This window comes from Notolepis coatsorum (genome assembly GCF_963971535.1).
Source record: "Notolepis coatsorum genome assembly, chromosome: 11".
Taxonomy (NCBI): domain Eukaryota; kingdom Metazoa; phylum Chordata; class Actinopteri; order Aulopiformes; family Paralepididae; genus Notolepis; species Notolepis coatsorum.
In genome coordinates this window covers 114,046,783-114,118,871 of record NC_140175.1, presented here as the reverse complement: position 1 = coordinate 114,118,871, position 72,089 = coordinate 114,046,783, and the positions used below count along the sequence as shown (strand labels likewise).

Below are 72,089 nucleotides of genomic sequence, written 5' to 3'. Positions count from 1 at the left end.
ATTCCGCCTGCATTATGAATTTATGATGAGATAGTAACAAAATAGTAACGCACAGCCACTTGGACAAGTAACTGCAATCAGATTACTGGCTTTTAAAGATTAACGCGTTAGATTACTATTTTCGGGGGAAAGTAATCAGATTACAATAACGCGTTACTTAGTAACGCGTTACCGGCATCACTGATGGTTACAGGTAGGGATGCCCCGATCACGTTTTTTGCCACCGATACCGATCACCGATCGTCGTGAGCCATATCGGCCGATACCGATCCGATACCGATCGTTTTTGACTAAAAAAGAATTTAAAATTATTTTATATAATTATATATTTATTTTTTTATAAAATATATCTATTATATAATTAGACTTGTACTTGTATTATCTGCGAGACATCCACTGTCTGTGTGTACTCGAGTAGCCTCCAGCTACGGCCAGGATTCTCCGGAGCTGCAGCTGGACCCTATACTCGAGTAGCCTGCAGCTACGGCCAGGATTCTCCGGAGCTGCAGCTGGACCCTATTGATCACATTCAACAACATGCCCTCAGCTCGAATACGCATCGAATGAGTGTTATAAAACATTGATATCAGGAGCTATCTGTGGCTACTGCTGGCCGGCTATATAACGTTGATACAGCGCCTCAGTGAACTATTTAGTTCAGTGGGACATTTCGTTTGGTGTCAGCTAACGTGAGCTAGCGGAGGTATCATACACGCAGGGCCGCCTCAGGGGGTGTGCGAGCAGTGCGGTCGCACAGGGCCTCGCGGGAAGGGGGGCCTCGCACAAAAAAAAATATATATATATATATTTTATTTATTATTTTTTTAATTTTTTTTAATTTTTTTGAATTTTAATTTTTTTTTGCGAGGCCCCCCTTCCCGCGAGGCCCTTTTTCATCACAGACCTAAAATCTAGTTTTGCTTATATGCTTATATATTTCACATTAGACACGTTCCTGGCTCTGAGGCTCTGCAGGCAGCAGAATTGGTTTCAATGAGGGGAGGGGTTACAGCCAGGTAAGGTAGCGTCTGTTGAGTTCATTGTGTGTGTCTGTGTGCATGCCGGGGGGGGGGGGGGGGGTGTGAACCGACTCATTGCCAGACGTGAGCGATTCGACTCACGCTCACAGCAATGAATCGGCTCTTATGAACGAGTCGCTCATGACCGACCCATCACTAGCGTCTGACTATTTCGCGCGTGCAGCATTGGAGCCTAGGTTATGCCAGCCAAGATGAAGAGGACATCGTTCGGCAGATGGACTGAAGATGAAAGTTGTTGCATGTTAGACAGTTCAGTCAGGCTAGCCATCCCGGCTAAAGACAGGAACAGCTAGTTAGCTTTAGCTACGTTATAATATTAAGTGTGGTTCAGTCGGGATATAGCCATGATGATGTCGGCTAGTAGCTAGCTTAGCTAAAGGCTAACTAGCGTTAGCTAACCTAGAGACAGCGCGTGCAGCATTGTTATGCCAAGATGAAGAAGATGGTCGTTCGGCAGATGAACTTCGTCAACTCCACGCGGTTGTCTCCATCCTCTTGGACGTTTGGTGAGTTTTTAATGCACTCTATTCTATTCCCGCCGTGGATATCTCTCTCTCTCTCTCTCTCTCTCTCTGGAGCCAAACTGGCCGACTAGCTGTTGTAGTACTAGTAGCTAACGGTGTGTGGCCTGGTGTCAGCACCTGTATTGCTTTTCTCATGTTGTACAGTTTTTCAGTGGTAGCCGCATAGCTTGCTTCTGCGTTAGCTAATGGTTAGCGATAGCCGGGTTGAGCTAACTGTTAGCCAGTTAGCTGTTTAGCTACGACGTTAGCTGCCGGCTGCGCTCGGCTGGGAACGTTAGTTTGATGCTATCAGTTAGCCTAGAGTTAGCTGTTAGCTTGTGCTACGACCATTGACATTAGCCGTGAGAATAGCAGGGGGTTCTGGCACTCTGACTACGACATCATCTTTGACAGAAGATGTAGTCGGGCCTGCACCATGACAAGGCTCCGGCCATAGCTTCTTTTTGTCCCGCCAGCGAGAGGCCTTTCGTCAACGTGGAGACCTGTGTTGCGGCCTTTCGCCCTGCGTTCCTCGTGCAGGTAAGATGTCATGACATTACCCCACTCTTCCTTCCTTCCCCTCCCGAATGTTTTGTTAATAACGATGTTTTTTTCCAGGCAAAACATATGTTACTTCACAACATTTGGAGATACGACATGTGCTGTGTGTGAATTGTCTTGGTCGTTTGTGTAGCTTGGGTAGCGTTGGGCCGTTGGCCAAAGCTGTGTGTGGCCTGGTGTCAGTACCTGGCTAGCCTATTTAGCTGAATGCTGTTTAGCTGTTTTCTCTGGTATAGACCCTCTTCTCTTTGGATTTAAGTGTTGATCTTTGTCCTTTTGGATCTATGTATATTCATGTTGCCTTTGTGAAGTTATCTTTTCCTTCTGTTTTGTTCTTCCATTAAAAGTTGAATATCCTTTTAGGGGCTCATCTTTGCTTATCTCTCTCATACATGCTATCTCTCTAACACACACACACACACACACGACAAACACACATGCTCTCTCTCTCTCTCTTTCTAACACACACAGTCTGCCTATGGCTGCCTTTCTCGATGGCTAGGCTGTGCTCGCTGAGTCTGTACCTAGTCAAGGATCTTCAGTCACAGTGCTCAGGTATTCTGCCACTGTGTACTCTCTGTTTAGGGCCAAATAGCATTTCAATTTCTTTCCAATGTGTCTCTCTCTCTCTCTCTGTACACTGTATATTGACTGTAGAACGGGAGCTCTCTCTCGCTCTCTCTCTTGCTATATGTTGACTGTATCATGCCCAGCCTCGGGCAGTGCTATTATTTAAGAATATGTTGACTGTATGAAAAAAAAGAAAATTATATATATATTTTTTTTTAACCTTTGGGGGGGGGGGGGGGGGCTCGCGTTTAAATCTCGCACAGGGCCTCGCATTTCTCCCTGGCGGCCCTGCTACCAGACTATGAACATTAAGACTGCGACTAGGAATAATCAGGGGTCAGCAGGTAGTTCACAGATGGCCTTCAGCGAGAATGACACCGTGCCGGAATCTAAGCAATTTTTTTAAGGTTTTCTGTTTAATCAAGACAACAAGGTAGCCCTGAATTGAATGTTTGCCAGGATTGCTAAGGAACATGCATGGAACTGGAGCAAGGAGTTCAGCATCACCTACGGCAGGAAGATCCTTGCAAACGTTGGCGAAAATGTTGAGATCCAGCTTTATGACCGCATAGAGATGCTTGAGGAGGCTAACAACCGCATCATTTGCCATGAGATGGACATGCTAAACAAGGGGATCAAGTCAGTTACGGTTAGAACAGTCGACTCCGATGTAGTTGTCATCCTACTAGGGTTCACTACAAAGTTCCTGTCAGTATGTTGTGATTTGCAACTTCGTCGACTTTGCTGTTCCGGACAAATGCCAGTTCTACTCAATCACAGAAGCACACAAGAAGCTTGGTGGAGATGTGGCTGATGCCATGCCTGTGTTCCATTATTTCAGTGGCTGTGATTCTGTGAGCGCCTTCTTTGGCCACTCAAAGCCTGGATGAACCACAGTAAGTTGACAGAGCTCACTGCTGCATTGAGAGGACTAAGTTGCTGCCCTAGTATTGAGATTGTTAGGAACAGCATGGAAGTTATTGAACCCTGAGTAATGAGCTGGTACAACAAGGCTGGACTGTACGACTGTGCAAGTATAGATGGACTCAGATTCCAGCTGTTCAAGCAGTCAGTTAAAGATGAGCTGCGAGACCTGCCCCCAAGACAGGACGCACTGCTACAGCATCTGTTGAGAGATACAGTCCAGGCAGGATGGCTGTGGGGGAACAGCCTTCTACAACTCCCTTGTCCCCCGGTTGTTGAATGGGGATGGACTACCGATGGGGAGAAACTCTTCGTCAAGTGTAGCAGTTTCCGCAGGAGACACATTGTCTCAGGTAACAGGGGTGTGTAGCTGCAGATCTAATAAATGCACCTCATGTTCTTGTGCTGGCAGGGGGATGAAATGTCTCATTTATTGCAAGTGCCTCAGCAAGTGTTTGAATCCTGTGTGATGGGATGTGTTCAAATAAAGTTTTTTTTGGGGGCGACTGGGTGGTGCAGCGGACATTGCGCTCGTCACCAACGCAAGAGACACCGGGTTCGACTCCGGCTGTCGGCGTTGCCTCCGGCTTGGGCCAGCCGTCATACTAACTCAATTGGCAGAGTTAGCGGGTGGAAGTCGATGGGTGGTAATCTGGACATTGTGGACAGCGACTCCTACAGGTCGGTTGGGGACGCCTGCACAGCAGAGACAGGAAATGGCGGGGGTAGTGTGAGCCTCACTCCCACACGTTACACCTTGCCAATGAGAGTCCGCGCTGGCAGGTGAAAAGATGTGACAGGCTGCCTCCTCGTGTATCGGAGGGGACACATGATGCAAGGCTTCTATCCTCCCTACAACTGGCCAGTGGGGGGCATATGCGAGCAATGTTCAAGACAGGGGAGGGAAGAATTGGCACAGTGGAATTGGGATGGAAAATAGAAAAAGAGGAGAAAAAGTGGATAAAAAAAAGTGGTTTGCTTTGTTTCTTGGGTGGTTGTTGGGGTCCTCATCTTATAACAAAGCCTCAACCTAAACACTAGTATGCCACATGAGTAGATTTAGAACTTTGGCCCAAACTAACTGCATGGCCTTCATGAGCAGATTTGGCTGAAGTGGCTTGGGCGCTGATCAATTCAGAGATAAAAAAAAAAAGGTTTTTCATGAATATCTAAAAAAGTGAAGGTTTTAGGGCATATGTTTGTTCATAACACTAATATAAATGTGGTGTTTCCGCAACTTTTGAGCCCAAAATCAACTCTATGCGACCTCCAGGAGCCGAGATACAAAATGTCTGGTCTAAAAAGTGGGCGTGGTCGTTTCAGAGACTTCGCCTACCAAATTCTTTGGGCTCCTTGCTTTTATTTCTTTATTGGACCCTAAATTAACATAAAAACATTGGCTCAAATGTGTGTGTGTGTGTGTGTGTGTGTGTGTGTGTGTGTGTGTGTGTGTGTGTGTGTGTGTGTGTGTGTGTGTGTGAGAGAGAGACAGAGGGAGAGAGAAAGAAAGAGCAACAGAGAGGGCAAAACAGTCTCTTCCACTCTGTTGCCTAGCAACTCTTCCTCCCTCTGTCTGTTCCCATCCTTGCCTCAGACACGCTCTCTCTCTCTCTCTCGCACGCACGCACGCACGCACGCACGCACGCACGCACGCACGCACGCACGCACGCACGCACGCACGCACGCACGCACGCACGCACGCACGCACGCACGCACGCACGCACGCACGCACGCACGCACGCACGCACGCACGCACGCACGCACACACACACACACACACACACACACACACACACACACACACACACACACACACACACACACACACACACACACACACACACACACACACACACACACACACACACACACACACACACACACACACACACACACACACACACACACACACACACACACACACACACACACACACACACACACACACACACACACACACACACTAGGGCAGGGGTCGCCAATTAGATTTGCCCACGGGCCGAATTTTCCCCAAGCCATTGTGTGGCGGGCCAATGATAAGTGAACATTTTTTAACTGTAAAAAAAAAACGACATATACATGTTTGCACTGTCTTTTTTCTATTATAAAGTGCCTCTCAGACAGTGCATTACACATGAACAGATCAGTAATTTGATTTTAATGCAGGTGCTCGCATTATAAATCGAGATCAGTAGGGTGCATTTGATTTTAAGCACCACAGCGGGTGTATTATACATCGAATGTATTATTATTATTATTATTAAAACACAACACTCACCGGCATAATGCAGGCAGCCCTGCCCTGGACTTGATATTGTTTCTGCTTCGGTCCTCCAAAATCCATGTTAATAACATGTTAAATGTCCACTCGCGTTGAATGCCCACCCAACTTGAACAGTTGCTTGCTTGTGTTGCCATGTCAACAAGCGAGAGTCACCGGTTGCTTATTGCAAGAGTTACCTGTTGCGATAAACCCGTGTCGTAAATTAATTGAATCAAAAAAGTATGGTACAAGTAAGGGTTTTAAGGAAACACAGGGTTATAGCTAAAAGAGGAAGGACCTCGAGTCAAAAGTAAACAGTAAGGAATGCATTTTTGTTAATGGTTGAGCTAACTGTCCCCACATCCCCCCTAGCGAGGTTAGTGACACCAGGAGGAGGGGTTGGTGTATTTTAGGGTAGGAACAGACCAAACCACGGTACTATTCTCCTCTAGGTGACAGTTTAAGTCTTCTGCCAGGAAGACAGATAGATGGTTACAGGGTCGCATTCCTTAGAACAGTTGGTGGTAGATGTGAGTAGGAGATATTAGAGTCGTAGCAGGAAATAGCGTGCAGCTGGTAAAAACACAGGTTAATGACTTACAAATGTAGAAAGTTAAAACTCTAAAAAAGCAAGTTATTAATCAACTGATAAAAATAAAGGGCAAATTAAGGAAAAGCAAGCACAAGGAGACTAAGAAATGGACTGATTGTCCACTGAGAAGTTGAATAATTTGACTCAGGCGTAAAAGGAAAAACAGCCATAATTAATACAGATCACTGTCAAAAGAAAATAAGATTCTAGTTAAAGATAGTTAAAAAGCCATCACTAGAGAGAAACTAAATTAAATAAAACAGGATTTAGAACTTAAAATAAGTAAAAACAACAGTAAGGGCCTGTTCTCATAAAAACACATTACATGAAAAAAAGGGATTTGCATCAAACAGTATACAAGACTGTTATAAGAAACTGGCCGCAATGATCTATAAATCTGAATTATAAAGGAGTAGATAGTCGAGCACAATCTGGAAATATAACAGTAAAAAGCAATAAGTAAAACTAGAATAAAACTATGTTTCTCATCTGTTGAAAAGTAGTGTGTGTGCCCTGATGTAAACGTTGAAAAAGGGATTTTACAAAGCTAAATCCCGTTGGCAAAGTGGTGTGCTTGTGCTGTGTTGTACCCATTCTGCAATCTGTTAAACAAAGTATTCACTCATATATTTTGATCAAACAATAACTGTTTAGTCCTTGAAAACGGCCCGAAATAAGTCACTTCACCTCCTTATTTGGAGAGGAAGACAGTCTCCTAGAGTGGTAAAGCCAATCACATTGGAGTCCTTGGCATGTGAAAGCACATCTCAGGGACTCGACCACTGGGGGAGGGGTTTTGAGTCCTATATTTACCACAGATCTGAGACCTGAAAAACACACAACCACGGAGACCAGGAGACCACGTCAAGGCACGGAGAAACATCATCTTGAGACGACCCCCAAACCTATGCTGAAAAACCTATCCAATCGAGACGTGCTGCCGATGCTGTTATAGAATAGAAAAGTTAACGAGAACTTTAAGCTGTTTTTGGATCTTCCAATAAACGACGGCGAGACTGTCTTTGTACCCTAAAGCGCCTGGCTCCGACTCCAAATCATTTATAAGACAAACTGAACAGAACGTGTGAGTAACAACTGCAAAGATACTATACAGAGATCCACTATACGATCCGGAGACTTTAGCAAATAGAATCATTGAAAAGACACGTTACCCGTATTTTAAGAATGACACCTGTTTATTAAAATAAGCTTTATAGGTCGTAAGCTCCTCTTCTGGCTCATCATATTTCCCCGTTGCATTGCAAAGAAGTTATTCAAAGACGTTTGTTTTGTTTTTGCAAACGTTCGCTCGCCTCGCCGGCATGCCAAACGCGGAAGTGAAAGTGAAATTCCATTGGTTCTCCCAGTCCATGTGACCATTTCTAGCATTTCAATTGGCTATAGTGACAGCCATAGATATGATGAATAGATAGATACAGCTTCAAAAGACACTCTGGCGTCACAACGAGTGAATATTTCCTGCGCGTAAAATAAACATCATATTCTCAAAATAACCTGACGGGCCAGAAATTATTGCTGGCGGGCCCATTTCGGCCCGCGGGCCGCCTATTGCCGATCCCTGCACTAGGGTGACCAGATGCAAAAAGTCCAAAAGTGGGACAACAGTAAGATTTTGGTGGGACAAAGTGGGACAACAGTAAGATTTTGGTGGGACAAAGTGGGACAGATAGATAATGTAAATTTTTTTATTAGAATAACTGAGTCTGGCAAAATGACAGGAGCTAGTTTCATACCACAGTTGGCTGACCTGTATGAATGGGAGTGTTGTACTGTGTGATAGACACTTGTTATCTCAGCTGCAGTGACCTTGTCCGTCTGGCTATCATTGTTTGGTTTAAAAAGAAACGTATCCATAGATCTGGATGTTTCTTTTTGGTGAACCACTTTCAAGTCAGACTCACGTCCACTGTGGCGCTTCAAGTCGAATTCTCCTCCATGCGCAATTGAAAACGAACTATGACACAAAACACAGAAAGCCTGCTGCGGATTGCCTGCCATCTGCCTCACCCAGTCATGTGTCGTTTGCCAGTCTTGGTTGTAACTGCAGGTCCGTTTCTTTTTACTGCTTTCCATCTTGAACTAGTTCGCTTGTAATGTTGTTGTGTTTTTTTTGACCAATCAGATCTGCGATATGAGGTAGCGTCACGACTCAGTCACGTCACAAGCAGGCAAGCAGCGCGCTAAAGTACTATAACCAATCAGAGCAATGTGTGTGGACAAGAGGCGGGTTGCTACGTTTACTGTCTGTAGGGAGGGGCTTTTAGACGCATGTTTTTTTTTGGCTTCGAAAAGAGGGACATCCTCTCAATATGAGGGACGCGGGACATTTGGTCAAATGGTGGGACAGTACAACCAAAAGGGGGACACCTGGTCACCCTAACACACACACACACACACACACACACACACACACACACACACACACACACACACACACACACACACACACACACACACACACACACACACACACACACACACACACACACACACACACACACACACACACACACACACACACACACACACACACACACACACACACACACACACACACACACACACACACACACACACACACACACACACACACACACACACACACACACACACACACACACACACACACACACACACACACACACACACACACACACACACACACACACACACACACACACACACACACACACACACACACACACACACACACACACACACACACACACACACACACACACACACACACACACACACACACACACACACACACACACACACACACACACACACACACACACACACACACACACACACACACACACACACACACACACACACACACACACACACACACACACACACACACACACACACACACACACACACACACACACACACACACACACACACACACACACACACACACACACACACACACACACACACACACACACACACACACACACACACACACACACACACACACACACACACACACACACACACACACACACACACACACACACACACACACACACACACACACACACACACACACACACACACACACACACACACACACACACACACACACACACACACACACACACACACACACACACACACACACACACACACACACACACACACACACACACACACACACACACACACACACACACACACACACACACACACACACACACACACACACACACACACACACACACACACACACACACACACACACACACACACACACACACACACACACACACACACACACACACACACACACACACACACACACACACACACACACACACACACACACACACACACACACACACACACTAGTCCCTTCAGGTGTAGATGGAAATTGTTTTGGACCATCCGGAATATGCAAACCACTCCCTTAGAAAATGCAAATGACTTGACGAGAAGTGTCATTTGACTAGACAATAAAGCCACACCCCCTTCTATGGTTCTAGTGGTCACAGCATAGCCCTGATGCTTTCTCCCGATTGGTGTTTTAACATGGGGGTTATGGGTATTCAGGGTACTGTGCTACCCTCTACTGGCCAAACTTGAAACTACAGTACAGTAACTACAGAGCGTTGGGAGCTATAATAAAAAATAAAAATAAATACTGTAAGACTTATTGTTGCTGTCAGATGAAAACCACTTTTCAAAATGGTCATTTTAATTTTTGTTTTACTGGAATTAAAGTTTACATGGTTCTTTATCATGCGAGTCAGTTTCATGACCCCAAGACATATGAAACTTTCTTAAAAAATACATGGATGTCAATCTGAAAATTACTTTCTTGATGAATTTCTGAAAAGTGAACTTTTTGGAGATATGTGGTTTTCATCTGACAACAACAATATATATATATATATATATATATATATATATATATATATATATATATATATATATATATATATATATATATATATATATATATATATATATATATATATATATATATATATAAATGTTTTGATATATATATATATATATATATATCAAATCAAATCAAATCAAATTTATTTATAGGGCCCGACAACACACGTTAATGTCCCCATGGGCCGTACAGGTCTTCTTTAAACAAGTCAAGAAGAAAACATAACAATAAGTCAAGAACAGAACAAGAACACCATAAGGTCCAAACATTTTTAGATGAATGCAAATAAATGAAAGAATGCAAGCACTCCCAGACATACCCCACGCAAAGGTAAGGAAAAACTCACTAAAACCTAACAATAGGGAAAAAAGCTCCACAGGCAGTGTGGAGGAGAGAAACCTTAGAAGGGCCATTCAAGGGGGGATCTCCCTTCTTAGATGTTGGTGATAGTAGTGTTGCAGACGGACAGTTGGTAAGCATGCACTCATGTGTGTGGTGAAACACAGATGAGTGCATGCAATAGCAACTGTACATTTTGAAAGATTAAAGATAGAGCTAATAGCGATAGCAACTGAACATTTTGAAAGATTAAAGATAGAGTTGATAGCGGATCTATTTGAGGCACAGGGGCGGCGCAAAGAGGGTCACGTCCTCCCCGTCTTAGTCACGGGACATTCAACACTCCGGTCGTTGCTCAGGGACAGCCGGAGACAGGGAGATAGGGGGTGGCGCAGAGAGGGTCGCGAACTCCCCGACATCATCACGGGACATCCGGCACTCCGGTCACCACTACGAGACCTCCGGAGACAGGGGGGCACGCAGAGGGGGTCGCAATCTCCCGGCCTTCGTCACGGGGCGTCCAACACTCCGGTCAACACTCCAGGACAGCAAGTCATAGGGAGACAGGGAGACGGGACAGGCGTTAGACAGCTCATGAGATTGTAGTAGGCGGACATAGCAATAGATACAAGTGGTAGGCATATATGTGAATGGAGTAGATATATGAAGTAAGCGTATTATGTGAATAGAATAGAAGTACTTAACCCAGCAATGAAACCGCGTTGACTGTTAATCTGTTAACAGTCTGTTAATACTGTTAATCAGTTGACAGGACCACGGACAGACGGCGGTGAATAACTGATCCAAGGCCTCAGAGGTGCATGTAGAGCAGTCACTACAATCTTGGCCAAGACCCCGAGGCATCCATCACCTTAGTCAGCGCCAGGAGACGGGCACTCAGAGAGAAGGGGGAGGGAGGGGGGGGGGGGGGGGAAAGAGTTAGAGAGTTCCCATGTTTGTGGTGCTGCAAAGGAGCAGACATGTAGTACCCTGTAGTGCCATGTAGTACCCTGTAGTGCCATGTAGTACCCTATAGTACCCCGTAGTGCCATGTAGTACCCCGTAGTACCCTGTAGTACCCTGTAGTGCCATGTAGTACCCTGTAGTGCCCTGTAGTACCATGTAGTACCCTGTAGTGCCATGTAGTGCCATGTAGTACCATGTAGAGCCATGTAGAGCCATGTAGTACCCTGTAGTGCCATGCAGTACCATGTAGTACTCTGTGGTACCATGTAGTACCCTGTACCCTAACTAAACTACCCTATAGTAAACTACCCAGTGGTACCATGTAGTACCCTGTACCATAACTAAACTACACAGATTAATCTAAAGGTCAGTCCCCGACCAGGTGAGATCAAGGTAGGTTGAAGGAGAGAGAGAAAAGATGAGTCTTAAGCAGGGATTTAAAAGCTTCGACAGAGCAGGCGCCCCTGATGACGGCAGGTAATTTGTTCCACAGGTAGGGATATATATAAATGTTTTTAAATGTTTTGATATGATATGTATTTATTATATATTTATTATTATATATATATATATGAGTATATAGCATTTTGAATGAAAGCCAGTCCCATCAGTGAAATCATATCAGGGACCTCCAGCTGCAGCAGCAGCATCCCAGCTTGCTTGAGCACAATATATATAATAGATATTATCTATACAACTCTGTCTGGTAAGAAGAAAGATGAATAAGAAAACTCACTACAATTTTGTAAAAATCTACTTGTATAGCTCCATCTGGAATTAAAACGCTCACTTCCTCAATCATCTTCTTCTGATAAATTGTCCTCAAATGTGCAACCATGGAAACAGCTAACATCTCCACAGAAGCTTCATCAAATACAAGTAGAAACAAGAAGAAGAACACAGGAGTAAACTACAGATAGGAGCTATAAAAGTGGATTTTTACAGTTGTGGTGAGCTTAAATAGTACAGTAGGCGAGCCCAGTGTATGATTGCATGTTTGAGAAATAGAGCAAACTCATGAGTAGAGAAATTGCATGATATCGTCAGTGGTCGAGACATGCGCAATGCTAATTGACCCCCTGGGCCCTGACACATTTTGAGCCTCTATGCCACTATGTGGTGTACCCACATGGAATTACAAGAAACATTAGTTACAGGCCTACAGTAGCAGCCATGTCCCTGTACATACAGGCCTACAGTAGCAGCCATGTCCCTGTACATACAGGCCTACAGTAGCAGCCATGTCCCTGTACATACAGGCCTACAGTAGCAGCCATGTCCCTGTACATACAGGCCTACAGTAGCAGTCATGTCCCTGTACATACAGGCCTAAGGATTCTATTCACAAACAATTAAAGGCCCAGACAATATTTTAAGTAAAATATAACAAGAACACACAATCCAGAATATTTACATAAAAAGCTCACGTATCTGCAAATGGGCAATTACAGCATTTGTCTGAGTGTGTTTACGTGTGCATTCATATTCTGGATACTAGCTAATATCCTGGTCAAGGTGGAATAATTAGAGGATGAGTCACAGCCCGACGTACTCACCATGTTATTCAGCACCGGGAGACGCCCCTTCACATGTGGGAAACCGGGGAAGACGTGTTCTAGCATATTCTATGATGAAACTGACCCATGCTCTACTTAAAATTGACATATTATCTAAAAAATTCTATCCATTCTAGATTGCTTTGTGAAATCCCCCCCGGGAACCCAGGTCTGAAGGCGACTGTACCTGCTGTCCCTTGGGGTGCAGGTGATGGTGCTGTTGGTGCTGTTGGTGCAGTGAGTTCCTAGCAGAGATCATAGCCAGCTGTCTCTGTATCCACAACAGCTCTGTCTGGGAATGCCTCAGAAGCTCCTCCACATTAGTGTCTGACCTCTGACCCCGCATGGTCACCTGAAAAACACACACACACACAACATACATGCACACACACACACACACACAAGGAAGTAAGGCTCTCTGTCATTTAACCGCATTTATGATTATTTATTTTTATTTCCATAACCTTGTGCACTTTGTATAAACCATCAATACACTGGATATATCCAGTACTGTGTTGTTTTAAAGCAGCCATATACTTGCTTCTTACTAAATATACTGATCTGCACCAATTTGAACTCATACAAACACATGCACATACACATGTCCAAACACATTTAGCCATGGTATCAGGAATCATATAAACAAACAAGCAACATTTAGCCATGGTATCAGGAATCATATAAACAAACAAGCAACATTTAGCCATGGTATCAGGAATCATATAAACAAACAAGCAACATGTAACCATGCTATTAGGAAGCATAGAAACAAACAAGACACATTTGACCATGCTATTAGGAAGCTAAACAAACAAGACACATTTGACCATGCCATTAAGAAGCATAGAAACAAACAAGACACATTTAACCATGCTATTAGGAATCATAGCAACAAACAAGCAAACGACACAGAGAGACTACACTCACTACAGTATGTTAGCAGGTTTGTAGGGGTGGCAGTTAGTAGTCAACGGGTTGCTGGTTCAATTCATGATCCTGAAAATGTCCAAATATACTGCTGAAGTGTCCCAGAGCGAGGACACCTGACCCCACACAGTGTACCGGTGCGTGTTCCTGTATAAAAAACTAGCTAGATAAGCTACTGTAAGCAAAGCACTGTGATCAAATGCAACATGATAAAACGCAATATAAGATACGTCATTGTGGTTCTAACATCAACGTCATTGTGGTTGTATGTGTCCTTGCAAAAAGATCAACCCAAACCCATTCAATCACATTCAATTCAATGTCTAAATAAAAATAAAACACCAACGAGTCCAGCCTACAAAGATAATGTCACTTACTGTACAGATTCTTCATCGAGAGCAAAGTCCAATAACATGATGACAGAGTAATCCCCTCTTTAATCTCACGTCTGCATTATGCTATCATACCATAGATGGTGAAAGAATGTGTGATGAACAGCCAGATCAATGTTTCTCATGTATGGATTTATTTGTTGTGTGTGTGTGTGCGGGGCGGTGCACCACAACATCAGACAAATAGATCTCCTAAACCGACACATATTAACGTCCCTTTTCATTTTGTACTCAAGTCTTTCTGACCTGCCCCGGTCCCACCATGACCACTACAGTAACCACATACAATCGGACTGTCCCAACTTCACAACCATGTTCCCTTGCGTAAGGTTTCCAGAAGCTGTGTGTGTGTGTGTGCAAACAGTGGCTTATCCTCTAAAACTCCTGTGCAGGCCTGTTCCTAAAGCAGACCTGGGCATTGTACGGCCCGCGGGATGATTCTGACCGGCCCGCGAAATTTTACATGATAATAAAATAAAATAAAAATAAAATAAAAAAACATATTTTTTTTTTTTTTTTTTTTTTTTTTTTTAACTTTTTTTTTTCATGTCAACGTTCACACGCACAGTATACGCTTAGGAGACATGCTCAGAAGATGTTGGTTCTCTTTGGATCCACCTACATATGTGAACAGACATTCTCAGTCATGACGTTTACCAAGTCCAGGTACAGATCCTCTCTCACTGATGAACATCTGGCAGCTGTGCTTCGCATCTCCACCTCAGACATGCAACCTGACTTTGATGGACTTGTTAAAGCTCAACAGAGACTGGATTTCTCACACTGAATGAAAAAAAAGAACTGAAGAACACTAAAATGTGGAAATATAACAAGTGAAATGGGACACTTGATATTTTTTTTCTTTTTTTTGCACAGTTCTGAAAACATTAAATGTTTAATATAGGCATGTAAAGTAAAAAAGGCTACAAAACTGGGACACTTTTCTTTACACAGTTCAGTGACATGTCTTGTTTATTTTTGCTATAAGATGATGTGATGTCTTTAGAAAGCTAAGAAAATCCTTGTTTCAATAGTATATGAAACTCAAAATTCCCTTTGTTATTAATGTTTCACATTTTGTTTATCATTTTGGAAATAAATTCTATTTGAATAAATGATATTTTTGAAAGCTATAACCTCACCTTTTAATTGCCAAATAATAACATACACTCTTACCAGGGGTCAAAACAATGCCATTTACTGCTTTTTATATAGAAATAAAATGTATTGAGTTTGGAATTTTGGCCCGGCCCCCCAACATATTTTCAGTTGCTCATTCGGCCCCCCGGGAAAAATAATTGCCCACCCCTGTCCTAAAGGGTTCATGCGTCTTGGATGACCAAGAGTATATGATTGTTAGAGATTAGACACAATGACAAGGCAACAGATTACACTGTCATGTTGCTCTCAGGCTGATGCAAGTCCCTTCATGAAGAAAGAGCACTTACTGTATAATTATGTAACATTTCTGGATATTTAGAAGCTTTTCCTATTGATCACAAGTCAGGACATTCAGTCTTAATGTACCCCTATACATAGTGTATATATATATATATATATATATATATATATATATATATATATATATATATATATATATAAAAGCAGCCATTTATAGTACCTTTTGAATAACTCACAATATAAACTCCATTTTGAAAAACCCATTTGTAAATTACTACAGTATTTATTTATTCATGACATTAAAACAATACAATTAATTACGTTTTATTAAATTTTTTATATATTTTTTTTTAATATCAGCTAAAACTAAATAAATAAAATACATTATACAAAAGATTATTTATTTTCTATAGTCATTGTGTAAAGTTTATTTCATATAGGATGAAACTGTTTTTCCCCCTATTCAATTCAACCACCCATTAAAGCGATGCTGTGTAATTGTGGCACCTACTGGCCATGAGCGGTACTTCCTCAATACATTTCCTATGAGCGTATTAACTAGTGTACTTTTTTTTGTTGCATGCATACTTTCTTCTTGCTTCCTTGTTGGTCAAGGTGGCTGTATATTTGTTTTCCATTGTTACAAAAAATACCCCACATTCTGTGGTCGAAGAAATTATCACGTCTTCATTCAGGGCATACTTCTTGGTTGGTATTTATTAATTTATTTACTGGGATTTATTTATGGTAATTATTCTCCACTTATTAAAGGTGCTATAGATAACATTCAGCCACTAGATGTCACACTAGAGCACCAGCATGCCATTTATCAGGTGCATTCCACATGGGGAAATGGGAAGTAGGGAGGGGATACATGCATACAACAACATTCATTTTGGACCCACCAAGCTCAGTAATCAATAATTATTTGAGAGGAAAATCAATACTTTTATTCTACACCTTTCTAAAAGCTATGTGGTTGATTACTCATGTTATCTACAGCACATTTAACACATTTGGCACCAAAGACGAGTTAACTCGTTTTTGGCCGCCATGCGTTGAGCGCCAAAGACGAGTAAACTCATTTTTAGATAATTTTTTCTTTTATAAAATGTTTGTATTCATTACAGGTTAACAGACCTCGGTGTTACCATAGGAAATCATTCTGAGATCCCGAGAGTGCAATACCGGCCGCATCCTGCTAGGTGGCAGTATCGCCCACCCTTTTAAACCTTATTTCACACTGTGTGTCACATCTAATTTGTGTATGATTTGGAAACACTGTGATAACCATCAAATCCCGATAGGTGGGTGTGTCGCCTACCTTTTGAGTACATCTGGGCCTGTTTCCTGTGTGGGATATGCACTCGGACAGCAAACGGACTCAGTAATGGTGAACGTGTGTAGCGACAATTAGAGATTATTATGAAGATGAAAAACAAGGTGACGATCCATTCATAAGGTGCGTTTTCACCAGACTACGTTGGACGTTGGAGTCATAATTTCTGGTAAATCATAAAAATACTAAAGCCACACCGGCCGAGGATGTAACGTTATCTGTTCACCGCGCCGCAGTAGTCGCAAGAGCACTCCAGAGCCAGAATATTTCCCTGAAATGTTCAGCGATAGCGACAGACCGCGAGATTACTGAGTCAGACCCAGATAAGACGGAATGGATGCCAAATCGAGAAGCAGGTAAGAATACCCATCGTGGTTTTATGAATAGAACAATATATGTATCAACATGAGGCATTAGCCCTTTGACCTGGAAATGTATTAGTGTCGAGCAACAAGCACGGACTGCGATGCTTCATAGAATACGCAGTATCTCTCTTCCTAGAAAATTAGCAGGGTTTTTTGGGAAATGGCCACTCTTTAGCCTGGGATTGCACAGGAATGGATGTATGTAGAAATAAACGGTTTGTTCCCTGTTGGAGTATAAATATTGCCTTTCAAATGAGCCATAGTATGTCTCCATAGCTATAATATAGAATGTATGATGGCTCTACAAACATCGTTAAAGCGGTCTGAAACGCTGGCGCCAGGGAGTAGAGATGGGAAAACAGCATGACAGTCAATGAGTTAAAGAGGTAATATATATTATAGCTAAATAGTCATTTATTATGGTGTGAATTTCTCCAAACCTATTGGACAGAGCAATAGCAACCCCACCCCTATACCCACTCAACTCCAACCCACACAATGAGACCAAAACAAAAGAAAATGTAAACAAAGTGCAGTACCAAGAGGGGCTATTTTGCCTAGAGGTCGCTGTTTCACAGCATTTTACAGATTCTACCTTTAAAGTCCTATTTACTTCACATAAAAAAGTGAATTCGTACCTATTCCATCAATGTCTTGCCTTCAACTCCCCGCCGTCCTCATCGTCCCGTCTCACTCTCCTCCTCCGCTCCGGCGGCTCTTCCTCTCTTCTCCCGTGTTGGCGGAGGTCCAGTGATCCATATCACGAGCCTGTGATCTCCAGCCCCAAGAGCCTCACATGGTGAAAATCATAGTCAAAAGACAAATGATCTCCATGTGTATTTCCATCAAGTGTCTGTGAAATCCCTTTACCGCGTGAACCGGGACATCTCCTAAGATAGCACCATTTCCATGAGTCCACAATCCAACAGTGTGTGTGTTGTATGCGTCCCTGCATTCTCCTGATGAGACTTGCCCTCTTTTTCAGTCTCAGTTGAAGTGTGATTCAGAACTGTGTTCTTGTACCCGAGGCTGCTCGCTGGGTGACCATATGGCACACTTGACTGGACCGCAGAGAGGGAGGGAGGGAGAGGAGGGCAGATCATTATTTTTTTTTAAAACATGTTAGGCTAAGAAATCTGACAGAGAGCTTCTCGCCTGCAATCATTACAACTGAAGAGGGGGGGTAGGGGTGAAAACAACATCAGAAGTGACGTCATCGTGTCTAAATCAGGTGCAGACGGGTTCTCTCAGCCGCCACTGGTGCTATCTGGTGGCGCCATGTCCACAGAGGGGGGTCCAAATCAGAATGACCCCTTTCCCTGCCATACATAAGTGCCCTTTAGAATGTGTTTGTTGATGCGTTTTCTATTAAATACTTTAAAATACTGCGGGAAAGAGGTGGCCTACTTAAGAAAAGGGCACCCCTCAAAAATGCCTGTACGCAGCCCTAATCTGACACTAGTAATCTGTACATACTACTACTACATATACATACAGAGGGCTTTTCATATCCTAGGCTACCGGTACTATTGTTGCCAGAGTTATTAAAGGCTAAAGCCCCCTTCGAACAGGATTAGTTTTATTGGGAGGTCCTGTAATATAATTTTGTCAGTCCAGCTTAATCAGTGTTCATACGGGATAAAGGAGCTCTCATCTCAATTTCCCTCAAATGACTGCCCTTTTACCCCCGGAGGTAAATCATCCTCAGTGATACTCTCTGTCACAGGCTGATGTAATTACATTACAGAGGGAGATGTCAGTCTCAACTGGATTGCGATTTTCAAGTGACCTCTGAATAAAAAAGTAAAATAATAAAACAGCTATTTGCTCTTGATCGTTTTGCTTTTTGATTTATGGATGCTCTTTTTAATAATTACAATTATTGGACCTCGCCCCCCCAGTAAAACGAATCCAGTTCTAACAGGGTTTAATAAACAAAAAAAAGGGATGGGTGCTTCTCACCTGGCATTACCGTGACCCAGGGGCGTCGTTTTGGTATGGCTTTTTTTTTTTATATATAAAAAAATCGAATGTTAATTTAGAATTTGAATGTCAACATTATGAACGAAGCTTCGAACTATTCGGTACAGCCCTAGCATGTTTTGATATTGTCAATTATCTCACTTTTACTAGGTGACTAACTCAAATATGCCGCCAGAAAAAAAAGAAGGGAAATGGACATACAGATGTTTTTTTGTCAAAGGGCATCCGAGACAAGTGATACAGGGACACAGGTGGTCTTACAATGGCTTAGTGATTATAACAGTGCAGTTCAGCATTCAGTAACCCATACTTTTTGTGAACATGTTTTTGATACTACATTCTGTTGAACACACACCTCAAAACTGTACTTAAGGAAAATGGGCTCAATTGCAAGAAAAATAATAGACAGTTATGATATTACATTCTGCTCAGCATAATTTGTATGCAAAATACTGTGGTTCCCTGCTTTAGTCTGTTGACACATTTCTATACTAAATGCTTTTGTAGTCCTGTGTCATACCTAAATGGCATAGAAACAACTCACCAAAAGTGACTATTGCACAACTGACTTAATCCACCAAGGGGGGGGGGGGGGGGGGGGGGGGGCGGGTTTCCCCCCTTGGTGGATTATTAACCCTCCCTTCACTCCCCCCCCCCCCCCTCCCTCATTGCCATACCTTGGCTTTTACTGGAATAACGCCACTGCCGTGACCTGAGGGAGGAGGTGACCTCACACTAGCATCACTGAGATTTAGAGCTGACATGGATGTGCATAAGAAACATTGCTCATCAATGATACATTCACTGATGCTGTGGTCGTTGGTTATCAAACCGATGGCTAATAGATATGGGACTATACTACACACCTAACTATATATATGCATGTACTGTACATGTTGTAATGACAACTCAATATGAACCCATGCTGGAGCAGTGTGCTGGTTCATACTAACCTACATACTTATAAGAGGCTACAAGAAAGGAATAATCTACCAAATGACTAGCAGTGCACCTCATCAGTTGTGCTTGACTAAGAATAAGCTCCAGCAGTGACTGCACTCAGACGGATACAGCGTGATGGGGGTACTTCTAAACAGGTTGCTGTAGGCTGCACTCAGACGGATACAGCGTGATGGGGGTACTTCTAAACAGGTTGCTGTAGGCTGCACTCAGACGGATACAGCGTGATGGGGGTACTTCTAAACAGGTTGCTGTAGGCTGCACTCAGACGGATACAGCGTGATGGGGGTACTTCTAAACAGGTTGCTGTAGGCTGCACTCAGACGGATACAGCGTGATGGGGGTACTTCTAAACAGGTTGCTGGAAGCGACGTCTATAAATAGCTTCTGGACTTGGCTTAGCGCAAGACTGGCTGTGGTCATCTTTCCGAATCAGACATGGAAGACAACATAAATAGCTGCTCACCTCCTGTGCATCAGAGCCAGGCTGTGGCAAAGTAGAGAATACATTCAGCCTGATATATAAAAGTGTGGGAGTCCACTCCTCTGAGTAATGTTCTGTATTTAGACAGTTGAGGCTGAGAGAGAGGTAGGTGAAGTGGTTCTGCTGGGATTAAATCCCAGACCAGCACAGGTACATACGAGGTTCCAGTGCCTGGGTATGTGATTTCATTCCCTGTGTAGGCCAGTAGGTAGAGCAAGGCATTAAAGGGGCACTTTACTGAAATTAATTTTCAATGACTCATGATTAAATGGATTACAAATTTCGGCATCGATGCTTTCCATTTCATTGGTAGCAGTAATATGTTCCAGTGCTTAATGGAAATACAAAAGTTGTTAGAGGCTCTACATGAGTCTTTATTCCCTTTGTACCGCGTTGAGAGTATTCACAATCACAACAGTACAGCCAAAGAAGAGTATGGGACAGACGAGCTGGATTCCCCGACGGTGACGTCATCTCTTGTAGGGTCACATCAGTGGAGCCACAGCAGCACCATGGCAAACTTGGCCGTTTGTTTTCAGGCAATTATGCACAAACCTCACAATCTAGAAACTAATAAGACCTAATGTGATTACACCCCATTTAAGAGTCCAAACTTCCTCTAACCAATCAAGGCTGATATTGGAGGCTAAGTCACCCAATGGGAGATGGGGGTGGGGGCACAGATTGCACTGGTGGATCGTCAAATGGAAATGTGGACACATTTTAATTTGAACTATGCATGTGTTATAACCAGATTTTTCCACAGGATATGACACCAATTATGACATCAGTGACATCTCCTCCATTTACTCACCTTGTGGCCATTTCAAAGTTTGGATTATACCAGTCAGTCACCCAATAGGAGATGGGGGTACAAAAAGGTGTAGTCATGACTTCTGTGACCTGGGAAGTGTCTGACCTGATGAGGACAGTGCTGTCATGATGGACAGACCTAAGGATTCATTAACTTTCAATCCAAATTAAGTCAAAATGTAAAGGTGCTATAGAATATAGATAACATTCAGCCAATAGATGTTGCACTAGACCAGCATGTCATTCCAAACAGCCGCATTCCACATGGGGAAACGGGAATAGGGAAGGGATACATGCACACAACATGTAAACAACATCCATTTTGGACCCGCCAATTAAAAAAGGAAATTAAACATTCATTAATGAATTTCTTTTTGAAAAGCAAGACTTTTATTCTCCACCTTTCTAAAAGCGCTATGGATGGTTATGGTTTAAAAATCATTATTCTATATACAATTTGTATCTATAGCACCTTTAAAGAGAAATTCCTGTTTACTGACTGATGATGGAACAGTCATTCTCACTTACTTGGTTGGATAATACAACCTTTCCATGCCAGAAGATTTAGTTTTTTAAATGTCCTAGTACCCACCTTCTGAATTCACTGAACTTAGTGAATTTATCACAACCTTATTGCGCACTGTGTGACCTTTCAACACCCCCATTGAGGCTATGGATGATTATTTATCCTTTTGAGATTAGAGGTCAGAGACTATGGTCACACTTGTCATGAGCACACTACTGCAACTCCTTATCATGAGAGTTTAATAGCCTTCCGAGGACAAACGTGTTGAAATGATTTGCCAGGTTACAGTATTCACTGCATTTGTCATTTTGACCCTCTGCAAGCACTCAGTCAACAGTGTAACTCGAGCAGGTCACTATCACAGCTGTCCAAATAAACTGTCCCAACACATGCCTACAGTCAACATTATATACTGTATACTCTGTATACAGTATATATATGATTATAGAAATATATTCTAAATAAATTAAGAGAAAAGTGCCAATGCTTCAGATCCTTTGATGAACTTGCGTCTTTTCTGACACAAGGCAAGTCACAGAAAAGTACAATAGTTATGTATCATCATCACAGATCTTGACATTTGTCTTAGATACCTCATTTTGATGTTTGTAAGGCACATAGCATTGCAACTCTACATGCAAAATGTGTTGCATGAATAAAGCTTGTTTGGTTGATTGATTGAATAGTCACTCATTCAGAGTCATAACGGTACGTTCATCAAATGAGTTGTATAAACAAAGCTTGATTGATTGAATGACTGGATAGCAGTCACTCATTCAGTCATACAGTACATTCACAATTCCTATGAAAATTGTTCCATCAAAGGACAGTTGATTAAAGGAACACTCCCAACATTTTTAGAAATACACATATTTGCCATATTCCCCCTAGTCAGGCGAGAAGATTTATATCAATTTAATATCAGGTTTGGAGTTGTTGCATTTCTTTACATTTGACAGAGCTAGGCTAGCTCCTCCCTACTGCTTCCAGTCGTGCTAAGTTAGGCTATATTTATATTAATCTTGTCTGACTCTGGGGAAGATGACAAATAAATGTATTTTTCAAAATGTCAGGAATGTTCCTTTAAAAGCCAGAACCATACAACAGCTGTTTTGAAGTATAACTGAAAACAATGTTGTTGTAAATGTAGTTAATCCCTATGAATGCGAATGTCACACATCACTTGTGTACACAATCTTTTAGGGTCGGGCGAAGAAACGCAGGATAAGGACAACAACCTTATCTACTTAATTTAGACAATGGAATTGTGTATCACAAAATCATATAATCACAATATGATCCCATTGAAAGACAATAAACATTTGCTCAGCCCTACATCCTCTAGTGTCTATGAACATACACAATACTTCAACTCCTAAGTCTATAGATTATGTTAACTGAAATCTTTACGCATCTGAAGACTTGCATTTGGTCTTCAACTGAATCGTTCAGATAAAGATCCAGTTCAGCTATATGTTGTTTTTAGATGATCAGTGTTTTCAAACCTAAATATCTAAAAGGTGGTGAGTCAGAGTGTTGTGTTCATTCATAGTTAATTAAAGACAGTGGAGGTTGAGTACTTTCTGGTGATATATCACATTCACACTCCCAACTGATTTGGATTGACTATGCAACTGCAAATACAAAAATATTTCCAGAGTATATGGTTCAAATCTCATTACCTAACAAATGTACGTTTAAGTTTTATGTACATTCAGTTAAAGACAGATATTGGATTTGGATTGATGATCCAACTGCAACTACTAAAAAACATACTTATACGGCCGCTGGTCTGAGAGAGCTGGTACTAAAGTAACATTCTGCATATGTGCCAGGGGTTAGGATCAATTCACTTTCAATTTGACATTTACTTGCTGATGGAATATAAATAATTTACTCATCATTGAATGAATGAGTGAGTTTATTTCTAACATCAATTAAAAACAAATTAAATAAATAGACATTTAAATAAAACCATAAAGTAATACACAGATTAAAAAACAAACAAAACAGTAATGTTCGAAAAGGAGTATGAAGTGTAAACGTATGTATTCCTACCCCATTCACACTCTATTATCTTATGCAACTCATATTAACTCATTTTCATACAACCCAAATTTCCTCGCTATGAAAAGAAAATATTTCCATGACAAAAGCTTTAATTCCAAAAGGAAACCCAACCCCCAAATTCAATTAATTGAAAGTGAATTGACTCCAAGCCTGGTATCCAGTATTAGTCTCTTCTTCAGCTACACCAGGTGGAGGTCTGAAGAGACAGGGTTCTGGCGCCATCTTCTGTTCCACAACACAGTTGAAGCCAGTCATCATTTTCCTCCGTCCAACTCGTCAAACCCAAGAGAGAGACATCCGTGTCTCAGCCATGGTGCCCGAGCACACTAGAGTGGAAGTCACTGCATTGAGGACAGAAGAGGCTGCCATTGGCTAGCTCAGTTACCAGAAGATTACAAGAAGGGACTATATCAAGATAATCAGAAAGCTATTAAAAGGATTATATCCTTCTCAATGTTTTGTATAATTCCTCAAATTAAACTTGATATTGGATCTTGGATATGACTCATCTTGTAGCCTAACCAACTGATGATTTCTCATTATGAAGAGCGATTAAGAAGTTGCTTCAGGATCAAGTTTTTACTTGTCTGCACAGCTAGGGAATATAAATCTCACAGCAGCTGGGCTAACCGCTTTCTGTAACATCCCTGGGGAGCTCCCAGTATGGACCCGTTGACTTGGCCCTGTCCACATGAACACTGTCCACACAAACACGGATATTTAACCCTGTCCACACCAACATGGATATTACTCAGGCCCTGTCCACACGAACACGAGGCCCTGTCCACGCGAACACGGATATTTAGCAAAGTGCACATTTTCCTATATGTTTGGGCCTTTCATCCACACGTAAGCGTCATTTTCGGAAACACATTTTAAAGTGAAGATTTTTTTTTTTAAATATCCGTTTCAGTGGATCCGTGTAGCCACGTTAAACGTATAATCTAGAGCAGGGGTCCGCAACCCGCGGTCTGGAGCCGCATCCAGCTCTTCAGCCACTCTGTAGTGGCTCTGGAAGTTTGAAAAATAATAATATGGAAATAAATAACGGTTTAATATTTAATCAACTAAAATATACGTCAAACCCTGCGCCTCTGCAGGGGACTAATCTTGAGTTTCGGACCCCCCAGTAAGCCATGGATAAATAAATAAAAAATAAAAGTAGAGGGTTTAATTCAGTGAGAACAGATTAATTTACTTCCACTACTAATGATGAAGGCTTGATATGTGGCGAGAAATAAGCACACAAAAAAAATATCAAAAATTATTCACTCGCCACTTAAAAAAAATCAAAAGCATGTATTTAACAAACTCAAACATTTTCTAAACACTGTTTTATATTAACTTAATAAACAAAAAAGAATCTAATGTCAACGAAAATGTCCAGTAGGCCTAATTAAATAACATACCACATGCATAAAACGCTGAAAACCAACTGTACTAACGACACTGAGTCTCGACACAGAGTACTACCTGCGTATTTTAATGAGGCTATTATTATTATCATTATTATTTAACAACAAGATAGCCTATGTAGGCCGTCAGCCTTCCACAAACTGCCTCTCTCCTTACACACAAGCAGCGTCTGACTGTTGAATCTGTCTGATGGCGCACTGCAATAGATGGAGAAACTATATGAAATATAGAAATACTATATTATGCGTATTTCAATAGCATTTGCCCTATGTGTGCACTGCCAGCCAGCTATGTGCGACAGAGATATACACTTAAAATTTTGACAGAAAGAAGATAATAATAATAATAATAATAATAATAATAATAATAATAATAATAATAATAATAATAATAATAATAATAATTCAGACTTGTTCTATGGTATTTGAGATATCGCTCATCGCCACCTACTGGCCCGGCATTCTTGTTGGAGGAATTTATATGCGTTTACGTCTGGAAAACCCTTTTTTGAAAACCCTGCCGTGTGGACGAGGATACATTTTTTTTTAAATGGAGCCTGAAAATATCAGTTTTGCAAAATATCCATATACGTGTGGACAGGGCCTTCGGATGAGGTCATCAGTTCTGTGTGTGATGGTCTTCATTAAAGTATTTGTTTCTTTGGGTTGGAGTGGTGAGGAAATACTATGGCAGAGCCGATAATAATGGCTAAAATGTTGATACCAATCATCAACAGAAATATAGATAACTTTTCTACGGGAGGGGGGGGGGGGGAGCAGGAGAGAAGTGGAATAAAAAGAAAAACAAAAGATTATGTATCAGCTGCATTATCCAAACAAGCATAACCACCATCACACAAAAAAGCATCAAACTTCCAATTACAAATCACGAGTAAGGATATATTAAATATATATTAAACCAATATATTAAACCATTGATTCTCAAATGTCGTCATGTCAAGGACGCCCAAATTTACAGAATGTCAGGGACCAAAATTGTATATGATTTTGTCTCATGGTGTTAGATGTGATTTAGCCTAGTCCAGAATCCCATGACTACTGTCTATAATGTACATTAGGGTGGTCCTTAAAATTGAAAGTTGGAAAGTCTAAGCTCCAACCCCCAGAATTCGGTATAGTAGTCAAGAAAACTCTCCTGGTGAATTTTTGACACAAAAGTATGGCCCGCCCTACTCTGGGATCATCAGGGTGAAACTTCAAGGTTGATGAGGTAGGGGGGTAAATGTTGTCAGATTGAGGACAAAAATTCACCAGGAGTGTTTTCTTGACTACTATAACGAATTCCGGTGGTTGGAGCTTAAAACATTTTTATTTGAAAATGTACCCCTCACGAAGGACTACGCTAATGTACATAGGTACATAGGCATAAGATAACGGATTTAGAGAGTGAGACCTATGATCAGAATAGTCATTCTTGTATATTCCCTCACTGGGCTAACTTCTAGTGAATATAAATTAGACTTATTGCCTCCTGGAACCCCCTCAAGGACCCCACTTTGTGAACCACTGCTTCAGACTAGTCTTACCAGTCAGACATAATTTATGGAAGCTACACCTCCCTTGAGGACAAGACTAGCTCCAAGCATGTCATAAGAGTTCAACTGTTATTGAAATACTTAGAATAATTAATCAGTGTAATTAACAAAAAAAATAATCCATATTATGGCTTCTGAATAAAGTACCATGGTAGTGTTTTCCTAGCATAGGGCCTCTTAATGGGCTCCTTCCAATGTTTGTTATGTCTTCAACATCCTACCCCTTAACTAAACCAGTAAGTAATGCTGCCACATAGGAGCCAGGGAAGTCAAGGAGTACATTTACATGCACATTCATATTCCAGACATTATCCAATGTACCTGTTAAACTCAAGACAGGATAGGTTTATATTAATTTTCCATATTAATATGTCTGTGTACATACCCAACGGTACTACAGTGTATCCAGGCTAATGGTAAACAGGATATGGAATATCAGAATATGTAATGAGTGACCCAATGAGTAAGAGGTATTTTGTCTTAAGATGCTTTTTGGAACCCCAGGCCAGAGTGGTAATTGTGTAGGTTACTGTACTAGCTGTACCTATATCTGAGGTTAAGTTTAGGTGTTGGTACAGTTGAGGTTGGTTGTTGCTAAGGTGTTGGTAAGTAATATGTATGGTATTGTAGGAGCAGTTAGTAATGTACCTATAAATGAGGTTGAGGTTAGGTGTTGTTATGGTTGAGGTTAGGTGTTAGTACTGTACCTATATCTGAGGTTAGGTGTTGGTATGGTTGAGTGTTAGTACTGTACCTATATCTGAGGTTAGGTGTTGGTACGGTTGAGGTTAGGTGTTGGTACGTTGAGGTTAGGTGTTAGTACTGTACCTATATCTGAGGTTAGGTGTTGGTACGTTGAGGTTAGGTGTTAGTACTGTACCTATATCTGAGGTTAGGTGTTGGTACGTTGAGGTTAGGTGTTAGTACTGTACCTATATCTGAGGTTAGGTGTTGGTACGTTGAGGTTAGGTGTTAGTACTGTACCTATATCTGAGGTTAGGTGTTGGTACGTTGAGGTTAGGTGTTAGTACTGTACCTATATCTGAGGTTAGGTGTTGGTACGTTGAGGTTAGGTGTTAGTACTGTACCTATATCTGAGGTTAGGTGTTGGTACGTTGAGGTTAGGTGTTAGTACTGTACCTATATCTGAGGTTAGGTGTTGGTACGTTGAGGTTAGGTGTTAGTACTGTACCTATATCTGAGGTTAGGTGTTGGTACGTTGAGGTTAGGTGTTAGTACTGTACCTATATCTGAGGTTAGGTGTTGGTACGTTGAGGTTAGGTGTTAGTACTGTACCTATATCTGAGGTTAGGTGTTGGTACGTTGAGGTTAGGTGTTAGTACTGTACCTATATCTGAGGTTAGGTGTTGGTACGTTGAGGTTAGGTGTTAGTACTGTACCTATATCTGAGGTTAGGTGTTGGTACGTTGAGGTTAGGTGTTAGTACATTACCTATATCGGAAGTTAGGTGTTAGTACTGTACATGCAGTATATCTGAGGTTGAGGTTAGGTGTTGGTATGGTTGAAGTTATGTGTTAGTAAGGTTGAGGTTAGGTGTAAGTAGGGTTGAGGTTAGGTGTTAGTACTGTACCTATATCGGAGGTTGAGGTTAGGTGTTGGTACGGTTGAGGTTAGGCATTCGTTAGTACTGTACCTATATCTGAGGTTGAGGTTGGGTGTTAGTAGGGTTGGGGTTAGGTGTTGGTATGGTTGAAGTTATGCGTTAGTAGGGTTGGGGTTAGGTGTTGGTATGGTTGAAGTTATGCGTTAGTAGTAGGGATGTCCGATATTATCGGCCTACCGATATTGGCATTAAAATGTAATATCGGAAATTATCTGTATCGGTTTAAAAAAATATATTTAAAAAATTTACATTTATTTTACCTTTATTTACCACAGGCAAGCAAGTAAGAACAAATTCTGATTTTATTTATTGTCAAAAGTATGCATAATGTTGTGTTCATTCCACAACAAGAGATATGTAATGTTAATTACCTGAAATTATTCAGTTTTTTGGGGGGGGGGGGGGGGGGACCCTGCATATATCGGTATCGGTTGATATCGGTATCGGAAATTAAGAGTTGGACAATATCGGTATATCGGATATCGGTAAAAAAGCCAATATCGAACATCCCTAGTTAGTAGGGTTGAGGTTAGGTGTTGGTATGGTTGAAGTTAGGTGTTAGTAGGGTTGAGGTTAGTACTGTACCTATATCTGAGGTTGAGGTTAGGTGTTGGGGAGGCCAACAGACAAACCAACCACTAGTGCGATTACAGCAAGCAGGACCACAACAGCTATGGCAATTATCACATATTTCTGCCAAGACAAACAACAAAATAAATGGTTAGTATTAGTGGGTGAACACACAGCGAGCAGCTCTATTGACGGATTCCATTTATTTACGGTAGGGAAACAATGTAATGAAGAAATCTGATAAAGATGAAAGTTCTGCAGTGGGGATCTTTACGTGAGTGATAAACTAGTTGACCCAGGGGTCCCGGGTTGCTTGGCTCCATTGAAACTGAATGGACTTCTGGTGACTGGTTGATGGAGATGCCCGCTGTGTGTTGGTTGAAATTACCCATCCATTCCCATCGGTTATGTTACGTGAAAAGACTATCCAACTACAGTAGGTGTAAAATAGTAGGTGTAAAATAGTAGGTGTAAAATAGACACACATCGAAAACAGGCATAGTTGATAATTGAGATCTGCGTCTCAAATCTCATGCAGCCTACTAACCATATGATCAGTTTTTCACCAGTTTTATTAGCAAACAAATGAATAAAAGTGATCCATGGTAAATTTTACACATAGCAACTCTTATGTGTTAAATTTAGATGAACTGGCTAAAACCTCAATCTTCAATATGTATGTCATAAATGTCTTGATAAATTGAAAATGGAGGACCTTTATCTAAACAAGACGAAAGTATTTTTCTGGTCTGCATCCTCTTAGCAGTTGTTAGTATTGAGCTGTACTGTATTGTACTCATTCTGCAATCTGTTAATAAAGTTTTCAATCAATCAATCAACCTCTGTTGTTGACTATTTAATCATTCTAACTTGTAGTTGAGATTGGTGTCTGGTGTGTAGGGCTGTCTTAAATACTTTGAAGCTTCGTTCGATGGGCATGGGATTCGAATATGAAAATAAAATTCGAATATATACAATTTTTTTTTTTTTGCTAAATCAACTCTGCCTCTCTTTGTTAACTACAACAAGCAATGCTGTTTGTTATTTAAGATGAGGTTGGACTCGGCACTGACAGATTTGTGTTCATTGTGCTGCTTTTATAAAGCCTAAAACATTTATTTATTTATTTATAATAAACGGCTTATAATATTTCATGAAAGCAAAGTGTTTTGTTTTGTTCGAATTAAAATCTAATCTCGGCCCCGAAGTTTCGAATTCCAAAAAAAAATTCAGCCCTACTGGTGTGTAACATCATCTAATGAGGCTGGATATGGTTGCAGGGTGAGGGAAGTTATGTGGCAATGTGATCATAAAAATGCGGGTGAAAAAAATATTTAAAAAAATCACATGCTTTGATTGCAAAAAAACATTTATTTTCAACAACATGTACAACATGTCCACAGCACACAAGTAGATTACCACAGGCGTTCAGCCTACTGAGGCAGACCTCAACCACAAGGAGTTTTTGGAGAGTTCACTGTGTTAACTTTTAACTGTAGCCGGTTCAGTGCCATTAGCAGTTTAAAGCTTCAGTTGTGGTTTTCTATGTTTTTCCTCAGCCGGTGTGGTAGCAGCAGCAGGGGTCTTGAAACTGGGAAGGATCCTTACCCTGCGTGCCTTCTTCTGGTAGACCACCGCCTTCTTAGTCTCTTCCTTGGCCATGGCCACATACTCCGTAGCGCCACTCACGTTCTTCTCTATGTTGTTAATCATCTCTCCCTGGTAAGAGGACAAGACAAAGAGTATGTCTCAACTCATGACCTTGCGGCAGTGGCACTCCAGATCCAGCACAGGTGCTGCGCTGCCGTCTCCATGTTGGGAAAACATTGTTTACACCCATCGACAGGGAGTGGACGTTGGGGACTACGACCAACATTATAGGAAATACTCTTATCGTCTTCTCCAGAGTCGGACGAGAAGATAGAAACCCAATTTCCTCTCCGTGCGTTGAGTAGAAAGTTATCCTGCTGCAAACTAGGCTGGCTTAGAACGAAAGTATGGAAGGGGATACGGACCACTAGCCTAGCTTAAAGTATGGAAGGGGATACGGACCACTAGCCTAGCTTAAAGTATGGAAGGGGATACGGACCACTAGCCTGGCTTAAAGTATGGAAGGGGATACGGACCACTAGCCGAGCTTAAAGTATGGAAGGGGATACGGACCACTAGCCGAGCTTAAAGTATGGAAGGGGATACGGACCACTAGCCGAGCTTGAATGTTTGGCCAACAGCTAGGCTAGCTGGTCTGTATCCACATCCATGCTAAACTAGGCTGGGCTGCAATTATTATATGAAAGGTGCTATATGAATACAATTATTATTATTATAGGCTAGTGTGCAGCCGGATATATTTCTTCTGAATGCACAGAGAGGAAATTGGTATCTCATCTTCTAGTCGGACTCTGGAAAAGACTAAGTGCATTTCCCATAATGTTTCCACGTTAATTAACTGCTGCAATGCACTTTAAAAAGATAATGAAATGTGCCGCTACCGTTTGTGACAAAACAAAGAAATAAATAAACCTGCATTTGTCTGGTGGCTATAGTGCCAACGTCAAGTCTGGGTTTAGAGCTAAAGCAGCCACCGTACCCGAGTCTCCACCAGCATGGGCAAGTCCACAAACATCTCATCGTACCCGAGTATCCACCAGCATGGCCAAGTCCACAAACATCTCATCGTGCCCGAGTATCCACCAGCATGGCCAAGTCCACAAACATCTCATCGTGCCCGAGTCTCCACCAGCATGGCCAAGTCCACAAACATCTCATCGTACCCGAGTCTCCACCAGCATGGGCAAGTCCACAAACATCTCATCGTGCCCGAGTCTCCACCAGCATGGCCAAGTCCACAAACATCTCATCGTACCAGAGTCTCCACCAGCATGGCCAAGTCCACAAACATCTCATCGTACCAGAGCCTCCACCAGCATGGCCAAGTCCACAAACATCTCGTACCAGAGTCTCCACCAGCATGGCGAAGTCCACAAACATCTCATCGTACCCGAGTATCCACCAGCATGGCCAAGTCCACAAACATCTCATCGTACCCGAGTATCCACCAGCATGGGCAAGTCCACAAACATCTCATCGTGCCCGAGTCTCCACCAGCATGGCCATGTCCACAAACATCTCATCGTACCAGAGTCTCCACCAGCATGGCCATGTCCACAAACATCTCATCGTACCCGAGTCTCCACCAGCATGGCCATGTCCACAAACATCTCATCGTGCCCGAGTCTCCACCAGCATGGCCAAGTCCACAAACATCTCATCGTACCCGAGTCTCCACCAGCATGGGCAAGTCCACAAACATCTCATCGTGCCCGAGTCTCCACCAGCATGGCCATGTCCACAAACATCTCATTGTACCCGAGTCTCCACCAGCATGGCCAAGTCCACAAACATCTCATCGTACCCGAGTATCCACCAGCATGGCCATGTCCACAAACATCTCATCGTACCAGAGCCTCCACCAGCATGGCCAAGTCCACAAACATCTCATTGTACCAGAGTCTCCACCAGCATGGCCAAGTCCACAAACATCTCATCGTACCCGAGTATCCACCAGCATGGCCATGTCCACAAACATCTCATCGTACCAGAGCCTCCACCAGCATGGCCAAGTCCACAAACATCTCATCGTGCCCGAGTCTCCACCAGCATGGCCAAGTCCACAAACATCTCATTGTACCCGAGTCTCCACCAGCATGGCCAAGTCCACAAACATCTCATTGTACCCGAGTCTCCACCAGCATGGCCATGTCCACAAACATCTCATCGTACCCAAGTGTCCACCAGCATGGCCAAGTCCACAAACATCTCATCGTACCAGAGTCTCCACCAGCATGGCCAAGTCCACAAACATCTCATTGTACCCGAGTCTCCACCAGCATGGCGAAGTCCACAAACATCTTAACTAGAGGTGGGCATAGATAAAAAAAATTATCTTGATTAATCTATCTGCAATCCTGGATTTAGATTAAAATGGCTCAAAAAAAAGAAATTTGCTGAAGGCATTCAAAATATGTGTGTTCTACCCAAATAATGACCAGAAGTAAGTCCTTACTTTTTCTTTCCTCTTTATGTTTCTCAGGCCAGGTGGCCCATTACACCATGAGCCCATCTCCCGTTTCCAAAATGCATTACAGACTGTTTGAAAAAGCTGTTTTGCTATGATAATTGGTAATGAAATATCAAAATAATGTTCAATAAGATGTACTTGTGTTTAATAAGTTGTTTTATTCAGAAGTTAACACAAATAAATAATATTACCAGTACAGTACAGTATCTAGCACACTCTCAGGAGCAAAACAGAAAGAAGCATTTCAAACTTTAACTATGTGACATGGCTTGACTCAATCAGTCCAATCTCTATTTCTCCTTCTTCCACCAGTCACTCAGGCAGACCAGCTTGTGTAGCGGTGTCTACTTATAGTGCATATAATATTTTTCCCGTTGGGTGCCAGACAGGGCCAAACCCTGCCAATGCAAATCAACTGCTCCAGTGGAGTTGCTCAGTGGCCAATGGTGTCAACTGTGGTTGTACTGGGCAGCTCCCAGGTGTGAATGGAACTGTGTGAATGTGAAGCAGGGCGTTCCTGAAAAAGAGCATCTGTGCTCAGCGAACCTACCCTGGTTAAATAAAGGTTTATAAAAAAAAAAAGAAAAAAAAAAAAAAAAAAAAAAAGATTAACTGTGTCAATTATATTATCGCGCGATACTAGTATCGCGTTAACGCCGTTAACGGCCCAGCTCTAATCTTAATGTACCTGAGTATCCACCAGCATGGCCATGTGCGCAAACATCTCGTGCAGCTCCCTGATAATCGACTCCAGGCGGAGGAAGTCCTGGTGGCGTGACTCAATCTCGTTCAGCGCATGCCGCGTTATCTGGGAATCTGAGATGATCTGTGGGAAGAGTCCCCATGGGTACATTTCCAATTTCCGTACAAAAGAAAGAAGAGACCACAATCAAAAATAATATTGCTATTTTGTAACTGGACAATAAAAAGAAGTGTATGGCCAATGAACTAAATGGTTTGTGACTATTAAAACTAGGGGTGGGCAATATGACGATATAAAATAAATATCGGGTACAGTTCATTAACGATACACTTTTTAAACATATCTTGGACATCGTGATGTTTTGCACAAAACCTCACATCAGTTTCTAAGCCGGGTATATTGACGAGGCTTGACAACAGAGGTTTATATAATCATCATATTGGCGTGACTGTATCCATTAAAGGGTTAAATCAAGCATTTTTAAGTGCTTTAGAGGAAATGTCAAAACATCGCAATATATAGCTATCGTGTATCGTGAAAGAGCAAAAAAATATAATGATATAATTTAGAGGCCGTATCGCCCAGCCCTAATTAAAACAGTCAAAAAGAAGAATTTAAATATTATTCAGATTTAAATGATGACCCTACTAACGTCAGAGGTGAAGATGGCAGGGCTGCTGCTAAGAAGGATTTCCTCCATCTCTTCATCTGTTGTTATTTTACCAGCTGAAGAAACAAAAAACACAGACGTGTAAAAAGCTCTTGTATATAAATAATCTTTAAATAATCTTTCAATAGAGTCCAATGTATTCTCTACAACTCTTGATAGTATTGGGAGGCAATTTCAGAGCAAAAAAGAAAAAAATGGTTTTTGCTTCAAGTCCTGTTCCCAGGATCTTCATGTTTGGTTTAAGATATCCTCTTTATTTGGACAGTTAAATTGTGCCGTCAAGTCAAGTGTTAATTTATGAACCCCCTTTGAGGTGTCATAGCAGCATGGGGAAGGGACAAGGGGAGGTACAAGCAGGGGGGGAAACATAGTAATAAAAATAGACATCCTTCGGATGAGACGCAAAACTGAGGTCCTGACTGAATCTCGTCATTAAAGAAGCCAGGACGCCTATCGCAGAAAGCAGGGGGTTCCCCGACGTTCCTGGCCACATTCCCAATCAGGTATCTGACATCAAGGCCAACTAATCATCCCTTCCCCTTAATTGGCCGATATCAATCCCCGTCTCCTGAGTCATTCAGCCATTGTGTAGTGTGATGTGTGCCTGATGCCAGTGTATGGCAGCCATTGAGCCTGCGTAGCCCAAGGTTGGGTGCTACCAGTGGTGGTGAAGGGCTATTTCCACCCTACATTGTGGGGAGCACTTTTGAGTGTCTAGAAAAGCGCTATATAAATGTAATGAATTATTATTATTAGTAATAATAATATAGTAGAATATAGTAATAATAGTTGGGATAAGCAATAAGCAGATGATGAATATGTATCGTCTTTTCAATTTAATTGTATTTCCTGGCAGAAGGGGGGATTATCCAGCAGGTAGGCAACCACTGCTAGCTGTAGTGCCCAATGTCATCCACGCCCCAATGTCATCCACGCCCCCTTGCATGGATGGTCCTAGGAAGTATGTTGAGACGGGATAGAAAAAAAAACACTATATTCTTCTTCTTTTTTAGAAAATATTGACCGACACCAGACAACGTTTCTCAAATATCAGGAGACGATAAAAGTATTCCTTTATATTTTTGTTATATATTCAAAACCCTTAATAACCCAAAACCCTTTAGCTGTAGCCTGATCAATGAGAAAGAACAGTTGGTGAAAGTGTCTAATTGTGTTTTCTAAAAGGGGGGTTTAATTCTATTCCAAAGTCACATTGTCCCAACCTACTTCCAACTGTAGGTACAGCCATGGGAAGGGGGGGGGGGGGGGGGTTGAAGATATGTTCCGCTTCAAATAATAATTTTGAGCAGTGTACAGAACACTTACTACGAGTCACATGACCAACTGATATCGTAACCCCACCCGTCTCCCTCGACTACCTGAGGGATAGTTGCCAGGGGAACGCCGACAACACACAGGTGTCTCCTGTTGCAAGCTAGCTTGTGTTTCACTTCCTCTGGGGAGCTGGCTGGCTGGCAGGGCCTCTCCCCCCACCCCCTCAGCAAGCAAACAAATTACTGAATACGATGCAGATGTACAGTACAAAAGACAGCAGGTGGCCGCTAGAGAGAAGAGTAGAAAGAGAGTAGGAAGAGAGAGATAAGAGTGTATGTTTGCGCTGACTCACTGATTGCCAGGTGTCTCTGAATACGTGCTTTACATTTCTCTCTGAAGGACACCTGTGTCTCATTGTAGCCTGTCATGACGTCCACGTACCACCGCGTCAGGTTGGAGTGCTGCAGAAACACACAGGGACCACAAATCTCACCATTGAACCCTGATTATTAGGGTTACAAATCAATCATATAATTTTGGATTGGGGCTGATCAAATCATATAGGGCACAAAACTCACTACAGGAGATAATATCCACCACTCAATCTTGATGTTATTTAACCAGAAACGAGTTTGTTGCATAGACTAACAATTCTCACACACAAATAAATAGCCTTGTGCTTAAAATAAGAACAATGTTAGATATACTGTAGCAACATTGCAGAGTAGAAATCAGACCAAAAAAATGGACTAGGGCTGGGCGATATGGCCTAAAAATAAAATCAGATTTTTTCACACCACATCCGATTTACGATTTTAATCGATTTTTTTCTTAAAAACTAGAAACGCCAAGGAAATCATTCAAATAAGCTTTGTTTTTATTTGACACAAATTATCAAACCAAGATGAATTTCCCTATTGGGATTGAAGTGCAAACCTAACTTTCACCAATCTTCACTTAAAAAAAATATATATATATATATATATATATAAAAGGTTACTCTTGATCAAACAAAGATGAATGTCCCTATTGGGATTAATAGTGCAATAACTTGCTTTTTCACCAAACTTCACTTAAAACAAATAAAAGGTGCCTCTTGATCATCAAACAAGAATGAATTTCCCTATTGGGATTAATAAAGTGCAAATCTAACTTTCACCAAACATCACTTTGTAAAATAAAAGTTGTCTTGAAAAAAAAATCTTTGAAAATCGTCCTAAATCATTCATTCGAATTAATCGATAAATCGATTAATCGCCCATCCCTACATGGAACACTGTTTTAACACACATTTTTCATTTATAGCCATTATTCTCAAGAATCCTGTTGGCGCTTTATTGGCACCACTTTTGCCCATAAGGATACAGTATATCAATGAATATATCAATAATCGTCGATAATAACAGCTAACCAATGTTTACCTTGTAGGACTGAATGATTTGAGGAACACATTTATAACACTTCCCTTCTTTTGACAGATATTGTAATTGCGATATGATTGACAATATTAGGAGGGAACACATTTTTTTTTTTTATTAATAACTTTCCTTTTCATTGGAAAAAGTGTTAAAATTACAAAGCTGTGATTTTTGTGGTCTAATCAAAACAGTTTTCATACATGTCTGGAATATGATTTGAAGGCCAGGGCTTCTTCGTGTTGAGATACAAATGTTTATCGATTGTGCAGGCCTATTACATAGCAATGTCATATTGAATTAAAGTCCTTGGGTACTCCTGGCCCATCTTACATTTTAGCATGCAGCCAGCGCATGGCAGCCTGAGGCTCAATCTCAAATCCTCTACACCAGGCATCCTCGAAGTCTGGACCGAACCACAACTGTCTCTGGACTGTTGGCAAATTATAATTTTCATATGCATTATCTGTATTATCTGCGAGACATCGCCACAACGCAGCGAGTCAATATTCTCCTCTGCAAGCAGTTCTCTGCATGTCCGACTGCTCCACTGTCTGTGTGTGTCGGTCCAATCATGTCCAGCGTCCCGTCAGCGGTTTTTCCCCCTCACCCACTGCGAATCAGAGGCAGAGTAAGGCAGGTCTTTCAACGGGTCTGAGTCAGAGCGAGAGTTGACAGTGCATCTACAGGTAGTTTCATCTGCAGGTACTGTAGCTAGTAGCCTAGTTTCGCCAGCAGGCAGCTAGTAGAAAAATATGGCATGTTCAAAGATGGCCAGTAAAAAAAGAAAAGTCAACAGTAAAAATCGGCAATTCTAAAGTGAATGGACTGAAAAATATGCGTTCATCCTCCCTCCAACCAGCACCAAACCAATGTGCCTAATATGCCAAGAAACGGTAGTGACAATTTGAAACGCCACTATGAAACAAGTTATTTTGATGCAACCCTTCCTCAAAATTCAGCGCTAAGAACCACAAATATAAATTGAATGAAATAGTCATATTAAGCTGCAAGCAGAATTATTGTTAAATCTATGTCACAATGAGAAAAAGCAACCGAGTCCTCACGGCATGGGTGTTGGCTAAACACAAGAAGCCATTCTTTGATGCAGAAATAATAAAATAATGTATAACTGAAGTGATGGAGACCATGTTTAAAGGCAAACAAAAGCAAATCCCCCCTCAGATAGCACAGCAACCAGAATAACTGAAATACTGGCTGGTGATTTGATTAAACAGCTTTGTGATGGAATAAAAAATGCAGTGCATTTCCTTAGCTGTGGATGAGTGTGTTGACAGTACTATCCGAGCGGCTCTGAAAACTCGCACCACTGCTTATAACCTGGGCAGAGCGTCAGGAAAACATGGAGTATAAGGCTACAGTCTATACTCTGTGCAAGGCTGTAAAACTTGCTAAGAGGACATACGCTGACAAGATGGAGGCACAAATGGCCCAGAATGATACAAGAGGTTTATGGCGAGGACTACGGACGATAAATGACTACAAAGTCAGCGCCCACTCAATGGGGAGTGCCGACGCCTCTCTCGCGGACCAGCTCAACTCCTTTTACACATGGTTTGGTGCAAACAGTAGCGACGCTAGCTCACCGGCTAACGACGTCACTGACGCGCCGGCCGTCGTGGAGGGGGGCACCCTCTCATTGACGGAACACAGTGTGAGAAGAGCATTTATGCATTTAACACCAGAAAGGCAGCTGGCCCAGATGGGATAATAGGATGTATACTTAAGTCCTGTGCTAACCAGCTAGCCCCAGTGTTCACCACCATATTTAATCTATCCCTGGCTGAGTCCGTGGTCCCTGCCTGTTTCAAGGTGTCCACTATAATACCGGTACCAAAGAAATCCTCCTCAACAGGTCTTAATGACTACAGACCGGTGGCACTCACCTCTGTGGTCATGAAATGTTTTGAGAGGCTGGTTAAGGATTACATTTGTGCCTCCCTCCCCAGTGATATAGACCCTATGCAATTTGCATACAGGCCAAACAAGTCCACTGACGATGCGGTCTCCCAAGTACTACACAGCACCCTCTCTCACCTAGACTGCCAGAAGGGGGGCTACAGTATGTAAGACTGTTGTTCATTGACTATAGCTCAGCGTTCAACACCATAGTGCCCACCAGACTGGTGGACAAGCTGATCGAGCTGGGTCTGAGCTCCGCTCTGAGCGCCTGGATACTGGACTTTCTGAGTGAAAGGCCCCAGGCGGTCAGGGTGGGGGGTCAGACCTCCAACACCATCACCCTGAGTATCGGGTCCCGCCTGGGCTATGTTCTGAGCTCCCTGCTGTATTCAATATACACACATGATTGTGTGGCCAAGTTCAGCTCCAACTCCATAGTGAAGTTTGAGGACGACACAGTGGTGGTGGGGCTGATCTATGACAACGACGAGAAGGCCTACCGGGAGGAGGTTGAGGTACTGGACAACAACCTGCTCCTGAACATAGGTAAAACCAAGGAGCTGATCGTGGATTTTTAGGAGAACACAGCAGGGGACACACACACCACTGAGGATAAACGGGGCTACCGTGGACAGGGTGAGCAGCTTCAAGTACCTGGGGGTCCACATCTCAGAGGACCCGACATGGACAACACACATAGACTCAGTCGTAAAGAAGGCGAAGCAGCGCCTCTACCACCTGAGACAGTTAAGGAAGTTCAGAGTATCGGGGAAGATACTCCAGTCCTTCTACTCCGGAGTCCGGAGCTGTAGAGAGCATCTTGACTGGAAACATCACTGCCTGGCATGGAAACAGCACGGCACAGGACAAGGCCCTACAGAGAGTGGTGCGCTCAGCTGAGCGTACTACGGGTATTGCACTACCACCCCTGCAGGTCTTATACAACAAGAGGTGCAAATCCAGAGCCTGCAGAATAATGAAAGACCCTCACCACCCCAACAACAGCCTGTTCAAGCTGCTGCGGTCAGGCAAACGCCTGCGTACACCAGCAACTAGGACAGAGAGACTTCGGCTCAGCTTCTTCCCCCAGGCCATCAGAGTCTTGAAGACTGAACTCTCCACACACAAGCATATATGAGCACACACAACACACACACTGTATACGCTCACTTTAGCATGAACACACACACACACATGCTGCACACACTCACACTCAACGGTCACTTTACACAATGAAAAGGTCACTTTAAAAACAAGAACGGGAGTGGTTCTTGTATAGTAAACAGATGGATATAGCAAGCTAGCATAAGGACACATAGTACAACTGTAGATTGTATAGTATTGTATAGTAGTGTACATAAGACCCAGTGCCTCATCCGTAGCTAACAGTGTATTGCACTATCGCAGGACCTTAGCATGTCTTACCATGCTTTTTGTAAACTGTATGTACATTATACCCGTTATGTCTTATTCTTATTACTTGTACTATTGCACAAATGTCTTATTCTCATCCTATTCTTATTATTGTATTGTATTATTATTGCACAATCGCTGCGGGCATGACCCCCCGCATTTCACTGTATGCTTGTATGCCGTGACAAATAAAACTCTTGACTTGACTTGAGTCCACGGACACCACTGACAATGCTCAGTTGCTGTGTTTGTGAGGTTTTATGATGAGGCTTGTTGAAGATGTATTGGCCTGACAAACCTCAGTGGACACACTGGACACACAAGTGGGGAACACAAGAATCTTGTTGCAATTGTTTAAAAGTTTGACCGACCTTAATAAACTGACCTTTGTCTTATTGAAAATGTTCTTTGTGGACCTTTAAAATGTATATTCGAGTACCCCTGCCCTACACACTTGCCCTAGTATCCACTCAACCTCTATTTGTGCATGAAGAGGTAAACGGTACCATATCCCCCCCCCTCACAGTGAGCTGTGGTGTTCCACAAGGAAGCATACTAGGACCGCTACTGTTCCTAATTTATGCAAATGACATGTCGTCAGCTTGTGACTGCAACTTGTTCCTGTTTGCGGACGACTCAGCCCTGCTGGTCTCTGACAAGAACAAGTTACAGGTTGAAAAAACCCTCAGCTCGGAACTAGGCAGAATCTGCATATGGCTCGCTGATAACAAACTATCATTACACATGGGCAAAACAGAGTCCATTCTCTTCGGTTCAAATAACAAACTCAGCAAGACCGACGGCTTCTCAGTTACAGTGGGTGACAATATTGTCACAAGGAAAGATGAAATTACCTACCTGGGTTCCATCCTAGAGGCTAATCTCTCCTGTGACAAAATGGCATCCAATGTAATAAAAAAAGTCAACCAACGAACTCGATTCTTGTACCGGATCTCCTCTCTGGTAAACAAGAATACCCTGAAGACTCTGGCAGGAGCACTCATTCAGGGGTACTACGACTATGCTTGCACCTCATGGTACCAAAGCACCTCAAAGGCGCTAAAAACAAAATTACAAACATCTCAAAACAAACTGGTCAGACTACTGCTTGACCTTACTCCTAGAACCCACCTCACCCCTGCCCACTTTGACAACCTAGGATGGCTTAGAGTAGACGACAGAGTACAGCAACTTGCAATGGGCCTGGTCTACAAGATACACTACACGACCAAGGTACCCATGTACATGTCAAAATACTTCCCAAAGGTCAGTGAATACCACGATCACAACACCAGAGGGAGCTCCACAAATCATGTTAAACCCAGATTCGGCTCAAATAAGGGACTAAACACGTTTCGCAATTATGCCACATCAATGTGGAACGCCCTACCCAAAGCTGTAAAGGAATGTGGATCACTACCCACTTTCAAAACCTCTCTCAAGGGACACCTACGGGAGACTGCAATTCAACACTGGCCCCTGTAAATATCCTAACCCAACCCCCTCCAATGTACAGTCATTTACCTAGTATGGTTGTCAATAGTCCAATGTACAATTTTGTTTGTTTGTACAGTGTCTCCCCCCCCCCCCCCTCAATGTACAGTTTTGCTTGTATATACAGTGTGCCCCCCCCCCCCCCCCAACCACCTCCAATGTAGATTACCCAGTATGGTTGTCAATATCCCAGTGTACCCAACCCCCCCCACCCAACCTCCTCCAATGTACAGTTTCTACGTCAAATGTATATACTCCCTTTTCCTGACTCCTTCTGTATCACAAACAGTACTGTATTTACAAATCTGGTATGTCATAAATGTATAGATGTAGCAGTACTGACTATCTGTATGTCATGTATGTCATATATGTCCTGATGAATTGAAAATGGGGGACCCTGATGTAAACAAGACGAAAGTCTTTCTCTGGTCTGCATCCCCTTAACAATTGTGTGTATTGAGCTGTACTGTATTGTACCCATTCTGCAATCTGTTAATAAAGTTTTCAATCAATCAATCAATCAAAGACCCTGCCATAGTGAAGGGCATCCCAAACAAATTAGCAGGAAGGGGAATTAACCCGACAGCAAGTGTGCATGAATGCGGACGATATGCTTCGAATTGACGTGCCCTCACAAGTAGCAAACGGATCAATATCTGAAGTGAAGAAGAAACATGTATTTAAAATAACACACAACTTCGTTGTTTGAGGTGAGTGGATGGTGGCAAGGGTGTGATAGTGGGCAGGGCACCATTTGACTTCTGAAATGACCTGGCAGTTTCCAAACCGTCAAGAGGGAAGGTTGATGCGTGGACAGTTTGCAGTGTGGGACTGGAAATTATGTCAAATCAGTAAGGAGGTTGTCATCTTTACGCACACGATCCATTAGAACAGTGCTTCTCAAACTTTTTCTGTCAGGCCCCCCTTTGGCGGACCAAAATATTTTGGGCCCCCCCCCCCCCCTCGCCCCAACAAAATAGTCATAAAATGGGCCATGTTTAAATTGATTGAAATAACACCAATATCGTGACCTTTCAAATTGGCCCTATATTTTGTTTTCAGAGCTGTCATGGATGAAAAGCCAGCTTCACACAGATACTGTATGTGGTGCTGAATGGTATCAACACCTTAACTGCTGCATCATGAGATACTTGGTACTCAGCTCCACACTCTGAAACAAGCTCTCTAGTAGGGCTGCACGATTTTGGGAAATAATCTAATTTTTCTGACAGATATTGCGATTGCGATTACATTTGCGATTATAATAGAAAAAAATATAAGCATCCCCACAGAGGTTTATTGTAAAATGCGGCTTGCATCTGGCCTATGCGGTGGGTCTGTTCAGGACACCGAGCCTGAAAATGTTTATTTTTACCTGGGAATCGATACCGGTACCCAACGGTACCTTTTTTTCTGTACTTTACTCTCCCTCTCTGAAGTCTAAACTTCACAACACAATCTAAAACCCCTTACCTCCCTCTCCCAAACCGATCTTGTATCTCAATGGGACTTCCTGGTTAAAAAAAGAATAATAAAAAGTAAAAAAAAGAAAAAGAAAAAAGAAAATGCGATTTTTTTCTTTTTTTGCGATTTGATAATTGCAGCATTCCAAATCGCGATTTCGATAAAAAAATCGATTAATCGTGCAGCCCTACTCTCTAGGTCAGGGGTTTCAAAGTTTAGTGTTAGTGCGGCCCGCACGCAACGTTTTGCCGAGTCGTTGCGCGAGTTGGCCGTTTTATTTATTTTATCACTTGTAGGCTACCATAGCGCAGGCTCATGGCAGCAACGTTAGTAAACGTGATTCCGGAGTGATACCAAGTGGAAGGAAATAATATCCTGTCATCAGTGCGTATCCTCGAAATTCTCCGCTATCTCCTCTGCAAGCTCCTGTCCTGCTGCACTGCTCCAACTGTCTGTGTCCGTCTACTGCTTTGGTCCAATCATATTCAGCGTCCCGTCACCATCCCCCCCCCCCACCCACAGTCTGCGAATCAGAGGCAGAGTAGGGCGGGTCTTCACGGAATGCGTGTTGTCTCTTTCAACGGGTCGGAGTCAGAGCGAGAGTTGACAGCGCATATACAGGTAGTCTAATATGCAGGTACTGTAGCGAGTAGCATAGTTTTGCCAGCAGGCAGCTAGTCGAAAAATATAACATGTTCAAAGATGGCCAGTAAAATAAAAGTCAACAGTGAAAATCGCTGCAATTCAAAGGTGAATGGACTGAAAAATATGCGTTCATCCTCCCTCCAACCAGCACAATGTGCCAAGAAACGGTAGCTCTTGTGAAGAGTGGCAATTTGAAACGCAATTTGAAACCGCCAATACGAAACAAAACAGTTATTTTGATGCAACCTTTCAGCACTAAGAACCACAAAAATAAATGGAATGAAATCATCATATCAAGCTGCAAGCAGAATTATTGTTAAAGTTATGTCACAACGATAAAAAGCAACCAAGTCCTCACTCAGTGGCATGGGTGTTGGCTAAACACAAGAAGCTATTCTCTGACGCATAAATAATAAAATAATGTATGACTGAAGTGATGGAGACCATGTTTGAAGGCAAACAAAAGCAAATCCTCCTCAGATAGCACAGCAACCAGAATAACTGAAATACTGGCTGATGATTTCATTAAACAGCTTTGTGATAGAATAAAAAAAATGCACAGTGCATTTCCATAGCTGTGGATGAGTCCACTGACACCACTGAGAATGCTCAGTTGCTGGTGTTTGTGAGGTTTTATGATGAGGCAAAGGGGTAGTTTGTTGATGTATTAATACATTTTTGGAATACTTGGAAACCCTTTTTTTGTGGAATATTTGATGCGGCCCAGCCTCACCCAGACTCTACCTCCAGCGGCCCCCAGGTAAATTGAGTTTGAGACCCCTGCTCTAGGTGGTATCAGATGAGATTTCAAAGAGTTCTTCCAAGAGTTTGGATGGAGATGTGTCAGGAAGCTTTGTCTCAATGTTGTCTGTAAAGGTTTTTTTTATCCAGAGTATCTTGGTGATCCTTTTCTGTGTTTTATTAAATAATGATTTTCAGATTTTGAGAAATGGTATTTTCATGGAGAACAGTGCAGCTGCAACAGATAGCACTTTAGTGATAATTTTCTGTAATCCAATTTTTTTATTTTTTTTTAAATAAATCTCAAGGCCCCCCCCGTCATGCCTCTGCGCCCCCCCTGGGGGGCGCGCCCCCCACTTTGAGAAACACTGTACTATGGGATGGATATAAATTAGCTTTCGGCTTTTGATGTAGAGAGTATTGAGTTTCTGTGTATGTAATAAATATTGCTTTTTGCTGCTCTGCCAGACAAAATGTATGCATTTTACTGGATAAAAGAGTCCACCAAATATTATGTTGTGTGTTATGTTATCTTGTGTTGTGATGGTATGTTATCTTGTGTTGTGATGTTATCTTGTGTTGTGATGTTATGTTATCTTGTGTTGTGATGTTATGTTATCTTGTGTTGTGATGTTATGTTATCTGGTGTTGTGAATGTGATGTTATCTTGTGTTGTGATGTGTTATCTTGTGTTGTGATGTTATGTTATCTTGTGTTGTGATGTTGTGTTATCTTGTGTTGTGATGTTGTGTGATGTTATCTTGTGTTGTGATGTTGTGTTATCTTGTGTTGTGAATGTGATGTGATGTTATATTGTGTTGTGAATGTGATGTGATGTTATCTTGTGTTGTGTGTTATGTTATCTTGTAGGGTTGTACCAAATGTAATTTTTTAACATTCGAAGCTTCAATTGAAGTATTCGAACAAAGCTTCGAATGTCTATTAACACTATGATCGCCGTGGACGAGTTTACACGTCATTCCTAGCCATGCTCATTCTGCCGAAGACGCCGTAACTCGTCTTTGATGTCAATATTTCAAAAATCTGTCATCGAAATCATATATCCTTTCCGGAGCCCTGAGACACACTGCAAAGCTCCACTCAACTCTCTAGCGGTTCAAGAGCGCCATCTGGTGGCCGATCGGCAGATCGCCAACTAGAAATGAGCCTTTGAACCGGTAGTGCTCATCCATATGTGGTCCGGGCACTCGCTATCGTTAGAGACTCCGTCTTGATACAGTGGACATCGATCGGTGCAAATAACTCGAAAAAACAACATGATTTGGACGTATATACTATTATACAACCTGGAAATGGATCGGGCATTTCTCCATCCCATAATAGAAAATATTCTGTTCCACGCTCATCTGCCAGCGGCGCGAGGAAGCCACGGTAAGATTCAGCGTTATATTCTAACGTGTTCCATATAAACTGCTATGATGAACATATGACCCACTCTGGATGAATCATCTAACGCTGCCCACGGAATTATAAACGATCCCCCGCCCATCCGGTCATCATCAGATGAATGAATGAATGAATGAAAACTTTATTTAACAGATTGCAGAATGGGTACAATACAGTACGGCTCAATACATACAATTGTTAAGGGGATGCAGACCTGAGAAAGACGTTTGTCTTGTTTCCATCAGGGTCCCCCATTTTCAATTCATATAGACATTTATGACATACACAACATACATGACATTTATGGCATAGGGACATATAGGTATTTAGTACTGATACATTTGTGACATAAACGGTATTCAAATATACAATACTGTTACCCCTAGATCCTGACAGAGTATATACATATGATGGGGAGGGGACTGTACATTAGGAGGGGGTGGGTGGGTGGGAGAGAAATATACATACGGCGGGGAGGGAATATATACATGCGGTGGGGAGGAGACTGTCTATTAGGAGGTGGTGGGGGTTTTGGGCATTTACGGTGGCCAGTTTCGAATTGCAGCCTCCCGTAGGTGCTCTTTAAGAGCGGTTTTGAATGTGGGCAGGGATTCACATTCCTTTACAGCTTTGGGTAGGGCGTTCCACATTGTTGTGGCATAATTGCGAAACGTGTTTAGTCCTTTGTTTGATCCGAATCTGGGTTTAACATGATTTGTTGAGCTTCCTCTGGTGTAGTGGTTGTGGTATTCACTGACCTTTGGGAAGTATTTTGACATGTACATGGGCACCCCGGTCGTATAGTGTATCTTGTAGACCAGGCCCATTGCAAGTTGCTGTACTCTTTCGTCTACTCTAAGCCATCCTAGGTTGTCAAAGTGGGCAGGGCTGAGGTGGGTTCTGGGGTTCAGGTCAAGTAGTAGTCTGACCAGTTTGTTTTGTGATGTTTGTAATTTTGTTTTAAGCGCCTTTGAGGTGCTTTGGTACCATGAGGTGCATGCATAGTCACAGTACCCTTGAATGAGTGCTCCTGCCAGAGTCTTCAGGGTATTCTTGTTTACCAGGGAGGAGATCCGGTACAAGAATCTAGTTTGTTGGTTGACTTTTTTTTATTACATTGGATGCCATTTTGTCACAGGAAAGATTTGCCTCTAGGATGGAACCCAGGTAGGTAATTTCGTCTTTCCTTGTGACAATATTGTCACCCACTGTAACTGAGAAGCCGTCGGTCTTGCTGAGTTTGTTATTTTAACCTAAGACTAGTAAGAGAATGGACTCTGTTTTGCCCATGTGTAATGATAGTTTGTTATCAGCGAGCCATATGCAGATTTTGCCTAGTTCCGAGCTGAGGGTTTTTTTCAACCTGCAACTTGTTCTTGTCAGAGACCAGCAGGGCTGAGTCGTCCGCTATGATATGTAGTAACTCCTAGAAGCACATCTAGTTGAAATTTTTTATCTCGCACAGATTCCTACCAAACTGTATTTGATCATCAATATAATGCATTTAGGGCTATAAATCACGTTCTGAAGAAAGCTGCAGAAAACGATAAAAACATACTTATACTTTAGACCATATTTTAGTATGAATATGTGAATGAAAAAGTTTAACGTTGCTACACCCTGAACAATACATATAGGACATTGAATGGGCCATAATAATGGCAATTTAGCAATAGAATTAAAAAAGTTATAGCCCTGCAAAGAAGGGGAACTTCTCCATAGACAAATAGAGATGGCAAGGGATGGTAAATTATGAATTTAACCCATGGCGATCAAAGTGTTAAAAAAAAGTACAATTTTTTTTTTTTTTTTTTTTACTGAATCCTCAATTTGAATGAGTGATTAACACTTTAATCGCCGATGACGTGTTTAGACGTCATTCCTAGCCATGCTCATTCTGCCGAAGACGCCGTAACTCGTCTTTGGTATCAATAATTAAAAAAATCTGTGATCGAAATCATATTTCTCCTCCGGAGACATGAGATGTACTGGTGAGCTCCACTCAACTGTCTAACGGTTCAAGAGCGCCATCCGGTGGCCGATCGGCAGATCGGCCAAGAGGGAGGGGCGCGCCAAACAGGAAGTGCTCATCCATAATCCGTCCGGGCACTCGCGATCGGTAGCCGGACCCCATCTCAACACACTGGATAATCAATCGCTCGCCCTAACTCAATAAACAACGTTATTTGGACGTATATAGTATTATACAACCTGGAAATGGTTCATCAGGATCAACATCCCATAATCGAAAACTGTCTACTCCACGCTCATCCCCCAACGGCGCGAGGAACATACGGTAAGATCCAGCGTTATTTTCTAACGTATTCCATATAAACTGCTCTGATGACCATATGACCCACACTAGACGAATGGTATAACGTTGCCCACGGAATTATAAACGCCCCCTCGCCCATCCGGTCAATATCAGATGATACGTAGTAACTTCTAGAACCACGTCCAGTTGAAATTTTTCATCTGGCAACGATCGCTACCAAACTGTATTTGATCATCAATATAATGCATTTGGAGCTATAAATCAAGTTCTGGAGAAAGCTTCAGAAAACGATAAAAACATACTTATACGTTAGACCATATTTTAGTATGAATATGTGAATGAAAAAGTTTAACGTTGCTACACCCTGAACAATGGATATAGGACATTGAATGGGCCATAATAATGGCAATTTAGCAATAGAATTTAAAAAGTTATAGCCCTGCAAAGAAGGGGAACTTCTCCATAGACAAATAGAGCTGGCTAGGAATGGTAAATTATGAATTTGAACCATGGCGATCAAAGTGTTAATCTGATTAAATTAGTATTTTTCTTTTATTAAATCAACTTTCTTTAACACTTTAATCGCCATGGGTTAAATTAATAATTTACCATCCCTCGCCAGCTCTATTTGTCTATGGAGAAGTTCCCCTTCTTTGCAGGGCTATAACTTTTTAAATTCTATTGCTAAATTGCCATTATTATGGCCCATTCAATGTCCTATATGTATTGTTCAGGGTGTAGCAACGTTAAACTTTTTCATTCACATATTCATACTAAAATATGGTCTAAAGTATAAGTATGTTTTTATCGTTTTCTGCAGCTTTCTTCAGAACGTGATTTATAGCCCTAAATGCATTATATTGATGATCAAATACAGTTTGGTAGGAATCTGTGCGAGATGAAAAGTTTCAACTGGACGTGGTTCTAGAAGTTTCTACGCATCATCTGATGATGACCGGATGGGCGGGGGATCGTTTATAATTCCGTGGGCAGCGTTAGATGATTCATCCAGCGTGGGTCATATGTTCATCAGATCAGTTAGTATAGAATACGTTAGAAAATAACGCTGAATCTTACCGTGGCTTCCTCGCGCCGCTGGCAGATGAGCGTGGAACAGATTTTTTTCTATTATGGGATGTAGAAATGCCCGATCCATTTCCAGGTTGTATAATAGTATATACGTCCAAATAACGTTGTTTATTGAGTTAGGTGAGCGATCTATTATCCAGTGTTTCAAGATGGAGTCGCGGGAGCTATAGCGAGTGGCCGGACCACATATGGATGAGCACTACCGGTTCAAAGGTTAATATCCGGTTGGCGATCTGCCGATCGGCCACCAGATGGCGCTCTTGAACCGCTAGACAGTTGAGGAGATCAGCAGTGTGTCTCAGGGCTCCGGAAGGTTAATATGATTTCGATGACAGATTTTTGAAATATTGACATCAAAGACGAGTTACAGCGTCTTCGGCAGAATGAGCATGGCTCGGAATGACGTGAAAACTCGTCCGCGGCGATCATAGTGTTAATGAATATATCTCATCACTTTCGTCAACATAAATAATCCAATAAGGGCATGGTTGGTATGAAAGTGATGGTGACGTCTTATAGTATAATATTATTAAAAAAAAATTAATTCTAATGTTGATTTAGAATTTGAATGTCAACATTATGATCGAAGCTTCGAAGCATTCGGTACAGCCCTATTTTGTGATGTTATCTTGTGTTGTGATGTTATGTTATCTTGTGTTGTGAATGTGATGTGATATCTTGTGTTGTGTGTTACGTTATCTTGTGTTGTGATGTTGTGTTGTGATGTTGTGTTATCTTGTGTTGTGTGATGTTGTGTTATCTTGTGTTGTGTTGTGATGTTATCTTGTGTTGTGATGTTATCTTGTGTTATGTTGTGTTATCTTGTGTTGTGTGTATTATCTTGTGTTGTGATGTTATCTTGTGTTGTTATGTTATCTTGTGATGTTATCTTGTGATGTTATGTTATCTTGTGATGTTATCTTGTGATGTTATGTTATCTTGTGATGTTATGTTAGCTTGTGTTGTTATGTTATCTTGTGATGTTATCTTGTGATTTTATGTTATCTTGTGATGTTATCTTGTGTTGTTATGTTATCTTGTGATGTTATCTTGTGATATGTTATCTTGTGATGTTATCTTGTGATGTTATCTTGTGATGTTATCTTGTGTTGTTATGTTATCTTGTGATGTTATGTTATCTTGTGATGTTATGTTATCTTGTGATGTTATGTTATCTTGTGATGCTATATTATCTTATGTTATCTTGTGATGTTATATTGTGATGTTATGTTATCTTGTGTTGTGATGTTATGTTATCTTGTGATGTTATGGTATCTTGTGTTGTGATGTGATGTTATCTTGTGTTGTGATGTTGTGTTATCTTGTGTTGTGATGTGATGTTATCTTGTGTTGTGATGTTATCTTGTGTTGTGATGTGTTGTTATGTTATCTTGTGATGTTATGTTATCTTGTGATGTTATGTTATCTTGTGATGTTATCTTGTGATGTTATGTTATCTTGTGTTGTTATGTTATCTTGTGATGCTATATTATCTTATGATGTTATATTGTGGTGTTATGTTATCTTGTGATGTTATGTTATCTTGTGTTGTTATGTTATCTTGTGATGCTATATTAATGGTGCTGTATAGCATATTCTCTATCTCCCCCAGATTAGAACATGTAATTTCAAACCTGGTTCTTCTGAATGCGGTGGTCCACAGACACACGGTTGGCGTTATCGTCTCCAGACAGGCTCTCTTGCATGGCTAAACAATACACAGCAATAGGAATGATATAACATTTGCAAATACACAACCCCCCCCCCCCCCAAACACAGTACCCAAACTAAACCTTTAATAACAAGCACTTGGAGAAACAGGCTCCACCACTACCATTATGTCCATGCAGGCCTAGGCAGGTTGTTAGGCAAATAAAGCACAGGCTACATGCAATCGTAGGCCTTATCTCTATTGTTAGCAGTGGAGGAGAGGGTCAGGTCATATTATTCCAGTCCAGTATTAGGTCACCTGCTGTACTACTGGGCTGGGGAACAGAATACTAGCTTTCCATTACAGCTCATTTACAAGTCAAATCCCAAGTCATCCACACTCTCCCAGAATGAAGAGGAAGTGAGACAGAAACTCAGACGGAACAGAACACAGGTCCACCACCTCCATGACAACCACAAGTCACAGGGAACTGCTGCTGCTGTCCAGTAGTCAAGAGGCCATTCTTTATGTGCCAATCATCCGTCTCACATGCATATGTACCAGGGAATCTAACTAACGGCGTCTACCAGGCAAAATGGCTAAATTATTCACAATTCCAACAGCCATATTTATTTCTTATTAGCCAATGTGTTTTATGTGTTTCTTTAAAGAATACAATAGAATAGGCTGACAAAGTGACTAGTGTGTAGAATTAACAGATGTATCAGCCTAAATGTACCAGTACCTGACTGATTGCTGGTGCAAATTCCAAGTTTGGGTCTATACTAGCCCATGGACAAAGCTAGAGTATGCTTGGTTATGGCAAAAATCATAATCATAATTATTCTGAAATCACGATTATTAAACATGATTACTCATTGATTTAAGATCATATGATGACAACCAAATTAGTTTGACCTTTCTTCTCGACCAAAGGATGCCTTTCCGTCACCTTCTACAAGTTACCAAAGACGTTTCAAAATACGTACATTTCAACTTGGCCCGGACCAGGTTGGCATTCTTCTTGATGTCACTGGTCAAGTGCTCCAGCTCATCTTTGGTTCCTGAGGGAGAGATTCAAATTATAGTTATATATTCTATTTTTAATCATATAGTTGTTCCTTGCAGCAGTATTAAAAAAAGTAAAGAATTTTTTTTATTAAATCAATCACTATGACAATTGGATAAATACATAAGAAATACCACAGTCATACCACACTGTAATTTATACTGGAAAACTAAATACAGTCAAATATTGTTATTCCATCATCTGTGTGGTGTTCTTATTTAACTTTTTAATAATTCAGAGTGACTTAAATTGTGGGGGGCGGGTGGTGGATTTGTTGACATTTAATAGACGGATATAGTTCCATAAAAACTATTGTGTCAGAAGCAGTAAACGGTTAGCTTGGACTTCCCTAAACCATCCATCTCCAATAGTGTCTAGATCCCATCCCCTGGAAGAATATTTTTAATCTAACTAAAATAGAGTACCTGTCTGTCTGTGTCGATTTTCTCGAGAACCATTTATTCCATCGACTTCACACTTGGCGGGTGTGTTGATCACGGCCCATGTACTGTAAGAGCAGTGTCGAGTGTGAAGTTGATTGGAAGATCAGCTCTGGATAACCCTGCCAGCAGCAACACCGGGGGCAGTAGGCACTGCACTAGTAAATGTTTCATTTGAAGGTACTGGGCTGCTCACTAAGGTCTAATATGAGCAGTATGCATGCCCGCCTCTCTTGGCTTAACGTTGAAAATAGATTGTCCTGTGGAGAAAAAAAAAGATTCCACAGGAATCGCCCTGTGGAATTTTTCGGCCCATTTATGAATAGTTTTCAAATAAACGCTAGATTATCGATAGTATATGTGTACTTATGCACGCTAGAGAAGCGGGCTGAAAAATCGATTATCTATTTCCTGGTCAGCACACACACACAAACACACACATATAGGGGACACGTTGAGATATATGTAAAAAAAAAACTCTGATTACCCCAAGACTGGTAAAATAGATTCCTTACCTCACATCAGATGTTCTCCAAAAAGATTATTCAAATTCCAGATCACCATTCCAAATATCGATCGCGTTTATTGATCCAACGCTGGGTACTCGAAACACATAATCCACGCTGTTCTGAGGGTCGGCGATGACTGCAATAGGCTCGGGCTACATGCTTGAGAAGTAAAATGTGGATTCCGGATTTTTCTTTTCTCATCCATTTTCATTGAGTCCAATCCAATGCGTGCATTACCATCCGGGAGACGATAGGGGGCGGTATTTTCCCTGTTCGAGCTCAGAGACAGTCCCAATGGTAACGTGAGGCTAGATTGATGAAAAATGAATGGAAATCGCTAATAAAAGAAATAACGATTAAATAATGAGATTTCTCGTCCTTGGCACTCAACGCATGGCATGAACTAACGAGATTTCTCGTGGCTGGCACTCAAAGTGTTAATAACACCTTTACCTATTGGTAAACAAACGTATTGCTGAAAATATACACTACGACTGCTGTTGTGACATGGTTAGGTGTTTACTGTTGGATACATTTGAAAAATAAAACTAACATTATGTCATACAGTCTAGACAGATTGATTTATGACGCAATGTCATTTTGGGACCAGTACCGGACCCGTCGGGCTTAACTCTTTCACGGCCATACACGAGTACGTATTAATTAATGTTGCGTTTCTTTTTCAAATGTAGCCAAGAGTAAAGACCCTAACCCTGTCAAAGTGTATAGTTTCAGCACTACGTTTGTTTACCAATGATTTTAAGTTATTAGTGAAATATGAGTTCATAGAAATCTCAGTGCATCGAGTCAGAAAAAGGCACATATTAACGCAAGGACTTGGCACAACCTAACTTGAGTGTAGTCTTTTGAGAGAAGAGACCCAGGGCTTTCAATGGGCTTTCGAATTTCCTAAAACTACACTTCCCAGCTCACGCCAGCCCCTGTCAATCATCTATTATTTTGGGGATCTTATCTCACGGGTGGAACATACCTGAACTTTATTGCCATGAAATAGAACATAGTTAGCTTCTCTACCTTTCTGTGAACGTCTAGCAAAAAAACGTGTTGCAATCTGATGAAAAATGGCAGAGCAATTGAGATTATAAAAAAGTAACTGTACTTAAGAGTAGATTTCATTCAATGTTTTTGCTGCCCTGTCAGGGGCGCCTGGTGGTACTAAATCCAGATTGAACTCTGCCATTGGAAAGGGGAGATCTGGCCTGATCCATAGATGTGTGACTTGGCCATAATAAGGTAATTTATAGGCCTGATATTCTATATTCATATTTCAAATTGCATGGGTCCGGATGGCTAAATTCAGTACTGTATCTAATCATCTGCTTAGATTTTTTTGTACACATGATCTCAAGAAGGTGCTGAATGAGCTCAGTGGCAATTATTCAAATCTGGTCAATGTTAGCATGGTGTTATTCACAGTCAAAATTAATTGATATTCTCCTTTGGTTCATTACAATTTACTCAAGCCTAGTAACAGACACAATATCTCCGACACTGGGAATACATTCCCTGAGATCCATAGATGTCCTTAGATACCATGAACATGCAAATGGCCCTTGTAGAAGTGGAGTGATCTTCCATTTACATAGGTATGTATTTTTAGGCGGATTTTCAGAAAATATGGCTAGGGCTTAAGAATTGGAATTGTTTTTCTCAAACGTCATAACTCTCAACTCTCTGGTGAAAACGTTCACCTTTAGAGGAACCAAACACTGAACCAAACCAACAGTGAACGGCCTCCATTGGTCTTTAATTAATAGTAGCTAGGCATTATCAGAAACACTTGGTAACTGACATTAGCTCAAACTAGATTTTGGTAGTAACAGCAAAGGAGGGTGTGTTAAATGCTTTGCATTGTGGGGTAGATTAGGGGGACTGAGGGGATGACTTAATTAATGGGGATCTCCAATAACAGATGAGACAGTAAGAACAGATCAGACAGTAAGAACAGATCAGACAGAAATAACAGACTAATCTCAGATGGTAAGAATAGATCAGACAGTAAGAATAGATCAGACAGAAATAACAGATCAGACAGTAAGAACAGATCAGACAGTAAGAACAGATCAGACAGAAATAACAGACTGTAAGAACAGATGGTAAGAATAGATCAGACAGTAAGAACAGATCAGACAGTAAGAACAGATCAGACAGAAATAACAGACTGTAAGAACAGATGGTAAGAATAGATCAGACAGTAAGAATAGATCAGACAGAAATAACAGTTCAGACAGTAAGAACAGATCAGACAGAAATAAGACTGTAAGAACAGATGGTAAGAATAGATCAGACACGTTACGTTAGCTGCTTAACACATTGTCCGCCATGCATTGTACCCATCCTTGGGCCCAGTCTGCCAGTGCTGTAACCCTATGGAGATGTTTACCTTCTTTGCAGGGCTATAACTTTTTAAATATTATAGCTATATCGACATTACTATGGCCCATTCAACATCGGGTATCTATCGTTCCGGATGTGGGAACGTTATATTTTTTCATTCATACATTGTCGTGTTAATACCGTCGTGAATATAAATATGTTTTTAAGGTTTTCTGGAGTAATTCCTAAAACGTGAGTCATAGGCCCTGACGCATATGATAGATTATCGATTGGCGTTTCTTTCCTATACACGCTATATTAAAAAATTCAAATGTATATGATCGGTATACATTATGCTTCATCATGCGTGAAGGAGAGAGGGGGGGGGGTCGTTTATAATTCCTTGATCGTCAGTACTTTTTTTACTATGGGTTGATAGGTTGATCAGATGGATTGCTGTGAAATTAATAAACAATCGGGCTGAAAATAACGTTAGATTCCTCTTACCGTTCGCAGATGAGACTGGAGGAAAAATATTCCAATTATTTGACGTTGATCTGCTAGATCCATTTCCCGTTTGTATGACGCAATAAACGCCGAAATCATATTGATTATTGCGTTTAGAAAGCAATCCCAATGCACTCGATTGTGTCTCTTGATCCACGTTACAAGATATTACTACCGGAGGATTCTCCCAGATGCACCGAGCGTCACTTCCGGTTTGGCTTGGAGTGTAACTCACCCGACATCCACCAGGCGGCGGTATTGAGGCGTTGCAATATCAGACAGGGTCCAGCTGCAGTCCCGGATGGAGGCTGGATGAATTATGAATGCCATGGCGAAAAAATTTAATATTGATCCCAAAAATGAGTTAACTCGTTTCTGGCGCACAACGCATGGCGGGCAATAACGAGTATACTCGTTTTTGGCGCACAATGTGTTAAGCTAACTAAACTAAGCAGCTAACCGTGAGAGAACAGGAGAGGGTACTGGGGAAGGAGGAGGAGGGGGGGGGCGGGCGCATTCTACCTTTCTGTGTGTGGGGACTGGGGGAGGGGCATTCTGTGTGTGCGTTTGAAAAGACCAGATGAAGTCAGGAGTATTATTATATTGATATTATTTACTGAGGATGGACAGATAATGTTGATATTTAAACATGAATACATAATAAATGTATTCATGATCATCATGCAACATAAAACAATTATAGGAACAGTTAGACAGCAGACTTTGTGATATCGGCAAATATCGTATCGTTGTCCAAAGAATCGATATCGTATTGTGATGAAACTGGTGATTCCCACCCCTAATTGGCCGATGCCTGGAACCTTGTGGCTCCCGTGACTTTCGATTCCCTTATCGCTGCCAGGTTTTTCCTAGTTGCGCAATAATGTTAGAGTTAGCATGTAGCCATGGCAGACTCTATTTGATTCCTTAAGGGCTCGAAATTGCCTGGGTTTTGGTAATATGTTCCCGAAATGCTCCTGCTGTTTGGCTACTTCTATGTGCAGTGAAAACTACTTGAATGCTTTAGAACCTAGTCATTGATTTAGATCGGGGTGAGCTAAAATTAGCCGCGGAGCTAACGCTAACTAACGTGAGCTAACGCTATTTAATCAAGCTCACAAAGAGAGATAAACAGCTGACAGCGGAGAGTACAGGTACAAATACAATAAAACAGCAGGTGGGGGCTGTTGTGTAAACCTTGTACTCTTTATTTCACATATAATGAGAGACGGAGAGTTTGTTTACAAGTGCAAGCCAGGAAGTACAGTGGTGCAACATACAAATGTGTCCGTGTAGCAACACAAGCTTATAGGACAGGGGCCCGGGGAGGGAGCTCTCTCTCTTTCTGTGTGTGTGTGTGTGTGTGTGTGTGTGTGTGAGAGAGAGTGTGAGTGAGAGACAGAAGTCAGAGGAATAACGACCTGTTATTCAATAGATTAAATTAGTTTAAGAATAAAAAAATAAATACATTTTAAGAGAATCTCAAATACATTATTTTATTTAAGTGTAGGCTATAGTTAATGTTTTATTTTTTACAGTTTTTGTATTTTTCTGACATGGGGGCTCAACAATAAATGACAATCAGAAATGTCAAGTTGCATGTTGTTATTCTAACCAGCTTAGACCCCTACGCTCTGCATCTTCTGGCCGCCTCAGACCTACTCCTATCCGAGCTCCGGGAGGGTCATCAAAGAGAAGTCGCCTATTCTCAGTCCTTGCCCCACAATGGTGGAATGAACTACCCACCCCAGTTAGGACAGCCGAATCACGTCCAATCTTTCGCCGTCGATTAAAGACGCACTTCTTCAACCATTATCTGAATAAAAAAATATATATCTAACCCTAACTAACCGTACTGTCATGCACTTGTCCTAATAAACTAACCTACACTGTAGCACTCAACACTTTGATGAACATTGTTGCTCAGCTGATAGAGTTGTGCCCTTCCTGATGGCTTGTCGTACAGAACTTGTAAGTCGCTTTGGATAAAAGCGTCAGCTAAATGACTAAATGTAGTTCTGTTGCATTTCCAATTTATTTATTTAAATTATAAATTGATCAGGTATCGATAAGGGAATCGATAAAGAATCGAATCGATAAGCAGAATCGATAATGGAATCGTATCGATAAAATCCTATCAATTCCCATCCCTACCCCTAGTAAGAATAGATCAGACAGTAATAACCGACAGTAAGAATAGAATAGATCAGACAGAACAGACAGTAAAAATAGATCAGACAGTAAGAATAGATCAGACAGTAAGAACAGATCAGACAGTAATAACAGATCAGACAGTAAGAACAGATCAGACAGTAATAACAGATCAGACAGTAATAACAGATCAGATCTCTTCTCTCTCTCTCTCTCTCACTGCCTCTCTCCCTCTCACACGCAGTACGTGTTGACTGGAATAAAATTTTTTTTTTTACAATTTACATACTGTAGCTGTCCCTTTGTTCATTAATGTTTAACCTAAATGTAGAACAACTCGCCAAAAGTGACTATTGAAAAAAGCATTTGACAAAAAAATCTATGAACCCCCCCCCCTCCAATGTGCGCCCACCCAAAAGTGGATCGGACCGGCCGCCACTGCAGTAAGAACAGACAGTAAGAACAGATCAGACAGTAAGAACAGATCAGACAGTAAGAACAGATCAGACAGTAAGAACAGACAGTAAGAACAGATCAGACAGTAAGAACAGACAGTAAGAACAGATCAGACAGTAAGAACAGATCAGACAGTAAGAACAGACAGTAAGAACAGATCAGACAGTAAGAACAGATCAGACAGTAAGAACAGATCAGACAGTAAGAACAGATCAGACAGTAAGAACAGATCAGACAGTAAGAACAGACAGTAAGAACAGATCAGACTGTAAGAACAGATCAGACAGTAAGAACAGACAGTAAGAACAGATCAGACAGTAAGAACAGACAGTAAGAACAGATCAGACAGTAAGAACAGAACAGACAGTAAGAACAGATCAGACAGTAAGAACAGATCAGACTGTAAGAACAGATCAGACAGTAAGAACAGATCAGACAGTAAGAACAGACAGTAAGAACAGATCAGACAGTAAGAACAGACAGTAAGAACAGATCAGACAGTAAGAACAGACAGTAAGAACAGATCAGACAGTAAGAACAGATCAGACAGTAAGAACAGACAGTAAGAACAGATCAGACAGTAAGAACAGATCAGACAGTAAGAACAGACAGTAAGAACAGATCAGACAGTAAGAACAGATCAGACAGTAAGAACAGACAGTAAGAACAGATCAGACAGTAAGAACAGATCAGACAGTAAGAACAGACAGTAAGAACAGATCAGACAGTAAGAACAGACAGTAAGAACAGATCAGACAGTACGAACAGACTGTAAGAACAGATCAGACAGTAAGAACAGACAGTAAGAACAGATCAGACAGTAAGAACAGATCAGACAGTAAGAACAGATCAGACAGTAAGAACAGACTGTAAGAACAGATCAGACAGTAAGAACAGACAGTAAGAACAGATCAGACAGTAAGAACAGATCAGACAGTAAGATCAGACTGTAAGAACAGATCAGACAGTAAGAACAGACTGTAAGAACAGATCAGACAGTAAGAACAGACTGTAAGAACAGATCAGACAGTAAGAACAGATCAGACAGTAAGAACAGACTGTAAGAACAGATCAGACAGTAAGAACAGATCAGACAGTAAGAACAGACTGTAAGAACAGATCAGACAGTAAGAACAGACAGTAAGAACAGATCAGACAGTAAGAACAGACAGTAAGAACAGATCAGACAGTAAGAACAGACAGTAAGAACAGATCAGACAGTAAGAACAGATCAGACAGTAAGAACAGACTGTAAGAACAGATCAGACAGTAAGAACAGACAGTAAGAACAGATCAGACAGTAAGAACAGACTGTAAGAACAGATCAGACAGTAAGAACAGATCAGACAGTAAGAACAGATCAGACAGTAAGAACAGACTGTAAGAACAGATCAGACAGTAAGAACAGACAGTAAGAACAGATCAGACAGTAAGAACAGACAGTAAGAACAGATCAGACAGTAAGAACAGACAGTAAGAACAGATCAGACAGTAAGAACAGATCAGACAGTAAGAACAGATCAGACAGTAAGAACAGACAGTAAGAACAGATCAGACAGTACGAACAGACTGTAAGAACAGATCAGACAGTAAGAACAGATCAGACAGTAAGAACAGATCAGACAGTAAGAACAGATCAGACTGTAAGAACAGATCAGACTGTAAGAACAGATCAGACAGTAAGAACAGATCAGACAGTAAGAACAGACAGTAAGAACAGATCAGACAGTAAGAACAGATCAGACAGTAAGAACAGACTGTAAGAACAGATCAGACAGTAAGAACAGATCAGACAGTAAGAACAGACAGTAAGAACAGATCAGACAGTAAGAACAGATCAGACAGTAAGAACAGACAGTAAGAACAGATCAGACAGTAAGAACAGATCAGACAGTAAGAACAGATCAGACAGTAAGAACAGACTGTAAGAACAGATCAGACAGTAAGAACAGACAGTAAGAACAGATCAGACAGTAAGAACAGATCAGACAGTAAGAACAGACAGTAAGAACAGATCAGACAGTAAGAACAGATCAGACAGTAAGAACAGATCAGACAGTAAGAACAGATCAGACAGTAAGAACAGACTGTAAGAACAGATCAGACAGTAAGAACAGACAGTAAGAACAGATCACACAGTAAGAACAGATCAGACAGTAAGAACAGACAGTAAGAACAGATCAGACAGTAAGAACAGACAGTAAGAACAGATCAGACAGTAAGAACAGACTGTAAGAACAGATCAGACAGTAAGAACAGACAGTAAGAACAGATCACACAGTAAGAACAGACAGTAAGAACAGATCAGACAGTAAGAACAGATCAGACAGTAAGAACACAGTAAGAACAGATCAGACAGTAAGAACAGATCAGACAGTAAGAACAGACTGTAAGAACAGATCAGACAGTAAGAACAGACAGTAAGAACAGATCAGACAGTAAGAACAGACTGTAAGAACAGATCAGACAGTAAGAACAGATCAGACAGTAAGAACAGACTGTAAGAACAGATCAGACAGTAAGAACAGATCAGACAGTAAGAACAGATCAGACAGTAAGAACAGATCAGACAGTAAGAACAGACAGTAAGAACAGATCAGACAGTAAGAACAGACAGTAAGAACAGATCACACAGTAAGAACAGACAGTAAGAACAGATCAGACAGTGCCTCCACTGCAATTAGGTTGAGTGTTTGAAATCTCAAACCAGCTGGGCAGAGAAGTGAATGGGTTCTACTTTCTCCTTATTACAGCAGCCACATAGAATAGAATGCTGTGGCTGTACAGAGGGGCTCCCTGTGTGAACTGTGTGAATGCTCCAACAGAAGCAGTAATTGGAAGTTGGCGGTTTGTGATGGTTGGAGGTATGCACTGCACTCTATCCAGGTGGCCTGTATCGCTTCTGCAACGGAATTCGGTTTCCTGGTTCCTCTGATTGGCCGCAACCCCCACGTGACCCGCCCCCCTATCCACCGCTCTGCCGCTGCCGCGCGCGGCAGAGAGCGGCCGCGGACTCGCTCGCTTCCTCAATTTATACGCATGGGAGTATTGACTGAATGAATGAAGGAATGAAAACTTTATTTAACAGATTGCAGAATGGGTACAATACAGTACGGCTCAATACACACAATTGTTAAGGGTGTGCAGACCTGAGAAAGACGTTTGTCTTGTTTACATCAGGGTCCCCCATTTTCAATTCATATAGAACGACTACGCCGTAACAAATCATTAAAAAAATATACCGTTAACTGGAATATGTTGTGCCTTTACACATATGTTGGATTATGTAATTGGTTTGTCATGACAAACCAATAAAACAACACACAGTGACTGCATGTAGTCACTGTGTGTTGATGTTGTAGCCACCTCCTCAGAGGCAGGAATACTAAGCTCCCCCTTAAGCTCCAGGAGAGAGGGGAGAGGCTGAAAACCCGCAGTTCTTGCCCGCCTGATGGGAGCCAAATCCCCGCATCCGATTTGTCTGATGAATACCGCCAAACATGGAGGTCCCGAATGCATGGAAGTATTGATTGCGCCGTAACAAATCATTAAAAAAAGATACCGTTAACTGGAATATGTTGTGCCTTTACACATATGTTGGATTATGTAATTGGTTTGTCATGACAAACAAATAAAATATTGCGTCGTTCTATATGAATTGAAAATGGGGGACCCTGATGTAAACAAGACAAACGTCTTTCTCAGGTCTGCATCCCCTTAACAATTGTGTGTATTGAGCCGTACTGTATTGTACCCATTCTGCAATCTGTTAAATAAAGTTCTCATTCATTCAGTCAATACTTCCATGCGTATAAATTGAGGAAGCGAGCGAGTCCGCGGCTGCTCGCTCTGCCGCGGCTGAGTGGTGGATAGGGGGGCGGGTCACGTGGGGGTCGCGGCCAATCAGAGGAACCCGGAAACCGAATTCCGTTGCGGAAGCGATACACGCATCCAGGTGTGGGGCATAGATAGAAGTACTACACATCTCGCATCTTTAAAACGGTTAGTGACTGATGCCGACTCACTGTTGTCAGGGTTCGGGACTGAGAGGATGACGTTGTGTCTCTTCACCACTTCATCCACCTGAGAAATGATCTTCTGAACGAGAAGTCGAACCTCCCCCACCTTACACACACAACAAATGTTTACATTGGAAACACACACACCAAAGTGTATAAAGAAACAGTTTACATTGGAAACACAGACAGTATACAAATATAAAGTAGGTCTACACATAATCAAATCAACATGTAAATAACTAAATTGTTTACATGGTAAACGTAAACACACATACAGTAGTACACATGCCATGTAAATAACTAAAATGTTTACATTGTAAACACACTCACAACCACACAAAAAATATTTACATTATAAAAACACACACATTCAGTAGGCCTACACATAACCACTGTAACATGTACAAAACATACCGCCTTGAAGAACTCATCCATGTGAGCATCGCTCTCCACTGGAATGCTGTAAACATCCACATCGTTGATGTTCTGGAATAGAACAGAGATGATTTGAATGATACCTTTCCCACGACATTAATACTTTTTTCAGACCTTAATTTCTTAACAGGTATGAACAGGATGAACAAGCCGGCATGATGGGAAATGTTCGTAGTCTTCTCCAGAGTCAGACAAGTAGAAAGACAGATACCAATTTCCTCTGTGCGTTCAGTAGAAAGCTATCCGACTGCAAGCCACTAGCCTAGCTTAGCACAAATTAATGGAAGCGGATACGGACCACTAGCATCGTTTAACAACGGGGGGGGGGGTTTGCCCAACAACTAAGCTAGTTGGTCGTTATCCGCTTCCATTAATACTCTTGTTGGCTCTTACTCTGGAAAAGACAGTAAGCGCATTACCCACAATATGTGCGTGTTTAATAAATTACTGTAGCAGCACCTGGACACCGTCACTTTGCTCACCGACTGTAGACCATTTTGTTTCTGATAGGCGAACACTATTTGTGTATATTATTTCCCTTGCATGCGACTGCTGAATGGGTTCCAAGTAACTTCCAATAGGTTGGTTGTTTTCTTTGGAGTTTTGTCTGGTCCCAATAGTACATTTGAAAACCCTTAAACCGAAAAACACCTAGGATGGAATAACCAGTTTACCGAGCGGATATCATTATAGTGTCCTCCTCTCCTGTATCAAATTAACAGTCTAACGTTACTCACGGCTCCCAGCGCCAGGTCTGCCAAACGGTCCCTCATCACGTTCAACACTTTCCCGCATCGACATGAAAAAGTAACGCACTCCAATCAGGCATTTAGACCGGTCCCAGGCATCAATGACATATCCTCTTGTTGTTTTCAATATTTGCTGTAAAAAACGACGTTGATCTTAATTGTCCACGGCACGGGTAAGTTTGAGAAGCCTTCGTCTCCTTTACTCATCCCGACTCTGCTCACTGTTTTTTCACCTGTCGGCTGTAGCGAGAAGCATGCAGCTGCAGAGCCGCAGAGCCAGCGGCTGCAGCTGGATACTATTGGAGAGGGCCGCGCTGTGAGGGCCGCTCAGCAGCGCCACCCACCCAATGGCTGAATTGGAGTATTGCACTGTGCAGGCACAGCTGTGAGATCCGCGCGAGGCCAGAGCATGTACATACTGTATGAGTAAATTAAATTAACTATACTTTTGCTCACACAATATCTTGAATGAATGCGTTTATTTATTTCAAACATAAATTGAAAATAAATAATAATAAAAAACAAGTAATAAACAGATTAAAAAACAAACAAGCAGGAGTAGGATGAAGTGTAAATGTATGTATTACCCCCTTGATTGATTGATTGATTGATAACTTTATTAACAGATTGCGGAATGGGTACAATACAGTACGGCTCAATACACACAATTGTTAAGGGAATGCAGACCAGAGAAAGACTTTCGTCTTTTTACATCAGGGTCCCCCATTTTCAATTCATCATAACATATATGACATACATGGCATACAGATAGACAGTATTCAGTATACCTTCACACTCTATTATCTTATGCAACTCATATTCACTCCACAAACTGAAATATACATACATTGTTGAATGAACAGCCTGTTTCTTGAAGTTATACTCTCCTCTAAATTGTAACCCCACTCTCTATAACAGCAAAGGAATGTGAATCACTACCCACTTTCAAAAGCACTCTCAAAGAACACCTACGGGAGACTGCAATTCGAAACTGGCCCCCACAAATGTCCTAACCCAGTTGTACAGTAAATGACCAAGTATGGCTTCGTCAGTATTCCAATGTACAGTGTACAGTGTCCCCCCCCCCCCCCACCTCCAATGTACAGTCCCCCCCCCCCACCCACCCAACCCCACCCCACCTACCCAACCTCCTCCAATGTACAGTTTCTACGTCAAATGTATATACACTCTTTTCTGGACACTTGTTGTATCACAAACAGTACTGTATTTGCAAATCTGGTATGTCATAAATGTATATAGCAGTACTGTCTATCTGTATGTCATGTGTGTCATGTTATGATGAATTGAAAATGGGGGACCCTGATGTAAACAAGTCTTTCTCTGGTCTGCATCCCCTTAACAATTGTATGTATTGAGCTGTACTGTACTGTATCCATTCTGCAATCTGTTAATAAAGTTTTCAATCAATCAATCAATCAGCATTTTTGGATGTTACCCGGGAGTGAATTGTTTCGTGCTTTAAACATGATTTGTGCAGTCTTAAATTCAGCCAGGTCCCCGAGTTTCATGGCATGTGATTTAAATTTTTTTGTGTTTGTGTGTTCCAGATATCCTACCTTATTGATAATCAAATCAAAATCAAATGTATTTGTAAGGCCCGACAACACAGGTTAATGTCCCCATGGGCCAGGTAACGGTATACTTTTGCTATGCACTACACAGTCTATGTGATGTGGGTATGATGGTAATTAAGGAATGGTGAATATTATATTTAATGTAAATATGTGTATACTGGATGTTCTGAAGGGCCAGATTAACACTGAGAATCTACGTTTATTATTTTGTATAACTTGTATATTATTTATATATATAAGCTATATACCTTTAAGCTTCCGTTTGAATCATAGTATTATTCGCCCGCCTCATTGGACACCGCCCTTGACATTGGCGACGCCAGCAGTCGCGCCCCCCAGACAAGTTCAAAGACGTGTCCGGGCAAGTTCAGACATGCCTTTAGCTGGCGCATTGATTCCGGACAAGTAATTCGGTTGCGCTCTAGAAATCACTCTGAGTATATATATTGTATAAGGCGCAGCAGCCGTAGTGTGAACCTAATCTAATGTGCAGCTGTGTGTGAACTTAACGTAACGAGTATCTGAACACGAGGTGAAGTGTGAAGTAACCGAACAGCAGAACGAGTGGACATGTGAGCAGTGGAAGCCTACCCGCGGTGTATCGTTACGGATAGCTAGTAGCTACTTAGCACTGGAGTCTGTTCAGCCTGTTTACTAACAGCACTAGAGTCTGTTCAGCCTGTTTACTAACAGCACTAGAGTCTGTTCAGCCTGTTTACTAACAGCACTAGAGTCTGTTCAGCCTGTTTACTAACAGCACTAGAGTCTGTTCAGCCTGTTTACTAACAGCACTACTAGAGTCTGTTCAGCCTGTTTACTAACAGTACTAGAGTCTGTTCAGCCTGTTTACTAACAGCACTAGAGTCTGTTCAGCCTGTTTACTAACAGCACTAGAGTCTGTTCAGCCTGTTTACTAACAGCACTAGAGTCTGTTCAGCCTGTTTACTAACAGCACTAGAGTCTGTTCAGTGTTTGATTAGAAACCCATTACATTACAGGGACCTTGGCACCATCGATGACATGGCCTACACTGTAGTAGATCTTCTCATCTTGAAGAACAAACAGCCCAGATTCCTCCCTGCTCTTAAGTCACTACGTGTGAATAGCTGCTAGTATTTGGTGGTGAAACAAAGTGAGTACTGTAGGCGTGAGCTGGTCTTATACAGACCTCTCGTACTGCATCACACAGTTGTAGTCGTAGGGGGTTCCCTGGTTCAGAGTCTGGATCTTGTTGAAGTTGTACTTCATGTCTGAGTGGAAGAGAGAGAATAGGTGTATATCAATTAATTAGAAATAATAAACGCAATGTAGAAGAAGAGAGGGAGAGAGAGAGGGTCCAGTACAATAAACAGTTTATGGATCAATAGATGATCGGACCATCAAAGAATACAGACCTAGTATATAAAATAAAGTATATAAAATAAAATATGTTGATCATCCTCGATTTGTTTGATAAAGAACTACTATTGAAATCACAGAATAGAAAGTCCACTACAAAAACCAGAGAGAGAGACTGTAGCACGCTGACAGATTGGGTGCTGGAGGTGTAGGGTGTGGATCTCACCGTCGATGATGTTCTCCCACTGGACTCTGATGTGGCTGTCTCTGTCACTGCGGGTCTGCTCGTGGTTGAAGCCCAGCGCGTGGAGCAGCTCGTGCTGGACGGTGCTGTGGTACAGGCAGCCCTGACGGCTCAGAGACACCACCTACTTGCCCCCGGTGCGGCCCACCCAGGAGTAGCACCTGGTGACATACGGATGATGATTGACAATATATTATTATTATATATTATCACAAGTGAAGGGAATAGAGTCACACACTGTAACGTGTCTGGCTGTGGGACGTCAACTTGTCAGCATCAAAATAACTGCACCAGGATAGCTTAGCTTAGCAAGTAGCTAATCAGACGCTTCTTGGATTTGGTACACACCCATTTATTATCAAAATATAAGGTTAGGCTTATGACCATACAATGCCTGGTCATACGGCTTTATATTAATTCAATGTACATATTAAATAATAGTTTCACAGACACATCGTTACTAGAGAACTAGACAAGTTAACGCTGTACTGAACGGCACTGGCTCAAGTTAAATTAAACCTGTTACTACATCAGGTACAAACAAGGAGCGTGACGATTCTAAGAGACAAGCCACGTTATTCAAAATTGCTTTGTCTCTTTGACAATCAACGTTTTCCCAATACCATCTACAATCCTAGATTGTAAATTGGTGCAAGAAAGGCAAATTAATACAATTACAAGACAATAGAATATTTTGCGCCGAGATGCTTTAGTGAAACTCAGCCTCGGTTTGTCAGGTGTCCTCCTACCCGCTCAGGGACTCGATGCTCAGCCAATCAGTGTCGCTGCTCTGAGTGACTGAATGAAAACTTTATTAACAGATTGCAGAATGGGTACAATACAGTACGGCTCAATACAAACAATTGTTAAGAGGATGCAGACCAGAAAAATACTTTTGTCTTGTTTACATCAGGGTTCCCCATTTTCAATTCATCAATACATTTATGACATACAGATATACAGTAGGCCTACTGTGTAAGAAAAAGAGATAATAAAAAAATATATACATCCGAAGGGGAAGAAACTGTACATTGGAGGGGGTTGGGTGGGGGGGGGGGGGTTGGACACTTGGACACCCATCACTCTTTATCAGCTATGTCGGCCAGTTAATTTCAAGGTTGGGTTGACTTACAAGTTCAAGTTTCAAGTTTGTTTATTAATTGTGACAATAAAATACATGTACTTTACGGTGAAAGGCGTGGTTCTGTATGAGCCCCTGAGAGTGTGCTTCATACAGTAAAAAAAAAGTAAGTAAAAGAGTGTAGAAGGGTGGATTATCCCTACTTTATGAGAGTGGATATGAACTGTCACCAGGTAGTGGGAGCACAGCAGATCTGAGTCCCTGACTGTATAGTGTAGGGGTACTAGAATTGGGATTTAGCTAATGGAGCGAATGGGGCCTAGGATTTATTAACCTAGAGGTTCTACACTGGTCCTTCTTGCCCTCCACGGCGACTGCAGTAATTCCCCAAACACCCACACTTCCCCTAATACGTCCCACACCCTCTCACACCCGGTGGCAGTAGTGATAGATGATATAATTTCTCCCCAAAGCAGTACCTTTCCTTGTTGACTGGTGGAGACCTGTCCAGAACACCTGCCCCAATTATGCATAGACCGTAGATAGCAAAGGGTTAAACAGTAAGACACATTCGTCGGAAGGAAGGGGTTAAACACTCATTCCCAGTAATTGACACGCACACAGTGGTCCCATTTATACGCCTCTCCTTTTACTGAAGCTTTACATGAACTCTCATGCACAAGTCCCCATATGGGTTATAAGCTTTTCATACACTAAGTACCAAGGAGATTGGCGGAATGCTCCGGGAGCACATAGTGGGAAAACAAGTATAATTACAATCACAATTGTGCCATATGCACCACACGTTATTACAGTAAACGAAAGAGAGTGGGCCCACACTGAAAATCTAAATACCTTATAAATGCCGGCATTACCAAAATAATAAAGTTGGGGCGCCCTTAATCGCTGGTGCACGTGCAAGCTCAAAGTACCTGATCCTCTTCGCCCTTAGAGAGCATGCTATTGAAAAAGAGAATGTTCGCCGATAATGTTCCAGGGCGCTTGGAGCGCTAACAGTACCTGTTGTGAGTGTACCAACCGAGTGCTGGCCCGCTCCCGCAACGAATGTCTGTGACGCGAGTTGGCCGTCGTACGGTCCCGTGGTTGTCACCTGTGATAGCAAGGGGGCTGGCTGGGCTGACGTTAGGCAGGCGAATCGCTGGACTGGCGGTCGGCTAGGAGAATGTTGGAGGCGGGTGAAGTCCGGAGAAGTCTGGCGGCGGTGTCTGCTCCGAGGGCTGGAAGACGGCGGAGCGACGCGTGAGCTAACTAGGCTAACAGGCCTATACTTGGAGCTAAGCTCTGGTCAGTGTGACCAAACGATTCTCCCGACTATACGTTCTAAACGCTGCTCGCGGCGGGTCAGCGGTGCCGTCCAGCTGTCGACCGTCTTCTTCTGGGGTCAACGTGCCCTAATCACTATACTGGGATGATAAACTATTGGCTAGTGACATTACTTGTTCGGACTGGACGCAGGAGCCGTATCCCACGTGTCCTTTGTATGGTAAGCTCTTCGCCGACACACCTGCTTGCTTCTGTGGAATTCGACGAAAGAGAGAGTCCCGTGTATCCAGCTCCTCCTTCATACCAGCCTCTCCTTCACCTGTCTCCTTTGCCAGCCCAACGCCCACCAGCTCCCCCTGGCGATAGTCTTCCACACTGTCCCACTGAGTCCCAGGGCAAAACGGGTCAAGAGATTACACAGCAGTTATCATAAATACAGTTAGGTCGCAAGGAATACAGTTCGAGCACAATGGATTATAGTTAGACACATTCACGTGTCTATAAGAGGAATATACAATACACAATATACAATCTAAAGTACAACCTAAGTACAATCTAAGTACAATAAGTAAAAATGACTCCTGTGAATGTGTTCAGCATGCATGGGTCCAGGGGTGTGATGGGGAAGGATAAGGTGTTTTTTCCTTTATAAAATCACTGAATCTTTGGGAGGCAGAAGAAGACTTTTGTTCTTTGTTTTGACTCGCACGTCTGAATGAATGGAAGTGGACAGCCATTTTGAATAATCACGCTGAATTATTGCGGTACACACATTACAAAACCCTTTGTTAAACACTCGTTTTCTGTCGGATTTTTATAAACTTGTACTACATAAGACTTCAGGCTATGGAACCATTATGTTTTCCAGCTCCTACCTCTCAGCTGGAACCCAAAAACAGGCATCTGGCAGCAAGTCAACACAAAAGTAAGGAGAACATATTTTATTTCAGTGTCTTCAAACCTCTGTTTCTCTAATACATTAGCACTCAACGTGATTTTTCTTTATTGTGTAAGAAACTTCAGAATGTTACCTTTCAAAATAGACCATCTCATGCATGTGCTATAAGAATACAGTATAATATTTAGTTTTATGCAAAATGTGGGGTAAGCTTAAGGTTGATGTTAAGGTTATGGGATGTTATCATAACCCAGGAATACACTCTTTGAGTTAGTCTAAGAGACACAGGTGTGGTTAGTCTAAAAGAAACATTATGCTTTCAGCTTATGTGAAGAGAGATGTTACGGCTAACATTATCCGGCTAACTCAGTTAGCCAGGTACGGGGAATTGGTCTGTGAAAATATAAATAAACCTTACTTACGTAACATGTAAACAACGTTAATGTTAAATTGTTAAATCAATAATTATTTGGGGGGGAAAGCAATGTTTTTATTCTGCACCTTTTTGAAAGCTCTGTGGATGTATTATTTATTTTAAATGATTACTTCATGTAAACATTTGATCTATAGCACCTTTAAAAAAAACACTTTGATATGAAAGTTATAACGGCTCTGGAAAAAGAGCAACCGTTCATATTTAACTGAATTGCACACAGTCTGTGTGATTCCTCAGTCATCTAGGTCATCCGTCATCTGTCTGTGGGCGGGAGGTTCCCGGTTCGATTCCCGCTCCTCCTGGGCAGCGCGTCGAAGTGTCCTTGAGCAAGACACTTAACCCCTAACTGCTCCCGATGAGCAGGTTGGCACCTTGCAGGTGTAGATGTGAGATACAAACATGATTAATGCAGGTGTAGATGTGAGATACAAACATGATTAATGCAGGTGTAGATGTGAGATACAAACATGATTAATGCAGGTGTAGATGTGAGATACAAACATGATTAATGCAGGTGTAGATGTGAGATACAAACATGATTAATGCAGGTGTAGATGTGAGATACAAACATGATTAATGCAGGTGTAGATGTGAGATACAAACATGATTAATGCAGGTGTAG

General features: G+C 41.8%; 1 protein-coding gene across 1 annotated transcript; it reads right to left on the bottom strand.

Moving 5' to 3' along the window:
- Window positions 1-24,760: 24,760 nt before the first annotated feature.
- LOC311237353 (syntaxin-2-like) lies at window positions 24,761-64,765 on the bottom strand. Its single transcript, XM_084325173.1, has 11 exons — window positions 64,580-64,765; window positions 63,822-63,893; window positions 63,414-63,513; window positions 52,909-52,983; window positions 51,903-51,976; window positions 36,755-36,863; window positions 35,110-35,183; window positions 34,443-34,580; window positions 31,282-31,392; window positions 29,689-29,796; window positions 24,761-24,870 (listed from the first exon to the last, which is right to left on the bottom strand). The coding sequence occupies exons 1-10, from the start codon at window positions 64,613-64,615 to the stop codon at window positions 29,707-29,709; spliced, it is 879 nt and encodes a 292-aa protein (XP_084181299.1). The 5' UTR covers window positions 64,616-64,765; the 3' UTR covers window positions 24,761-24,870; window positions 29,689-29,706.
- Between the last annotated feature and the right edge of the window lie 7,324 nt (window positions 64,766-72,089).

What these genes read in the sequence shown, in the direction of transcription:
- LOC311237353 (XM_084325173.1), bottom strand. Translation starts at nt 64,615, where the DNA reads ATGAGGGACCGTTTGGCAGACCTGGCGCTGGGAGCC. An exon ending in ACCGCATTCAGAAGAACCAG is followed by an intron (nt 36,864 to 51,902) that starts GTTTGAAATTAC and finishes GTGTTTCTGCAG; the next exon opens with CACTCCAACCTGACGCGGTG. An exon ending in ACCAGAAGAAGGCACGCAGG is followed by an intron (nt 29,797 to 31,281) that starts GTAAGGATCCTT and finishes TTGTCTTGGCAG; the next exon opens with AAATATGTGATAATTGCCAT.